This window comes from Mustela nigripes, chromosome X (assembly GCF_022355385.1).
Source record: "Mustela nigripes isolate SB6536 chromosome X, MUSNIG.SB6536, whole genome shotgun sequence".
NCBI lineage: Eukaryota > Metazoa > Chordata > Mammalia > Carnivora > Mustelidae > Mustela > Mustela nigripes.
The window spans coordinates 39,876,228-39,947,086 of NC_081575.1; the positions used below are offsets into that span (position 1 = coordinate 39,876,228).

Below are 70,859 nucleotides of genomic sequence, written 5' to 3' on the forward strand. Positions count from 1 at the left end.
AAGAGACTCAGTGCTAACCGCTTCGCGTTGCTACTCCGCCATCTTACATTCCCGCCCGGCGCGCGGCTCTAAATTGCCCAGCGCCGGGGAGGCGGGGTCAGCGGGGAGGGCCCCACCCCGCCGCCCCGATTAGCTGAGCGGGAACGAGGGGCGGGTGTCTCGCGGCAGCTCTGCCTGCCTCCAGTTGGCTGGAGGCCATGAAAAGGGCGAGGCTAAGGCATGGCCCCGCCCCCTGCAGCTCGGCTGTTGGGGAGCGCTGGCTCCCAAGCGCCAAGCGGAACCACGCTTGATTGGGGGGTGGAGGGATGTTGGTGACGCGTGGTGCCAGCTCTTGCTCGCAAGCGGGAATTCAGGCACGCTTATTTATCCCCTTTGGCAGCAGAGAGTAAGTCTGGCTCTGGTTTGCAGTTCCGTTTAAGAAAATCTGTTGATCGGGATGGCAGCCAGTTTGTCAGAACGAAGGGGAGATTTCTGAACAGAAGTTTGCCTGTTTCTGAACGTGATTTTTATCTCTTTATAAGGGCTGGGTTGATATAAAACACGTCGACAGCACCGAGAGACACCCGTGGCACAGGTGCATCCAAAGGGCGTGTTTGCCCTTTGCAACTATGCTGTTTGCCTTTGCCTGGGAGACAAGTCTCAAGGTTTGGAAAGTGGTTGAACGCACGCCACCTCCATCATCTAGAACCACGGCCAGAGAAAGTTGTGTTTTGTTTTGGGCGATGGGACCAAGTGTATTCAAACTAGTGAAGGGGTGTGGATTTTCCAAAATACCCTGGCGATAAAGGTCTAATTTAGCCAACCCTTGGAAAGGAGAGAAAATACATGTATATATGTATGGGACTTGACATAAGGAGCCCGGAAGGAATCAGAAAACCTAGTTTTTGATCTTCTGCCTCATGTGAGCCTCAGCGTCATATCTGCATGTTGCTAATGTGGCCTTTTACACCGTATTTTATTATTTTTATAATGATACATGCGCTAATGGAATCAAAGAGAGCCTTCATCCCTATACCACATTTTCATTCAGCATATTCGAAGCACAGGTTAGAAGAGAAAAATCATACAATTTTAGAATCATACAATTTTAGTCATGAGCACCATAACTACAAGCTGTAAAAATAGAAGGGACTTCAGAAATCATCTAGTCTCCTAGCTTCATCTTACATATGCTGAAACTAAGTCCCAGAGATGGGAAGGGATTTGTCCAAGTGGCAAAGGCAGAAAATACTCAAAGCAGCATCCTGTGTTTCTCTCATTGCCATGTTCAGCAGTGTCCACGGAGGACCTCTCCTTCTGACCTCTTGTTATACTTCTAAGAGTGCAGAAATTTAATGTAGGCCCAGGTGTCGAGGGGTACTTGGAGAAGGCAGCAGATAACAAGGCAGTATGTTAGTAGTCTTCCATCATAGTTGATTCCTCAAATATTTACTGAGTGCTTTATTGCATACAAGGAAGTGTGGGAGTGCCTGGGTGGCTCAGTCAGTTAAGCGCCCGACTCTGGGTTTCGCCTCAGGTCATGATCTTATGGGCCCTGGGATCCAGCCCCCAGTTGGATTCTGCATTAAGCATGGAGTCTGCTTAAAGATTCTTTCCCTCTGGCCCTCCCCCCACTCACTCTTTGTCTCTCGAAAATAAATAAATAGATCTTTTTAAAAAAGGCAGCAGGCTAGGCAGAAAGTATTTGCACCCAAGGGATTTGTTCATTCAAAAAACATTTATTGAATACTTTTAATTACCTGTTCCGGGCACTAAGAATATGATAGTAAACAGTTCAAAACCCCTGCTCTCATGAGGTAATGGTCTCAAACAAGAAATATTTATTTATTGATAAATAAAGACTATATATATATATATATAATATGTCCAATGGTGGTAAGTACTGTAGAGGAAAATGAGGCAAGGAACCGGCCTAATGTGCCAGGATGGTAGTAGGGGAGAGGGAGTTTTAAGTGGGGTAGTCAGAGAAAGCCAACCTGGGAAAGCAACATTTGAACAAAGACCTGAAGGAGATAAAGGAAGGAGCCATGTTCCTATGTAGGACAAGCAGAGGGAACAGCAGGTGCAAGAACCCCAAGGCAGGAGAGTGTCTAACTTGTTTGCAGAATGGTACAACGGTCGGTGTGTCTGGTGTGGAGTGAGTGTTGGGGCAGTGGGAGTGGAGCATACCTGTAAGAGAAAATAAGGAAAATTAAGGTCAGTGAGGTAAGAGCAATTGGTGGGAGGCTGCCGACCATGGACCTTGTAAGACCTTGTGGGCCATTTGAAGGATTTCTGCTTTTACCCAGTCCAATGGGTTTTTGTTGTTGTTGTTTTAAGCAAAGCACGACATGCTCTGACTTCGCTTTTAAAAGGATCATCTCAAGGGCACCTTGGCAGCTGGGTTGTTTAAGTGTCTGCCTTCGGCTCAGGTCATGATCTCAGGGTCTTGGGATTGAGCCCCTAGTAGGCTCCTTGCTCAGCGGGGAACCTGCTTCTTCCTCTCCCTCTGCCCCTCCCCCCTGCTCATGCTCTCTCCCATCTCAAATAAATAAATAAAAAGTATTAAAAAAAGATAATCTCAGCTGAGAATAGAGTGTAGGGGTCATAACAGAAAGCAGGGAGACCAATAAGGTGTTGGCTTCTCAGTAGAGAAAATGAGACACTTATAAGCCATAGAATGATTTAATACACTAGCACATACAAGCCCCTCAAATGCAGCAGCTCAAGTAAGACGGATGATTTCTCTCTGACATCACATGCTGGCCAGCCTAGGCCAATGGGACAGTTCTGCTCCATGCAAGGACATGAGTGCATCCACAATTCTAGCTCATGGGAAGGAAGAAAGAGGTCCAGCAAAGGGCCCTCCTCGGAAGCGAGTCAGGTGGAATTTGTTCATTTCATTTTCTGTCATATCCCTTTGGCAAGAGCTCTGTCACATGGCAAGGGCTTAGTTGCAAGTCACACCTAGCTGCAAGCAAGACTAGGAAACACCTCGGGAGGTGGCCCTGTGCCCAGGCAGGAATGGAAAATTGATTTTGGGGGTATAACTAGACATTGGCCACAAGATCCAAACAAAGCGATATGCAGACTCAGTGGTAAGAGGTGTCACCTCTGAGCTGCACAACCTGCGAGGTGTTTTTGGAAGTCGAAGTACATGAGTTAGGCTGAAGAATGAGTAGGGTTTGACCAGGCAATGACTGGGAGGAGGTCTCCCTGGGCTTGAAGCAAAGGTAGTAGAGGGGGTTTTAAGAGGGAGTAGAGAGGGGTTTTCAGGAAGGAGAAGTAGTCTACCTTGGCTAGAGCATCAGGTACTATAGTGAGAAGTTATTCTGCAAGTGATGGGAAGCCATTGTTCTGGAGAAAGGGAAGGACATGATCATAATTGTGCTTTGGGCAAATTTATCTGTAGAGGATGGATAATAGAGATTGGAGGCAGGTGACCCAGGTTGGGAAGGTAAGTTAGTCATGTCCCCAACTGGGCCACTAGTTAGAGGGTCGGGAAGAATGTGATTTGTGAGTCTCAATGTTTTGGAGATCACGGCTGCCTTTGAGAATTCTGTGAACACTGTGCATCATCTATCTCTCCAGATAACTGATCTTGGGACTGTGGACTCATCCGATTAAAGCTCAGGGCCACTGGGAGAATTTTGTAAATAACCTCTTCCTTGGAAGGGCTCCCTCCCTTTCAAGAGGTTTTCTCATTTTAATGATGAGGAATGACAGTGGGAAGAATGGCCTACAGGGACAAGGGTTCTTTCCCTAAGAGGAAACCACCCTTAAAAGGATTTTACCCCCGGTTGCTGCGGGGAGGGGGTTTGGGAGAAGGGGGTGGGATTATGGACATTGGGGAGGGTATGTGCTTTGGTGAGTGCTGTGAAGTGTGTAAACCTGGTGATTCACAGACCTATACCCCTGGGGATAAAAATATATGTTTATAAAAAATAAAAAATTAAAAAAAAAAAAGGATTTTACACCCCTTTGGAAGAAGCCCTCCACCCTTACCCAGGTGATAGGTAGATGACAAAAGCCTGATTCCTGATTTGCTGACAGGTGCATGGAGGATTAATCGGATTAAAACAGCCCACCAACAAGCCAAAAAAATCCCCATAGACTCAGAAACTCCGGTAGCAACCCTCTCGGGTCCCCTCCCTCTTCCAGAACTTTATGCTGTCGCTCAGTAAACTTTGCTTTGCTGCCCACCGCCCTTCATCTGGTCTACCTCTTCATTCTTGGAAGCCGTATGACCAAGAACCATGGGCACCCACCGAGGGGAAAGAAATCCTGCAACCATTTCTGTCTTCTCTGTTCTGTTTCTTTTCCCCTGTAGGCTGGCATGACCTGTCCTCATGGTTCATATAGTTCGGTGATGGCAGGTGGGCATCTTGTGTGTAAGCACAGCGGAGGGCTTTCAGAGGCCACAGCAAAGTGCATCACAACTGGAGAGAGTTCCCCACGTGCTGTCACCCCCCTGAGCTCACCAGCTGTCAGCAGCTGGCCTTTCCTTTGGGCCCTGAGCTCTCCGTCTCACGTTCTGTGTCTTCAGGGAGCATGCAAGCTCTTTGAGGGCAGAGACCATGTTCTCCCATAGCCCCTAGCACAGACCCCTGGAGTGGGGGAGATAGGTGAGGAGGTGAGTATCTGGGGCTTTTTCTAAAAGATTCCATGTAGGAGTCCTTTGAAAGAGCAAAGGACATATACGTAAATCATGGCTTTTATTAACAAAGTTCATCTTAAAACTAGTCCCATTCCAGAAGCTTTATCTCACAAAGCCAAGTTTGCTGTTTTGCCTTGAGTAGGATCTGGCCAGACCCTTCAGATGCATTCTCTCCTAGGGTTCTCATAAGTTGGTTTCCTGTGATTGTGGGCTTGATTATACAAGGTCCGTGTCCCAGGAATCTAGAATCATCTAGAGATTTAAGAGATGGGAGACTTCAGCACCCCCTGGGCAGATTAGCACTGGATAAAAAAACCCTGCAGGGACAAGTGGGCTCTGTAGTTTGCTCTGGTGTTTGACTTCTATGAGCTTTGGAGTCCTCCCAGTCTAATGACTGATTTGGGGAGTGTTTGGGTGATGCCGGAAGTACTTGCCTTTGTTTTAAAAATGCTTGAATCAAAGAATGTCAAAAAATTTGCCTTTTAAAAGCTAATAGGCCCTCCAGTTCAACCTACTCATTTTACTTAGAGAGAAACCTGATACCCAGCCAGAGAAAGTGAATGCCCAAGGTCACACAGCTAGTTCTTGGAAGAGCTTTGAGTAGAACAAGTCTCCTGGCTCCTGGTGTATGGCTCCTGCTTGCAGCTCTGTTACAGAGCCAAGCAAGCACCAAGAATTAAGCATCAAGCATCGTGGGCTTGGGGCTACAGAACCTGCAATTCAAATCAGTTTTTTTCTAATGCTTGGGGCAGGGGGCGGGGGGACTGTCCACCTTCTACTTGGTTCTTTTGAATTTCTTTTCAGGTTCCTGGGGGGCATTGTACGAATATCCCTGCCATGCCAAGTTAGGAAAGAGACAAGTCTGTCCTTGCTCACACTTTTCCTACTGATTCCTTTGTCCTTGATGGCCAAGAGTCCTGCCATTGTCATCAAACACTGTTTTGCCTATAAGTGATATTAGGAAGAAGGAATGACAGCTCCTCCCAAGAAACCTGCTTGGCCATCCTGCAGATTTAGCCTCAAATGTAGATGAGGCAGGGAGAAGCAGATGGGCTCCTGAGTTTACAAGTGGGCAGGCTGAAGTACCAAGTGATTAGGGTTCTAGAAAAGTCAAAGAGAACGTGTTATCTCAGTGGCTTGGCCACTCCCCATGGTCAAAATCCCATAATGAGAGAAGGGATGTCCAACAGCCATGTTACCAACCAAGGCCACGCAGCATGCCTACCAATTAAAAGAGCAGTTCACCGCATCCCTATTGGTATGACGATATCTAACATTACAGGAAGGCACAACACAAATTGCTTTATTTGTTAATCAGATGGCTTAAAACCGAACATATGATCATAATACCGGTTTCTGCTGGGGGAGAGGAAGAAGAAGAAGAGGTCTTTTAGAAGGGAGGCCTAGCGGGTGGTCAGCATGTAGATCAATGAGAAGCCAGAGGAACACATGAGGACCCAGGATGTCCTGATGAGAAAGGGGGTAGGGAGGGCCACCAGGGGGTGGGAAACAAGACCACCTTGGCCTCCTAGGCCATTTTGCCATGATCCTGGGAGCTGAACCCTCCCCCGCAGGTCTTTGAAATTCATTTCTCTTGCTGCCCTCCACAGGACACCATAGGTTGGCACATGGCTAGGGTGGCAGTGGGACCTCCTCCACCCCCAGAACTAAACACTGGGCATAGCAGCTAGACCTTGCAGCTGCCGCTGGAAAACTGGCTAAGGGTTTGGGGTTGAAAGCCCTCTCCTATGAGCTAAGCTTAAACATTGATGAAAAATTACAAGTTCGTCTCCTTCAATTATGGCTGCTTCTAGCAAGGAGCAGAATGCAGAGAGGATAGGAGGATGTCAGGGAGACGAGCCAGGGCACCGGCCAAAGGCCAAGAAGAGCCTCGGGTCTGCCCGAACGTGTCCACACAAAAGAAGTGTTCTCCACTGAGGTGCCCAATGTCAAAAGAAAGGCCCAAGGGGGCCAGGGGTCCTGCATATCCCTTTTGAGGGGAACGGACCAGCAAATGGCTTTGACCGAGGATGACAGGGATTTAAAAGAAACAGGCCCCTGGGTTTCTAGTCGCGGGCTCTTGGTGCAAGCTTAGTTTCCGGACCAGTTGCAAAGGGGGGACATTGCACTTGTTAAGCTCCAATAGCTTGAACAGGGGATTTTTATAGCTGCTTTTCAGCCTTCTGAGCCACCAAGAAAGGCTGAAGACCCAGTCATCTTTGTTTTAGAGAAGAGGCACAAAGAGGTAAAATGACTTTTACCCCCATCATATATAGTAAGTCAGCGACTGTGCCCAAAATAGCACGGAGCCCTTATTCTGGGGAACCGCTCAACTTAGCCCACACGGCCTCCCTGCTTCTCTTGCTCATTGCAGGTGCAAAATTCTCCAGCTTGGAGGGAATCTGGCTCTCTGTCTATTCTTGGGGCTGACCCTCTGCTACAGTGTGTAATAGGCAACATGGGAGGCAGGGGCTGGGAGGGAGGGAGGGAGGGAGGCTGACCCCACTTTTTCCCGGCACCGTGTCATGCCAGGTGTCTTATTCCCGAAAGAGTCCCTGACCTCTGCTGTGTGCCCAGATTCACGGACATAGGCCAGTCCTTGATGTCCTACCATGCTCACCTGATGGGCCTGGAGCCTGGTGCCCAGTGTTTCCACCAAAGCGTATCTAGTAGTAGAGGATAGCGAACACTGGGTGGGTGGGCATGGGGATGGAGCTGGAAGTGTCAGACGTGAGTCTCAAGTGTCTGAAATGGTATGTATTCTTTTTTCTTTTCTAAGATCTTATTTATTTATTTATTTATTTGAGAGCGAAAGACACTCTGTGGGCAGAGGGAGAAAGAGAAGCAGGCTCCATGCTGAGCAGGAAGCCCAATACGGGCTCGATCCCAGGACCCCGAGATTATGACCTGAGCCGAAGGCAGAGGCTTAACCGACTGAGCCACCCCGGCACCCCAAAATGATATGTATTCTTTACAAGGCATGCAACTTGTGCATTCCTTGCTGTATTTTTCCACAAAAAAATATTTAATGTATCACTCACACGATATCCTCCTCCCAAATCTTTGAGAAAAATGCAAATGCATAAGGAGTGTGGACTCAAGACTCTGGTTTGGAGCATGGAGTGGGGGTGGTGTTCCATAATTTTGATGGTGGCCTTTTGGACACACTGTTCCACCCACAAACTTGAATGCACAGGTACTACTCCACCCCAGGGTTCCAAGGGGCATGTGGCACTGGGGCAGCCTGATGAAGAGAGGTGGGGGGCGGGTGGGCTTGCAGCATCCTGCACTTCATACCCCAGTGTTGCCAGTGAATTGTTGGTTACCCACTTGCTGCCTGGATCTGTGAGCAACACTGATGGGCCATCTTCTGAGTGTGGCTGCACCTGTGCCTCTGTTTCTAGGGGAACTGCCTCAAAGGTGGGGCTGGACTGAGTCGTGGGGGTCAGCCTTTGAAAGCCTGGGTAGGTTTGAACCCTGGCTGGCTTACCACTTACCGGCTGGGTGACCTCGGGCTAGGGATTGAACCTCTTTCGGCCGCAGTTTTCTCCTCTGGGAAATGAATATTTTGTTTTTAGATTTTTATTTATTTACTTGACAGTGAGAGAGAGAGAGAGAGTGAGCACAAGTAGGGGGAGGAGGAAACGGGAAAACAGGCTCCTGGCCAAACAGAGAGCCCGAAGCCGGGCTCGCTCCCAGGACCCTGGGATCATGACCCAAGCCAAAAGCAGACACCCAATCAATTGAGCCACACAGGTGCCCCTGAGAAATGAATATGATCATAGTCTCTCTCACTTTAGCTTAAAAAAATATATATATATATATAATTATCATTTTATTTTATATTTATAAATTTTATTTTATTGTATCATTTTATATTTATAATTTGATTTATATTATTATTTATTATTATTGTTAAGTAAGCTCTTTGCCAACTGTGGGGCTTGAACTCTTGACCCTGAAATCAAAGTTGCATGCTCTCTCTCTCTCAAAGGGTTGCTAGGAAAATTAAATGAGATCATGCATGTAAAGTACTTAGCACAGTGCCTGACATATGGCAAGTGATCACACAGTTGTTTTTGCATATTTAAGGGCAGGGATCAACTTTTTTGCATTGTAGAAGGCTCTCTCATATTCCTTTTAGCAGAGGCCGTGAAAATAAGAATGAAGGGTCACCACCCAGAGGGAAAGACAGACATCACAGGCAGGAGGGCTGGGGCTCTTTCCTAAGTGGTGGGTCCAGAACCTACAGCTGGAAATGTCTGAGAGGGTACCAGAATGTGCCTCAGTAATACTGAGAGTGTGGGAAGCACCCAAGGGCTTGGTGGCCTGGGTGAGAAGTTGCTAGAAGCACTGAAGTGATTCAAGAGCTTCTGTCCTGTGAGAAGGCTGGCCTCCATAATTCTCCTCACAGTGGCTTCCAGCAGCTCAGGCCACTGGAACTAAGCGACCCTCCTGGAATTCAGGCCAGTGTTCCAGGGCCAAGAACTGACCCTCAGTGGTTATTTCCTCTGGCTGCATGGAGGAGCTCCTCTTCACTCTGGATGCACACCCAGAGTCTGGCCTCCAGCCCACAGGATGAGGAATGGGATGTGGTTCTCACTCTCATCCTAGCAGCTGTTGGGAGGAATTCAATCCTAAGGTATATACATCGATGCCCCTTCCCAGTGCTGGCAGCTGATCTTCCCTTGCCCCTTTTGGCAAAAGAGAGTTCTGGCTAAGGCAGTTCCTTTCAATTGATTTCTGATGAAATTGCCTATTATCCACAGTGCCTTGACAACAGCTTGACAAAAATGTGACTCTGCCAGCACCATGGGCTTCCTGGGTCTATGCCAACTGCACAAACCCATTTTCCCATAATTGGCTGCAGCCAGAAAGCGGCAGTCAAGCTCTGGGGACTCAGGTCTGGTAGGTGGCAGCTGAAAAGCCTCCGCCTCGGGCTCTGGTTCAGGCTGAAGATGGCGGGATATATACTTGGTGGGAAGATGGCATCCCCCAGTGCTTGGGGATACCACACAGTGGTCCACACAGAAAAGGAGACCATCGGTCATCTCAGGAGAGCTTCTGAAGCTTTGGGAAAGTAGTGTGTGGAAGTCTGCTGAGTGAATGGGACACTGGACGATGGACCTGACTTCTCATTCTTTGACAGGAGGAGGCCAGGCTGCCTGGCTTCATCCAACTGCACTGCCCTGGGTTAGCCATTCCCAGGGTCCTGCTGCTCTTATCCTTTTGAAACACCCCCCCCCAAAAAAAATTACCCAGAGGGCATTGTAGGGGATTTGCGCCAGCCAAGCTATATTCCGACCCTAATCCCAGTTAGGGTCCTGCTGCTCTTATCCTTTTGAAACCCCCCCCCCCAAAAAAATTACCAGAGGGCATTGTAGGGGATTTGCGCCAGCCAAGCTATACTCCGAGGCAACTGGTCACGTTTCAGAGGGAGAGTACCCATTTCCCAGCTCCACCCAGAGAGCCGCCCAACCCTGTTCATCCCCTACCTCCTGGGCCCTTCAATCCCCACCCTCTGCTCCCTTCAGCTCTGAGGTCACAGCCAGGCTCAAGAGAAAGGAGTAGATCATATTCAATTCCCGTGATTACGACCCACGGGAGGCTTCTAAGAGGAGCAAAGGGGAGGCAGCACTAGCAGGGTCCTAAGCTCTTGTCACTCGCTGGGGCTCAGGTAGATGGGAGCAGAAGCTAGGGAGAGCAGTCCGGGGCGGGGGCGGGGGCGGGGGCCCACCACCAACCAGCGATTCAAGGACACAAGGACACCCACAAAGAGGCACTGCAAAGATATATTGGGATAGTAAGATGAATAGATTTAATCATTCTTGTTTGAAAAACAAGACATAAATTAGTATATATATATAATTTATATATTTTATGTAGTATATATACTATATACAGACATTAGAAAATGTGTCCTCTCCATGAGGCTGAGGGAGAGGTGAAGGGTGGTGGTGGAATGACGCGGACGGTGGACTGAGTGGCGAAGGTGCAGGATCAAGAAGTTGGGAGAAGAGGAAGACCACGACAGCCCTGGGGCTTGCAGTGGTCACAGGGCAAAGGGTTCCCCACTGGCTGCATCTCTGGCCCACTGAACGACTTGGTCCTAGGGGGAAGGAGAAGCAAGGAAACGGGGGGCTGGCTTCTGCAGAAGGGGCTCCCCTGACCCTTGCCGGTAGAAGCCCCCACTTGGGGCGGCTGGGAGGATCTTTTTGCGCTGGGGGGGGGGCGCGTACCAAGGATGGGCGGGGGTTAAGCACAGTGTACATCTTTATAAAACTCACATAAGAACGAGAGATTTCCCACAGACCTCTCACATAATGGTGAAAGAGAGGCAGAGACAGGGCGTGAGCATGTGGCAAATGGTGGGGCAGGTATGGAGAGGTGGACAAGAAGCAATCTATACAGAAGAAACATTGGCTTTCTTTGTTCCCTACAGTGGGGCAGCTGGTAGGGACTCCGTGTCTTCACTCCTAGGAAGATTGTGGGGGACAGGGGTGGAGCTGGGGCCGGGTAGGGTGGGGGACTGGAGGGGGTGAGGACATGGCAACAGTGGTAGATGTGTGTCAAGGAGGATGCTAAACAGTGTGAATTCCCTTCCAGATGACTCCGGAGAGAGAGAGAGAAAGAGAGAAAGAGAGAGAGAGAGAGAGAGAGAGAGAGAGAGAGGTGCAGGACTGCACCGGGTAAGGCGCTCAGCTTCTTTTCTTAGAGAGACAAATCCACAGGGTCAATACACAGCCGAAAGCATATACTCAGGATTAACATATCACGCTAGCTTCCAGAAGTTTAAGATATAGTCATCAACACCCCCCACCCCTACCCCCATCCCCCCTCCCCCCACCCCCCATCCCCAATCCGTAGCTAAGTCAAACTCCTAAGGACAGTCTGTCTGGTAGATGTTGAAAGAGGAACCGCTCGCCTGGAGCGCCAGCCCTGGCGCTGGGCTGGGCTGGGCCAGGCTGGGCTGGCCTGGGCCGGGCAGGCTCCGGGGCCTGCTCCGGGTCTCCCCGGGGCAGACATTTATCACCAGGTACCTAACCCAGAACGAGTGGGGTGATCCCAGATGCTTGCTCCCTAGTGGACTGAGCCACCCTGCCCATCAGCGAGGGACAGGGCACTTTGGGGATGGCTGGTGTGGAGCTACTGGGCCTGGGGGGCGAGGGCTCCCAAGGCCGCCAGCCTGTGAGGCAGGCCACCGACAGCCCTGCGTGGTGGCTGTTTTCTGCAGACCTGCCCCCCGGGCCCAGGCCCTCTAGGGTGGCTTCTGCCTGGTGAGTGTGAGCCCAGGGTGGGCGGGCACAGCTGGGGGGAGTGCCCTTGGTGCACCCCCCACCCTGCCGCTGGGCATGGTGTCTGGTGCTACAGCTACTGCTCCGTGGGGGGTGGGGAGCAGATGCCAGGAGGAGCTCAAGGCCTGTGGGCCTGCCTGCTTCGAGCCCTGGCTCCCCTGGCCCCCCAGAATGGAGCAGGAAGGTGAGCCTGATGTCACCTGTCAGCCCTAAAGAAGAGATAAAAATCCAGCTCTGCGGCAGGCAGGCAGGCAGGCGCAGTGACGAGGGGCCTTGGCCCTCACAGTGTCGACCAGAGGCCGGGGAAGGGGCGAGGGTGCCCAGGGTGGTGGCCACCCGGAGCCCTCAGGGAACAGCCTTCATCCGGGGAGTTCTCACTCCCCGAAGACTGAAGGCCCGCGGACCCCGACTGGCCGGGCAGACACGGACACTCACCACGAGATGCAAAGACCACGAAGCTCAAACCTGGGGCCGTGGTTGGGGGAGGTGGGGAAGGGGGCAGGTCGGGGCGGGTGCCCTACTTGATGAGGGTTTTTAAGGAGCGGGTGAATGTGCTCATAACAGTCGCTGAAGTTGGGGAGCCCGGGGGGTGCCCAGTGGCCGCGCTGACAGCTGCCACCGCCTGCTGCTGCTGCTGCTGCTGCTGTTGCTGCTGCTGCTGCTGCTGCTGGCTAAGGTTCCGGGTGGTGGACTCCTCAGCGGCGCGCAGTAGAAAGGTGTAGTTCCTCACCACCTCTTCGACCTTGGCCAGCAGCTCTTGGCGCTGGGCCTCAGAGCGCACGATGAACACCAGCCGCACGAAGGTCTCGATGAGGCTGCTCAGCACCTGGAAGCTGCCCGTGATGGCCGCCAGCATATGCGTAGGGCTCTTGTCCACGTTGGCCACGCGGCGGCACGAAGCCCGGAGCTCCTTGAATTTGAGAGCCAGCTCGAGCTTGTACTCGGAGATCTGAGAGACATAGGGCTTCGGCGCACGGGCCTCGGGGCTGGCCACACACTGGCGCAGGACAGTCAGTAGCTCATTGGTGTCCAGCCTGGCAGCCAGGAAGCCGTCGGGCAGGCCATAGGCATGGGCCCGCAGGGCATTGATCTTGGCCAGGCTCCCCTCGAAGGTGGACACACGCAGGTCGATCTCCTGGGTGCGGGAGGCCTCGGGGCTGCTGCTGCTGCAGGTGGCAGCATCCAGCACCTGCAGGGTCCTGCTCACCACAGGCACCACCTGCTCGTCCAGCTTCATGCCGGGCAGGATCTTCATGGGGATGGAGTAGGAGAGCTCGTCCTTGCCGTCACTGGCGTCATCCGCCATGTCACACTTGCGGTAGTAGAAGCAATAGCGGATGGAGCAGCATTTGCCGCTCTCGCTGTCCTCGTCCAGGTCGACGGGCTTCTGGTACACCTCTTCCGGCAGCGAGAACACTGCCATCTGTCTGGGACCTTTGGTCTCGGGGGCAACCTGGACGTATGAGGGGTCTCCCAGGGTCGGCGACTCCAGGGACTTGGTTTTGGGACCCAAGCCTAGGGGGAGGCCTGCCTCTACCTCCTTGGGCTCCCTGGGCAGCATGCCCAGGGGTGGGTGTGGATAGATATCAGAGGTCAGCGAGGCCCTGTCGCCCTGGTCCAGTTCACTGATACTGTAGCGGCGCATCAGCTTCCTATAGTTGTGAGCGCCCAGACACTCCCCCCCTGAGGCACACGTGGTCAGGCAGGACATACCGCTCTCAGGGTCTGATCGGCACTCCCGGGATTCCAGGCTGGTGGAGCGGAGGCGCCCGGCGTTGGTGGGGCTACCGAGGCTCAGGCCCGGGCCGGCCTCCGGCTGCCTCTGGGTAGGGGGGAGCCTGTCCCTCTCCCGCCCCCGGAGCCCGGGCACAGGCGTCTGGGGGGCCTGTGGCCGGCCCCCACGGCAGATGCGCTTGCAATCACAGCTGCGCCTCTGTTCCCGTGACATGCCTGGCCCCTGCTGCACGGGGCTGCTGCGCAGTTGGCAGCTGCAGCGGCCCGGCGCAGGGGGCTGCAGGTACTCGGGGCCCGGCAGCTCCCCTTGGCTGGGAGGCTTCAGAAGTTCCTCGAGGAACTCTAGCTCATACTGCTTCACCTTCTGCAGCTGGGCCTGCCGCTCATCAGTCTCCTTCTTCTGGCGGGTTGGAAAGGTGGCTGAGAATAAATTGCGCAGCCGGAAGGGCCCTCGGGAGGATTTGGGCTTGGTGGGGCCTTCGGAGGCCGAGTGGCCTCTATCCAGGGTTGTCTCAAGCTTCCTGGAGGGCATGGTGCTCACCTGCCGGCTGGCAGCCTGGGGCCTCAGTGGGCTCTGGCCTCGGGGTTGGTAGCTGGGGCTCTGGCCTCGGGACTGGCTGCTGGGGCTGTGGCCTCGGGACTGGCCGCTGGGGCTCGGGAGAGCCATGGAGTAGCTGGCTCGGGGCACCAGGCTGGTCTCCTCGATCTTGCTGCCTTGGGGCACACTCTCCAGCTGCCCCTTCTCCCCTTGGCTGGAGATGGCGGCCGGCTTGTGCAGGGCAGGCTTAGCCCCCTCTGGCCCGGCCTTGCCTGCTACCTCCCCTATGCATTGCTTGCTCAGGGACTCTCGATTCGCTCGTGAAAGATAACTTTTAGGAGGGAAACTTTGCCCAGGCAGCCGGTCCTCTTGTGGTGAGAGGTGCAGGCTGTCAGCCCGGCTGCCTGTGGGCGCTCTGGAGCCAGAAGAGACCTCTGGGCTCAGCGGCTGCTGGGAATTCCGTGAGGTCTCTGGAGCACCGGGGCTCATTTTGAACTTCAGATTCTTATTTGCACTGCCGCCCATCATGCTAACTTCTGATCTTCCCATGCTGACCTCAGGCCTCCCCATGCTGGCCTCCAGCCTTCTCTCCCCGCTGCTGGGAGGGGTCACTATGGCCCCACTGGGGGCAGGTAGGCTCTTAGGGTGAACCACCTGCTGGAGGGCGGCCGAGATGATAGCAGGGGTCACGCTGCCCTTCGGGTCCAGGATAAGCTTGGGGCTCAACCTGACTTCTTTGGGCAGGTTCTCCCTTAGCTCAGACACCTGCTCTTCACTGAGGGATGGTGTGGCTGCCCTCAGTGACATCTCCAGGCCTGCCCTCGCATGGCCGGGCCCTTTGTCCTCAGGAACTGGGGACAGCAGGCTCAGATTCTTCTGCTCACTAAGCTGTGGGGTCAATGCTGGGTGCACAGCCAGGGCGTATGCTCGCTCTCTCTGAGGTGGCTGGGATTCTGATGGGGGCAGCTTCCTCCGAGCGCCAGGGGGGCCAGGACTCTGGCCTGTAACTGCTGGCTGCAGGGCTGGGTTGGGATCTGGGCGCCCAAGAGAGTAAGGGGCCGTGAGGACAGCCTGGGCGGCGCAGCTCTGGATCCGGAAGGGCAGGTCCTTGCGAGCCAGGAGGCTCTCCTTGTTGAGGTGCTGGGCCAGGAAGTAGGTGGTGTTCTGGTGCTGCTTCATGGCGGACACCATCTCTGACATGTCTGTGAGCTCTGAAGAGTTGGTTTCGTGGCCCGAGTCCAGCGATGATTCAGGGGTGATGGTGGCCAGTACAATCAGACCTAGAGGGACAGGGAGGGGGCTTGCTGCACTTACTCCAATCAGGTCCTTTCGCCAGCCTTACATAGGAAGTTTACGGGTGGGGGGAGGGGGGAGCGGTGAGGGGGCAAGGGCAGCCAGCAGTATTTGCAGCCAGGGAGAAAGCCCTTAGGTCAGTCCCAGGACTGGCCTGGAGGAGGGGGCAGGCAGTGGGAGGTATAGGGCTGAGGCGGGGAGGGGGGGAGGGGAGGGGCAGAGGGAGACAAGCTGGAAGAGGGCTCCTGAAGGGCGGGAATCCGAAAAAGAAACAAAAGAGGCATAGAAGAGATCGACAGGGCAGTGTGACGGCAAATTAACATGCACAGCGCATGCAGAACAACGTGCTAATCATCACTATTTTTAGACTCAATAGCGAGGAAATGTTTGTCAATTGTCCTGAAGAGGGCTGGCAGAGAGAGGCCCCTCTCTATCTGGCCCTCCTCATCTGGCCAGGCCAGCCTACAGCTGAGGCCCTTGTGCCTCAGTGTGTCCTCTCTCTGGCGACCACAAGGGGCCTCTCGCTAGCCAGGGAGCGGGTGCTCCAGACTCTGAACAAAGAGAAATGCTGGGGGTGGGGAGGGTCAGGGAGGGGGGTGGCCAAACGCATGCAGACTGCCCACCACCAAGGATGCCCTTGCATACAGAAAAGGGAGGGGCTGGGTCTCTCCCTGGTTAGTCAGGCTGCCTCTGACCCCAAGCTCTTCTTCTTCTCTGCCCACATGTGCCCCCTGCCTCACAGGCTTTCCCATATGCCTTCTTTTTCCCTGTTCCTTTTGTGTTGCTGTAGCATTTACCTGTTCTTTTTAAGGTGTGTGTGTGTGTGTAGGTATGTATCGTGAGTAGGGGTACAGTCTGACACGCATGCATGGCTACACGGTGGACGCACGTGTGTCTGTAACAGGGAATAGCATGCACATCATATGGCTCTCCTACCAAATAATACCTGCTGCTACTAGCTACTACTTATGATGGAGACTAATAGCTTTATTCCTATGTGCTAGGCAGTGCTTTGTATGAATGATTTCATTTTGTGCTCACAGCAAGCCCCCGTGATATGACTATTGTTACCAGACCCATTGAAAATGACAAAAGCGGGGCTCAGAAAAGGTTAAGTGCCTTGCTGAAGGTCGCACTGAAAAAGAGTGAAGAAGCCAGGACTTGGGTGGCTCTGACTGGGAGCCCATGTTCTCAGGCAAGGTAAGGACCTCAGCCCTAAGCAGTGATGGCGCCTGGCCTCCCCTGACCCCAGGGCACTAGGTGGTTGGTTGGTCATTTTGTTTTTTCTTCCAGTCATGTGCGTGCTGGATATTCTTTGCCTGTCTTCTAGATCTCTCAACAGTTTTGCTCTGATCCTCCATCCTGGCCTGGCTCCGTAGCTGTCACAGCCCCAGTCCCTGAGGTCCACCTGCAGGACATTTCCAGAGATGGAATGGTGAGAGCCAGAGCTCCAGCCGGAGCTAAGCAGCCGGTCCCTGACTGGGCGTTGTTGATCCCCTGACCCTATCTGAGCTACCTCTGGCCGTCCACTGCCCTGGAACCCCACGGTGACTTTGACCTCTGCTCCGGAAGAAGCAATATCACCCGCTGGCCCTGCCTGGCCAGGAGAAGGAAGGGGAGGCAAGAGGGAGGAGGAACAGGCCATTACCTGCAGTCTGTGGGGGTTGGGGGTGGGGTCCATCCTCTGAGGCTGCCAGGGCTTCCAGAGCCTGCAGAGTGGACACCAGGGCATCATCTAGTTCCTGGGCATGATCTCGGACTGTCCGGGTCTGCACACTGTCGATCAGTGTCACTGGAATCTCATCATACAGTAGCCCACGCAGGTGGCGTCCTTGTTCCTGGCTCTGGACTGCCCGGCGCTTGGGGTCATCCTCATCTGAACTGTTGTCTCGGAAGCCAGGAGGGGGCGCAGCAATGGCAGGCAACAGCGACGTGCTCTCATCTTCCTCCTCTTCCACCTCCTCACTCCCAGGGGGTGGGAGGGACATCAAGTCTACCATATTGTCACGAGAAGAGCTGGGCCTCCCACCTTTGCGAGGGCCCAGCTGCTCCTGAAGTTTGGCTTTGCAAGAGTCACAGTAGAAATTCAGGGCTTCCGCCCCAAGGGAATTGTCCAAGGTGTAGGACCGGGCCCTGCTGGCGCAAGGCTCATGGTCCAGGCTGGCTGCATCAAAGTCATCAGGGATCACATCGTAACCTTGGCCAGAGCTTTTGGACGTGGGGTCAGACTTGGTCCGGGGCCTGGTCTCCTCAAAGAAGATTAAGTTCTCGTTGACATCAGTCCGGCTTTCCTGTTCCTTCCTTTGTTCCCGCATGTGGAGGTAGCAAAAGCTGACAAGCTCAGAGTCGGCAGGCGGGGGCGTGCTGCGGCTCGACTTCCGGGGGCTGGTGCCCACGCTGCCCACATAACTACTCTCCTTTTTCCCCAGGTGGCCCCCAGGGACAGGGCGGTGGGCACTGTGCATGTAATCTAAACCCAGAAAGAGAATCAACAGATGAGCCCTGGTGTCGAGGACTGTGGCTGAGCTCCCTTGGCGTATCTGGGGTGCCACTGGATTGGCAGGTACTGACAGAGAGGATTACCTGGCCGCTAGAGGTTAGGGGAAGGGGCAGCCATGTTGTTGCCAACCCTCAAAGTAGAGTGAGGAGACCAGCCCCATGGGAAAAGGCATGGGGTGATGGGGGAAGGAGCTGAGCACCTTGTTATCTAGGTACGCCTGGGCTCTCACCCAGGTATACCTGGTCTGAAAGTCAGCTGTCCACATACTTTAAAAAAAAAAGTGAAATTTGTTTTATGTCCCCCTGGGAACTGGCCCAGCACACCCTCCCACCCTCCATCCCCATATTTTTCAGAGCCTTTCCAACCCCAGTGCTCTATTATGGATCTCTACTAGCAGAAGGAAATAACCTGACCAGTTCCTTGTGCCTTAGAGGACTGTTACGGAAGGACCCTAGAAGACTAAAGCACTACTGGTAGTATTCTGGGCATCTGAATGTGTAAAGTATATGGGAAATAGGCTGGGACGTGCGTATGTGGGAGGAGGGTAGGGGGAGCATTCTTCCAAGCCCTCACATCTCATTATTTCTCTGTATCTGGGCAGGGCTAGCCTGCATGCTACGCAGTGTTCTTGCCAACAGCTTTTTAATGACGGTCGGTATGCACATCTGAGAATTATCCATAGCGAATGAAATGCTTTCTCTCTAAATGCATTCTCTCTTGTAGACTGTTTTGGGGGCCCTTCCCCGTGTCATCTGGGAGAATATACTCAGATAAGACCGATTCATTTTGCTAGCAGCAGACAGAACAGATGGCAAGAAAGCACTAATGAAGGCTAAGGTCACCACACATGAACCCATTTAATCCTCACAACAAGCCAGTGAGGTAGGTGAGGTCACTATCCCCATTTTGCAGAGAGAGAAATGGATCCATTTGGTTATGTGACCTATCCAAGGTCACATGAATCATAAATGGTGGCCTGGATTTGAACCCAGGTCTGAGGGACTACAAAGCCCATGTTTTTAACCAGTACCCTATTGTTCATCGTGGCAGTCAGTGTGTCAGTGTTGCTTTTCACAAGAGCTTCCAACCATCACAAAAACATGGTGTTGGCACTTTGCAACAGAGTCCCAAAATACATGAAGCAGAAACTGACTAAATCAAAAGGAGAAACACACAATTCAACGGCAATCATTGGACCCTTCAATACCCCACTTTCAATAATGGATAGAACGATTAAACATAAGACCAACAAGGAGATAAAGGACCTGAACAACTATAAACTAAGTAGACATTAAGTAGTCACAGAAATCTATAGGACATACCCCCTACCAACAGCAGAATATACATTCTTCTCAAGGGCATCTGGAATGTTCTCTAAGATAGACCAGATGGTAGGTCATAAAATAAGCCTCAATAAATTTAAAAGAAATGAAATCATACAAAATATGTGGGTTTTTTTTTAGCATAATGGAATTAGAAATCAGTAACAGAAAGAAATTTGGGAAACTCACAAGAATATGGAAATTAAACCAAACATCCCCAGATAGCCAATGGTTCAAAGAAGAAATCACAAGGGAAATTAGAAAATATTTAGAGATGAATGAAAATGAAGATACAACATATCCAAACTTAAGGGATCTAGCTAAATTAGTGTTTAGAGATTAAATTTATAGCTATAAACACATACATTAAAAAGGAAGAGTTTTTACATCCGTATCTTAACCTTCCACCTTAAGAGACTTGAAAAAGAGGAGCAAACTAAACCCAAAATAAGCATAAGGAAAGAAATAGTAAAGTATAGAGGACAGAAAAACAATAGAAAATCAAAGAAAATAAAGCGGTTTGGGTTTTTTTTTTTTTTTAAAGATTTTATTTATTTGTCAGAGACAGAGGGAGAGAGAGCAAGCGAGCACAGGCAGACAGAGAGGCAGGCAGAGGCAGAGGGAGAAGCAGGCTCTCTGCCGAGCAAGGAGCCTGATGTGGGACTCGATCCCAGGACCCTGGGATCATGACCTGAGCCGAAGGCAGCTGCTTAACCAACTGAGCCACCCAGGGGTCCCGGTTTTGTTTTGTTTTGTTCTGTTCTGTTTGAGAAAGAGCTTCCATGCATGTGTGAATGGGGGAAGGGGCAGGGAGAGAGGGAGAGGGAAAATTGCCAGCAGGCTCCATGTTCAGTATGGAGCCTGATGCGGGGCTCAATCTTATGACCCTGAGATCATGACCTGATCTCAAATCAAGAGTCAGACGTTCACCTGACTGGGCCACCCAGGCACCCCAAAAGTTAGTTCTTTGAAAAGATCAATAAAATGGACATTTAGCTGTAGAGACCAAGCCAAAAAAAAAAAAAAAAAAGAGAGAGAGAGAGAAGATTCAAGCTACTAAATCAGGAATGAAAGAAGGACCATCACTACTGACTCTACAGGTACAGACTTGATTATATGAGATTATTATAAATAAGCTTATGCTAAAAAAAAAAAGCACTAGATAACCTTGATGAAATGGACAAATACCTAGAAATATATGCTTAAAACTGACTCAAGAAGATAGAAAACCTGAATAGGCCAATAAAAAGAAATAAATTGAATTAGTAATTAAAAGTACCCACCCATGCCCCCACTAAAAATAAAACTTGGGCCCAAATGGCTTCACTGGTGAATTATGGCAAATGCTCAAAACACTTAAACAAGTTCTTCATAAACCCTTCCAAAAAAACAGAAGAGGAGGGAACACTTCACAACTCATTCTACAAGGTTGATATTACCATGGTTCCAAAACTAGACAAAACATCACAAGAAAACTATAGAGCAACATTTCTTCCACATATTTCTTCCACAAAGTTCCTCAACAAAATACTAGCAATCTGAATCCAGCAACATAAAAAGTATGATACACCATGACCAAATGGTATTTATTGCATGAATGCAAGGTTGGTTTAGCATCCAAAAATCAATTAATGTAATACACCATGTTAATAGAATGGTGGACAAAAAACACATGATCATCTCAATAGACTCGGAAAAATAATTTGGCAAAAGCCACCACCCTGTCATGATAAAACTGAAAAACTAGAATAAAAGGGAACTTCCTGAACATGATAAAGATTGTCTATGAAAAACCCATAGCAAACATACCTGATGGTGAAAGAGAGAAAGCTTTCCCCCTAACGTGACGACAAAACCCAGAATTTCTCTTCTTAACACTTCTATTCAACACTGTACTAGAAGGTCTAGCCAGGACATTTTGGCAATAAAATGAAATATAAGGCATCCAGATTGGAAAGGAAAAGTAAAACTATCTCTACGTGCAGATGACATGACCTTGTATAGAAAAAGAATCTCAAGGAATTCACAAAAAATTATTAGAGCTAATAAGCTCAGCAGGATCACATGGAAAAGGACAATACAAAAATTAATTATATTGTTACAGAGTATCAATGAATAATCCACTAATGAAATTAGGAAACACTCTATTTCCAATAGCACCAAAAGGAATAAAATACATAGGTATAAATTGAACAAAAGAAGTGCAAGACTTGTACAATGAAAACTACAAACATTCGTGAAAGAAATTAAAGAAGATTTAAATAAATGAAAAGACATTCTATATTCATGGATTGGAAGACCCAATCTTGAGTGCCTTCCAATCGAACATAGCAGTACTTCCCAAACTGATCTACAGATTCAACACAGTCCCTATCAGAACCCCAACTGACTTTGAAAATAACTGATGAGGTAATTAAAAAAATCCATATGGAATCACAAAGGACACGTAATAACCAAAACAATCTTTAAAAAAGAACAAAGTAGGCGGACCCACACTGATTTCAAAACTTAATACAAACCAATAGTAATCAAGATGGTGTGGTACTGACTCAAGGAGAGACACATAGGTCAATGGAATAGAATTGAGAGTCCAGAAAGTAAACTCTCATGTTTATGGTTAAAGAGCCCAATTTAAAAATATAGATAGTTCATGAAGGAAGAACACAAATGGCCAATAAGCACATGCAGAGATGTACAATAGCATCAGCTATGATGATGCGAATCAAAACCACGAGATACCAATTCACACCCACTACAGTGGATGTTCAAAGGAAAAAAAAAAGATGGACAGGAATAAGTATTGGTGAGGATATGGTGAAATTGAGTCTTCCGATATTGCTGATGATAATGTAAAATGGTGCAGTCCTCTTGGGAAACAGTCTGGCAGTTTCTCAAAGTTAAGCATAGAGTTACTGTTTGACCAGCAGTTCTGCTCTAGTTGTATACCAAAGAGAAATGAAAACCTATGCCTCCAAAAACACTTGCACATAAAGGTTTATAACATGATTATTCGTAATAGACACAAGGTAGAAACAACGCAACTGTCCATCATCGGATGAATGGATGAACGGAAGGCAATCTTTCAGCACTATGGAATATTATCTAGCCATAAAAAGGAAGGAGTTAGTGATATAGGCTACAACGTGAAGGACGCTTGCATTACACTAAATGAAAAAAAAAAAAAAAAAGCAAGCCACAAAGAAGACTATATATAGTATGGCTCCATTTACCCAAAATGTCCAGGATATGCAGAACTATAGACCCAGAAAGCCAGTTCATTCATGGTTGCTTAGAACTGGGTGGTCACTAGGAGGGAACCAGGGAATGAGTGCTAACGGGTACAGCATTTTTTTAGGAAGGGTAAAAAGGTTCTAAAATTAAATTGTGGCAATGATTACACAATCCTGTAAATATATTAAATATACTAAAAAAATGCTGAGTTGTTGGGGTGCCTGGGTGGCTCAGTCGGTTAAGCAACTGCCTTCAGCTCAGGTTATGATCCCAAGGTTCTGGGATCAAGCCCCACGTCAGGCTCCTTGCTCAGTGGGGACTCTGCTTGTCCCTCTCCCTCTGCTGCTTCCTCCTGCGTGTGTGTGTGTGCATACTCTATCTTCCTCTCTGTCAAATAAATAAATAAAATCTTAAAAAAAGATGCTAAGTTGTGAACTTTAAATGGGTAAATTTTCTATCTTTGAAATTATATTTCAACAAGGCTGATTCTTTAAGGAGCGCCTGTGTGGCTCAGTCACTTAAGTCCAACACTTGGTTTCAGTTCAGGTCATGACCTTGGGGTGGTGGGATTGAGCCCTGAATCAGGCCCACGCTCAGCACAAAGTCTGCTTGAGATTCTCTCTCTCTTTCTTCCTCTGCACCTCCCCCCTACTTGTGCTTCCTCTCTCTAAATAAATGAAGAAATAAAATCTTTTTTGAAGATTTTTATTTATTTATTTGACAGAGAGAGAGACAGCGAGAGAGGGAACATAATCGGGGGTGGGGGGCGGTGGGAGAGGGAGAAGCAGGCTTCCCGCTGAGCAGGGATCACAACCTGAGCCAAAAGCAGATGCTTAAAGACTGAGCCACACTAGGCGCCCCAAGAAATAAAATCTTTAAAAGAAAAGCTGTTTATTTAAGAATAAAAAGCACAGCACTGGGCACCAAGTGTACTCTCAATCATTATAAAAAGGGCCAAAAAATGCGCTCTGCTCTTGAAAGAACTTCATGGGGTTTATCTCACCATAATCCTGTCAAATCTCTCCTGACGTAGGAGCTGTTATCGTCAGTTTCCAGATGAAGCAACTGGGACTGTTTATGGAATTTGTTCATGATCACGCGGCTAAGACATGGTCTCTACCTTCAGATTCCAAGCCCTCCCTGTCTTCCATGGACCCCACTGCCCTTTTCAATACAGAGTCCACGTAATCAGGTCAATCAGGCCTTGGTGGCTGTATCTAAATCTAGGGTACTTTGGATCAGCAGGGGGAATATTAACGTCACAACCCTTTGAGCCTCAGTGAAGAAGTGCTCTACAGCAGAGCTAAGCCAGGAGCACAAATGATCAGTTCCGGAGGTTTCTATCCTCAGGCACTGACCACAGGTCCGGGCCATGCACCAGGTGCTGACTACCTACGAGACAGCTGAACAGTCAGCCCAGCCAGCCTGGCAACAAGCTGCCATCAGAGGTGGCTCCTGGGGGCATTTCCAAAAGCAGGTGGTGACTCCTCTCAGATCAGGGCTGGAGGTCTAAGGATGGCTCCCCTCCCTGCAAGGTGGGAACATTTCCCCACAGCAAGCTGACAAGGCCAGGGGAGGCCTAGCCCACCACTTGGTACTGTGATTTCCAGATCCGAGGAGCAATACAGTGCTGTGCGAAGGAGAAAATATGTTTGGAAAAGCCCAAGTCTCCTCCAGACATAAGGTTAGAAATGCTAGGAGAGCCAGGTGCGCTGGGCTGATGGCTGGAACAGTGTGCCTCTCAGATTCAAATCTGCTGTAAATTGCTCATCAGCTTTCCCCAAGGGGGATGTCCTAGTCTAGCTCTCTGTACTCAGCCACTCAGAAGACTGCCTTTTAAAAAAATGCTTGCAAAGAACAGGCTGGTGATCCAACTAGAGTTATGTTCAAAATATATGCAGTGTGTACACACACACACACACACACACACACACACACACATAGTGCAACACGGAATCAAACAGCTTTCTATTAGTTGTCTTTGCTGTATTCTCAGTCTGATGATCAATACTGGTCAAAGGGACGATCTGGAGGCCTTTAGAGGCCCTCAAGTTCTTTCTGAATCACCCAAAAAAAGCACCTAGTATGTTCAGTCAAGCTTTAGATATCTTGTGTGTTGCTGGGTTTTAACTACATGAAAATGGGTGAGCCACGCATGGGATATACAGTAGCCATTAATCAGAATATTCAATTTACCAGACCAAGCTGTTTCCTAACCATGGCAGAAAATCAGGGACTTCTTCTGACTGGGGTCCCCACTGAGGCCCCCAAATGCTTCTTTTGCTGGATTTCTCCCAGGATACTGGAGAGAAATGGCAGCTGAGCACTGAGTTGGTGGGGCTAGCTGGCAGCTGCTGTGGGACAAGAATATGGACGGAGGCAGACAGATCAGCCCTTAAGTGGGCTGGAGCTTTGGCCCTGAGGATAAAGCCCAGAGGAGGCTTGCAGGATGCCCGTTCCCTAGAGATCTTCACTAAACAACAACTGGGCACCGGGGCTTCTTTTTTGGGATGAAAGCGGGGGAGGTGGAACATGGAGGAAGCATCTCTCAGCTTTGTACCAGGAACCAATGGCCCCACACTGTGACCTGGGTGGAGGGCTCCTCAGGGTGCTGCTTGAAGTCCTCCTGTTCGTGTCTTGGGGCCATGGGGTCAGATGTGCACGCCAGCCCCCGAACGGCAGGGCTAGGGCTCTAACCCTGCCCCAGCCACCAGGAGCACTTAGTGGTTGCCCTTGAGCCAGCAGCTAACAGTTCAAAAGGCTAAGTACTGGGCCCAGGCATGGACCCACACCCCTGGAGAGGCAGAAAAGAACAAGGAGAATGCCACCGTGGTCCCTTGGGCTCCTGCACCGAGATGGGCCCTGTGCTAGCGACAGCCAAGCCACTGTCCCTCTGCAGGCCCCAAGGGGGATGCTCAGGAATCAGGGAAGGGCTTGGAAACCATGCCTGGCATTTATAGAAGCCTTCTTTCCAGGCTGCAACACCTTCAAGGGAATCCCACGGTCCTGATTTGCCTCTGGAGAAGCAACAGGGATGCAACTCTAGGCGTGTTTAGTGAGACTGAAGGGAAACAGGAAGCCTGTGCCCTCACTTGGTGCCATTATCCCTACAGAGAGATGCATACTTAAGAGCAGCACCGACCACGGTGCTGATGGGATGACAGAACACTCTGGAAGGCAGGTGACTACAGAGCCATTTCTCACTCCCTCATCTTGTTCTTGGCTGGGCTCCAGGCTCCTTCTTCTGTATTCCCTTCTCCCTTTCTCTCTCTCCCTATCCTGCTTAGCAAAAAGCATCATTGACTTAGCTGTGATGACAGAGAGGACCAAAGGGGACAATGACAATAACTAACACAGGCTTGGCCATCACTTGGCCATCTGCAGGCCTGGTAATACCTATGGCCATCTGCTTGGGAGCTATTTACCTGAGGACGCATGGCAACTCGGCCTCCTGGCTTCTTCCTATTTCTAGTCAGTTCCTTTGCTTCTCTACGTGGAACCTCTGTCTATGCCTTGGGGCCACCTGTCCTTAAGGCCACCTGTCCTTTCCCCAGTCTCTGTTTGGTGGACTGCCTTCTATGTCTTGTGGGCAATGTTAGGAGATGTACACATGGGCTTGTCATGGTGCTTGTGATGAAGAGAAAATGACATGAGGGTGTGCTGTTCAGGTCTCCTGGCTTGGTTTGGGGCAGCAGGATCTGGACTGGGCTGATTGTTCCCAAGGTCCCTGTTTGTGCCAGCAACAGGACAGCTCCGAGGGGTAGCTGCACGGAGTTGCCTAACTGGGAAGCCTGGTGTTGGGGGCTGCACTTGACCTTGTTCTTGGTGGTCATCCCGTCATATCTCTGGTATATACTCTAAACCCCCACAGTCTCTCCTACCCCAGGCTTCCATGGCCTCTTAACTCCAGGCAGCTCTGTCAATCCCCATTATGATGAATAAGAGAACGATTTTATCTTCACTTTCAACCTGCACCTTCCACAAAGCCCATGCCTCTTTCCTAGATCACTGTACCTCTAAAGCTGTGCCTTAGATCTACTGCAATTCTCTAACTGGTTCTACTTATTGCTTATTTGTTATTTTTATCTTACGTGCCTTCACTGACTCGATTGTGATGTGTTGTCACAGGCATCCTTTGTGGGACAGGCCCATCTGAACGTCAGCTGTCTTTCCCACTGGCTTGTGCCAGGAAGGAACCAGCCATATAGCACTGGCTCCTGGGAAATCAGGGTGCTGGGGAAATGGGGGTAAGCACTAAGGCAGCAGAGCCCCTCCCTCCCTGTCTCCAGGGTCCCAGAGGGGCTCCGGCATACTGAAAACTGAGGCTGAGCCCTACCTGCCTTGATCATTGGAGGCGGAAGAGGTTGGCTGGCCGGCCTAGAGAAGACCATCTTCCTGGAGTCCAGCAGGAGACGGCAGTACCCCGCAATCAGGCAGGCAAAGTTGGTGGCTTCAGGCCACTCCATCAACAGCACCAGAGGCTGGGGAGAAATGAGAAGAACCATGAGGACATGGGAAGGAGGGGAGCAGGTGCACGTCCAGGGGGACCACAGTGAAAAGATGACTTGCAGAGGTACAGGAGTCATACTTTCTAAACCAAAAACCGAGGCGTGTGGACTGACAGACCAATTCTTCTGGTTTGAGAGTTTACTTATAGTGAGCTCCTACCCAGGTATCAAAATTAAATCAAACTTTAGTTTCACATTTAATGAACTACCTTTACTGAAAAAAGATTAAAGTCATATAATATCATGTGCCTGCTGTGTGGTTGTATTTGTGTTTGTCGGGAGCCCAGCAGAGGTGTGGGCCATCTGGGAAAGATGGGGTGAACCTGGGAGTCCTGGCTGGACTGGGGAACATCCCTGATAGAAAGTTCCTGAACCCATAAACTATCTCTTGCTCATCTATAGCCCTTTGCGCCCAGTACCCAGAATGTTCCATGCAACAAAATCCTCACTGTGCCTTCTGGACACAGTCTTTTCTAGTCTGCAGCCCTGCTCAGACCTCCATACTACCCCCTGTTTCCTAGAGTGTCCTCAAGATGTTAGTTGGTGCCCCCTGAAACAGTTCCTTGGTCCAATAAATGTGTGAAACCCTGGGTCAAACAAAGTTACGTAGAGACTTGTACTTACAGGAACTCTCAGACTCTCAGACACTTTCACGTAGGAATGTGCACTGTGAAATGTTAACAGTGTGGCCAGGGGGCTTTAGGATTCCAACGTTTCCAAATTATTTGACTAAAGCCATCTATTTTCACAGAAAATCTCATGGTAGTAGGGTTGTACTTTTTTAAACCTATTTTAGGAAATGCTAGCATACTCTGTTGACTTTTTTTTTTCCTCTCTGTTGACTTTTGTTCTTGACTCTGAATCAGTCAAATTAATCCCAGGATTAGCTGGTTGACTGTTTCAGTGACTTGGCACTGATACACCAAAGGAAAGACAGACCTCTCCCAAATCAATATCTTTCCAAGAAACCTTCCCAATATCTGTATCGTGATTTTGTCAAAGTGTGGCTTGAAAGAAGTCTGGGTCAGATTGAAGTCAGCAGTGGGAGTATTCGTCCTGGGACAGGGCAGTGTCCTCCAGATAAAGACCAATGGAGACTGGCTGAAGAGGGAGCCATGGGGCAATGAATCACCTTGACTTTTGGCTGTTCCCAGACCAGGCATTAAGAACTGAAAGAATTAGGATGGAATGAATCCCCTCTCTCACCAGTGAGATAGCCATCGCAACAGTTCAATGAGAGGTGATGAGAGCCTCCACGAGGGTAGCGGCAATAAAACCAACACCGTGGAAGACTTGGTTGAACTTGGTCACCAATTAGACTAGCCTTCTTGGCCTGGATCACCACCTGGGGAACAATTCTGAATCCAAACCAGCTCACCTTTTAAATTAAGTTGCCCGAGTCCCTTTGCTGTCTGCCAGGATCCTGACACACAGCTCGGGTTGACTATTTTGTAGTTCATCAGACCAGGGTCTGGCAAATTTTTCTGTAAAGGGCTAGACAGCAAATGCTTTAGGCAGTAACTCTGCTATCATAGCCTGAAAACAGCCATAGATAATCCATGAGCTAAACAGTGGGTGTGACGGGGGTCTAAGGAAACCTTATGCACAGAAACAAGCAGTGGGTCTGGTGTGGTTTGATCTAGGAGGGAAGCTTCTTTTCAGCCCAACACAATGTTCACACTCATTTTCACAGCTCTCAGCTTGTTTCATTTGCAAACACTGATCCCCTTCTTTTTTGGAAATTCTTCTCTTTGCTTTTGTTCCCATGAGGTGGCACTGGATTCTCATTCTGTAGTCCCTGACCATTTCCATCTCTCTCTTGGTCTCACTCTTCTTGGACAGCCTCCCAAGAATCACCATCCTCTCAGACTCTTTGCCTACCTCAGTGCTGTGTCTCTATCATATAGTCTCTTGCTGGATCAAATCCTATCTTGAATTGTTTAGTTATTCTCTATCCAATGACACTGTGGGCCATGGCAAGGCATTTGGATTCCATCTCCCAGGCTGAGTTGATGATACTCCTGTGGAACTCACTCAACAACATCAGGAAGAAAAGGGACCATCTGTACCCTGAGGAGCAAGTGGCTCCTGTCTCCAATGAGAAGGGGACCAGGGATGAGATGTCACTTTTGGGTCATTTGTTTTTTTAGTTTTTATTTTAGTTTCAGTTAGTTAACACACACCCTTTGGGTTATTATTAAGAAGGGGCAGAGGGAGTGTTTGTCCTCTAGTGAATGGATGCTTCTGTCGCAACAGAATGCATACAACAGAATCTGTACATTCAAGAGAACACAAGGCTGACCTTGTGTACAACAAAGGAGAGACAGAAGTGGAATGGGATCGGGGTGAGAAGAGGGCCTTGACCCCCTGCCACCAATGGCAGAAGGATACCCAGAGGTTTGGGTGTGAATAGCTGCTACCACCATTACTAGGAGGACCCAAGACTCACTAGGTTTGCCTCAAGAGCATTCGCTGACATCATGGCTGCTCCTGCTGCCACTGCTTTACTTCAGGCCCTCTTTGTCCTCCTCCAACACCAAAACTTCTCAAGGTATGTGTGAATGGGTGACAAGGGGGCTGAGATCCCGACCCCTTGGCCTCTGGGTCCTGTTGCGTCTGGTCCCAAGCTGGTTCATCTGCTTATTCTAGTGGGCCATACATTGTGGCATTTTTCATGATATGGAAAATGTGGGGACACACTAATCTCAGGAATCCCAGTAGCCTCCTGACCAGCCTTCCTGCCTCCAGTTTCTTCACTTCACTTCAATTCCCTCCACTCCACCTCCATATTGCTGCCCAAGGTTCCAAAACACAACTCTCACTTAAAATGTATCTCATAACCTTAAACCTACTCATGTCACATAAACCCTTTAGGACCTGGACTCGACTTAGAGCTCCAGGCATATCTCCCGCTAGCTCGCCTGTGCCCTCCTCCCATCCCTGACCCTCTCCTTATGCTCTAGCAATGACACAGAATTTTCAGTTTTCCAGAGATGCCATGTTCTTTGATCACTTCCTAGCTTGACTCACATTGTTCTCTCTGGCTGAAATGCCTGCAGCCAACTCTGCCCACCGGGTGAACTGCTACATGCTGGTGGGATAGCTCGTGGACAGCATAACCCACTGACAGATGACAGCCATTTGTCGCAGAACAGGGCCAACACAGGCCCTGCCCTCATGCAGCTTATAATCTAACAGGAAATAAGACATAAATCAAATAATCATACACATGAATATGAGTGGAAGGTGTGATAAGCATTATGAAGGGAAAGCACAGAGAGTTATCAAAACATAGAATGTTCTGGATCAGTGTGTGGGTAGGTAGGTGTGAACGTGTGCTCCTGTGACCGATCTGTTTCAGAAGCTGGAGAGAGCTTCTCTGAGGAAAGGACCTTGGCTGATGACTAGAATGACATTCCATTTGACCAAAGTACAGGCTGACTGGCTTGACTGACTGATGGACAGATGGACTGACTCGCTGGCTGAGGAGCTGTCTGACTCACTGATGCCCTGGCTCACAAGCTGGCTGCAGGACAGGCAGAATGCCTAATAGCCTGACACCCTGACTGGTTAGCTGGCTGGCTGGCTGGCTGGCTGGCTAATGGATGGATCAGAGGCAGAGAAACCAGCTGGCCAACTGACTTACCTGTCTGACTTCGTTTCAGTTTCCCTTGCTTATCTCTTACCCCAAATACAGCCTGATATGGGTAACGAAACAGCATGAAGGCAAAACCCCATGCTCAGAGAAGGGCCCGGGCATCCCCAGCTGGCTCAGTGCAGCACATCAGGTGTCCGTCCTCTGCACGCCCACATGGCCAACAGGGGACACCCCAGCATGGGCCAAAAGGAACTTGTCAAAGGAGCACAGATGTGCTTTTCACCAGCAGGTGTAAAAATCAAATGAAACAAGATGGGATTGGGAGGGAGACAAACCATAAGTGACTCTTAATCTCACAAAAAAACTGAGGGTTGCTGGGGGGGGGGGGTTTGGGAGAAGGGGGTGGGATTATGGACATTGGGGAGGGTATGTGCTTCGGTGAGTGCTGTGAAATGTGTAAACCTGGTGATTCACAGACCTGTACCCCTGGGGATAAAAATATATGTTTATAAAAAATAAAAAATTAATTAAAAAAAATCAAATCAAAGGCAGGCAAGCAAAGAGGTTGGATAGGTTTTCTTAGGAACCTTCAAAGACATTTTATTTTAAATAGGATTTTAACAATCGTGATGTCTAATGTAATGCTTGTCCCTACAGAAAGCACTAGAGCAATAAAGCTCAAACATGAGAACAGGAGACACACCGGGCCACAAGAGATCCCTTGGGACCTTTCTTTGATGGTTTCTTTTCCCCCTTATGTGCTTCTGTGGTAATGGTGTGTCAGTCCCACATGGCTGTCTATTGGAGAAAGAGCTCTGCAGTGTCTCACGGTCAACCCACTAACAGCAAGTAAGCAGAGTGAAAACTGTAACCAAATATGCCAAGGCCATCTTCAAACATTACTGGAGAAAAGGGGGTGGGGTTGGAAGCATGGCCAGCCATGAGAAGATAGAGCAGCGATTAATTTGCTATGCCCCAGCCCCAACTCCTTTGTGGGGTTCTCAGAGTGCTCTGGGAATTCACAGGCATCCTGCACTCTGGGATGCCAACTAGGGAGGGGACTGTTCTTGGGGAAGCCTCAGTGCACTCCAGCGTCTCTGAAAACTGGAAAAAGATGGGAATCCAGGGACACAGAAGGGCAAGGGTACAAAATGATGGTCTTTGGGTTCCAGGGGATTTGGGGTCTTGCCTCCAGGGCCCTGGGGAAGGCTAACCGGGCAAAACCAGCCAATCTGGAAACAAGGCAGATTATTGCTGTAAGGCAGTGGTTCTCAGGCCAGACACACATTACAATCCCCTGGGAAGCTTGAAAAACCTATATACCCCAGCCTCACCCCCTCAACATTTTAGTTTAAATGGCCTGAGAGGAAGGGCCCAGGCAACCAGTGGTTTTTAAATCTCCATACATGACTCTAATGTGCAGCCAGAGCTAAGGACTACTGCTCTGAGTGAAGATTCTTAGCTTCACCAGGGCCTTCCAGAATATTCCCAGGCCAGAGTGGCATATCTAGGAGGAAATGAGCCAAGTCTGGTTTCTAACTTTCATGCTCCTAGTTAAGGGAATTCAGACATTCTTTCTTCAGTATACCCTATGCAGTGACGTGCTGGGAAACATTAAACAAGTTCTATGAAGTCCTGATGGGTATTCTTTGTCAATTTCCCAAACCCCGCCCCCCTAATGCTTCCCTTTGTTCACATATATAGAGAGAGGTACCACTCATTAAACACAGATACTGCTGATATGGGGTACCTCCAGGAAGCCTCCTTAATCCCTGAGCCAGAATTAATTTTGCCCTCCTCTGTATCCTGATATGCTCTTGATACCTCTTTTTTGGCACCCTCTTTGGGAATGCCACATATCGGCATACTTCTTTCTCTTCTACAGAGAGCTTCTAGAGGGCAAGGAGCCATGTTTTTCTTTTTGTTTCATGCTTGTACCTCCCATTGGATTTAGCCTGCTTCCTAGCAACACTGAGTTTATACTAAATGACCTTCAGATAGAAGCCTAGATCTTTTTTTTTTCCTCCCTCAATCTTCCTCTTTTTCTCCCATCACCGCATCCCCGATCCTGGCTCTGCTGCTTTATCTGCGAAAAGTATAAATAACCATCCTGTCAATTTCATAGGGCACCGCTTTGTAGCAATACACATAGCAGACATCTCTGATTCCAGATGCATTTGATCTTATGTAACAAAACTTGGGGGTGAGCAGCACTTTCTCAGTTAAATCCTGTCGTTAATGTAGGGGATGAGAGTTTCCTACTTGAAGGAATCTCACAGTTATGTTAGTTTCCTGTTGCTTCTGCAACAAATCAACACGGGCTTAGTGGCTTAAAGAAGACACATCTGTTCTCTTCTGGAGGTCAGAAGTCTGACTCGAGTGTCACTGGGCTAAAATCAAGGATCAACAGGGCTTCGTCCCTTCCACAGGTAACCCACAGTCCTTGACTCATGGGTCCTTCCTCTATCTTCAAGGCCAAGAAGGTCCTGCAGAGTCCTTCTCACCTCCCATTACTCTGACCTTCTCTTCTACCTCCCTCTTCTACTTATAAGGATCCTTGTGATGACATAGAGTTTACCTGGATAATCCAGAATAATCTCCCTATCTTAAGGTCAGCTGATTAATTCCATCTGCAACTCTAATTCCCCTCTGCCATATCACATGGGGTATTTACAGGTTCTGGGGATTAGGGCAAGGGCATCTGTGGGAGCGGGCCACTATTCTGCCTAGCAGAAACATTCTAATGCAAAATGGATAATTCCCCTGTGGTTTTTCACATGCACCGTATTGCCTGCTACAAGTGGGGCATACCTGAACTATCTACCACTTGACGGTTGCATTGCTCACCCAACCATGTGCTGTTTCCCACTCAGCAGAGTGCAACCTTCTCCTAGACCCCTCCATTCACCCATGCGATGTCCTGTTTATCCCGTAATGCGATCTCTCATCTCTCCATGCACCCGCCATTTGGCCCCTCCATGTGCTGTGTGCATAGCCCCAGCCTTCAGTGTAACCATGATACAGGCAGCAGGCAGGCAGAGTTAAGTATAATAAGACAGGTGCGTTGTGTGTACAAGAGGGGAACGTGTGTGGGCATTTGTGCGCGTGCGCTTGGTGAGTCTGTATATTTCACACTGGCTCTTTCTCATGACCACTGCTGTCTGTACAGCTCAGGCCCTGCTCTTGTCACTTAATCCCTGCGCTAGGGCCAGCATCCGCTCCTCACCTCCCTGGCTTCACACTAGCCTTGCCTTCAAAGCTTTTAGCCAGCTTATTCTGCCCACCCTCAATCTCTCCAATCTTTCTTTCTCGTTAGTCTCCTCTCTAGCCAGGCAACTATGCTTATCGACCTGCACATATGGCTTGCTTATTTCTGTGCTTGCTCTCTGCCAGTGAACACAATCCCACTTCTCTGTGCTAATCCGTGCCTATCACTTCAAGATCCAGCTTAAAACATGCTCTTGTGGGAAGTCAGTTCTTGTTAACCCCTTCCCATTCTTTTGTTCCATGTTCTGCACCATACTCACCTGCAAAATTTACTTCATGTTAACTTTTCTTCATTGCTGTTTTGCTTTTCAAGAAAATAACAGGTCTCATTTGTTTAGTACTTACTATGTATCAGGCAGTGTGCTGAGACCTTTTGCCTACATTTTCTCATTTAACCCCGAACAACCACCTTTTGAGATAGGCATTTCACTGTGCAGTTGAGGAAGTCAGTGTTCAGGGAGGTTAAGACACAATTTCAAGGACACACAGCTTAGGAAGTGGCAGAGCTGGGAGCTAAACCTGGTCTGTCAGATTCCAGAGCTCCATACATGTTCTGATGTTGTGTTATTAAGGCAAGTTGTGTGTCTTTGTGAGGCTAGCCTCCCCAGTAAGACTGTGGTTCCACCTGGGCAGCATTCATGCCCATACCAGTGGCTGGATCGCTCCTAGAAATGAGAATAGCACCCCTCACTCAGTTAATACCCATTGACCCTGCTCAGCTTGGTTCCTCCTGGATCTCTGGACCCAGGGGTCAGTGGTTCTCAAATCTGGCTATACTAGAGGATCACTTGGGGAACTAAAAAGTAAATAAATCCTGATGCCCAGGCTGCACCCTGACCAATTTGATCACAACCTCTGGAAACAGGAGCCAGGCATCTGCACTTTTAAGATGTTCTCAAGGAAAGTCTGTTGGGCAGTCAAGTGTTGAGAATGACTCATACAACACAGAAGAAGAGTCATCCGGAAAGTTGTTTCTCTGTTTTAAACCCTTTTTATTTCTCAGGAAGCCATATCTACACTGCATGTCTTGTCTTTCCTCTCCCTTACATACCTGTCCACCCGGCTTTTTACCCAACAACCCTGGCAGAGGGCAGCAATCATTTGAGGAGGAAGTAGCCACAAGCCAATTAGGTATCAGCTCCAGGTAGGTTCCTAAACCAACGTGAATGCTGGGAATCACAGGTGGAAAAACTAACATATTAAAGCTTTCTGAGTTTCACAAAGACAAAAATAAATAAGTTGGTCTTTGAGAAACAACAAATAGTGCATCTCTTAATTTGCTAACAACATCACCCCCCTGGGAAATCCTTTCGGAAAGAAAAATTGCATCTACTCTAACAACTTCGGCCAGCAGGCAAGCAAGGCTGCCCCCACCCCCACACTGGTGACTTGGGGGTTCAACAGGAGAGCCACGGAGTGGGTGGCTGACCATGGCTGCCAGACTCTACACAGGTAATAGGTGCTTGCCAGTCTGAAGGAGCGGATCTGTGGGGAAGGTTCTAAGATTCTGGAAGCACTAGACTCTGGGAGGTCAGATGTGGACTAGGCTCAGCCTGTTACGGGTCTCCCCAGGCCTCCGCATATTCACGCACCCCCTACTCCATGATTCCAAGTGTGTATGCCTACGGGAGGGCTCCCCAGCTGGTGTGCGCATATCCCTCCAGCCTCTGGGGTGGCCAGACAGGGCCTGGGGAGGCCATAGTTTCTGGGGCTGGACCATTTATCCCATCATTCCACATGAATGTCATTTTCTGTGTGTGCTGTGACATAAGAAAGATCAGGAAGCCATGGCCTGGGGGTAGCTCCAAGTCCAATTGCCAATGCCCTCTGCTGAAGACCCCTTGTGGGTTGCTCTGACATTTCCTAGCCTTCCCTAGCACTGGCTGACCATACTATGTGGCCAAGACAGCATGTCCCACACGGCTGAGAAAGGAAAGAAAGATGAACCCAAAGGGGCCCAGGCTCTGAACCACTTAAGAATCACTGACCCTCACTGGGAAGGCTCAAACTCTCTTTCTCAAGTTTACTCCTCTCTCTGTTCCTAAGGCCTGTCCCTGGAGAGGAGCAGCTCCTCAAAGCTGGGCTTACCTTGGCATCCATGATGCTGGTCTCCACCCGGGCCACGCCCTGGTTCTCCCGGAACAGCTGGATCTTACTGATCTTGCTGAACTCGGACAGCACAGTGGTGAGGTTGGTTTTGAGGTCAATAACATGGCTGATGCCATGACGGGGTCCCACCAGGAGAGTGGTGGCCGACTGTTTCTCATCCTGCGGACCGAGTGTGGTGGGCAGCAGTCACAGAGAGAAAGGAAGAGGAGGTGGGAGGAAACAGAAAACTGGCATTGAATCGGTTCTGTTGGGAGGTCTGGAAACATCTGGGGCTTAGGGGCCAGCGCAGGGGGACAACTATGAGGGGTAAATGGTCTTGGAACGCTCCTATTCCCAGGGCAAGCCCCGGGTCACTGGATGCTTTAGCCTCAGCAGCAGGCTGAGTGAGGTGGTCCATGATAGGACTGGCTCTAGCAAAATTGGGATATAGGGGAGGTTTGTGTTTTAAAGTTTTGCAGTGTCCTTTTCCCCACCAAGCCCCAGGGGCTTTCCATTTGCTGCTGCGGGCCACTCAGTACCCCAACCCAGTGTTCTGCCCAAGCAAGTGGCATCCTGTGTCTAGTCTTCACTTCCTTGCCCAAGAGCCACCTAAGATTGCACTCAGCCTCAGGTGTTGGGAGTCGACTGGGGGCTTAAGAGCAGGGTCGGGGAGCCCCTCCCTGTGAAGACATCTGTTCTTTGGCAAAACAGCAGTCTTCTTTTTTAAAAAAAAAAAATATTTTATTTTTTGAAGGATTTTATTTATGAATGTATTTGTTGGGGGCGGGGGGACACAAGCAGGGGGAGCAGGAGAAGCAGGCTTCCCACTGAGCAAGGAGCCCAAAGCTGGACTTGATCCCAGGTCCCTGAGATCATAACCCGAGCTGAAGGCACAGGTCTGCTTAACTGACTAAGCCACACTAGCATCCCAGCAAAACAGCAGTCTTAACCCTATATGAATATCAGCAGTGGCAGTAGGGTAGACAGGGGTGGAGGGAGGGGAGTAGGCTTTCAGGGATCTGCAAGTACCCGTATGTAAATTTGTCCCTCTGTACCTGAGCACTATCAAGCCTGAGCCCTCTGCTGGCCCATTTTCTGGCATTAGCATCACCCCAAGGAACCTCTTTGGGTCTGCTATAGACACTTTGATAAGCGGCTTTCCATCAGTGTGACCCTCGAGCATGACAGCATGTTCCCCCGAGCATGACAAGCACCTGCATCCAGCAAGCAAGGTGATCTGAATTCCCTTCCACCATGGCTCACTAGGGTGGACTAGCCTGGGGCACAGATTTAGGGGGACCTCCCTGTGCGCCACCAGGGAGGGGTGTTACTACAGTGGGGACCCTGGGCAGGTAGGGGGAAGTATGCAGACTCAGAAAGCCTGAAGTTGGCAGAGGAGGGGATGGGGGTGCTGCAGGGGTAGGGGGAAAGGCAATGAGGCTGAGCAGGGGTTGACAAACTCTGGCCTGGGGCCAAATCCAGTCCAACTCCAGCGTTTACACGGCCCACACTCTGAGAATGATTTTTACATTTTTAAATGGTTGGAAAAAATTCAAAAGAACCATATTTTCTGACATGTGAAAATCCCATGAAATTCAAATTTCAGTGTCCATAAATAAAGAGATACTGGAATACAGCCATGCTCATTTGTGTCTGCATCGTCTATGGCTGTTTTCATGCTATAATGGCAGCTACATAGTTGTGACAGAGCCCCGCATGGCCTGCAAAGCCTAAAATATGCACCACCTAGCTCTTTCTGCAACAAGTTTGCTGAGCCCTGAAATCGAGGAAAGGGGACGCAGAACGGTCATGGAGGGATACTGAAAACAAATATGGCCTCCTACTTGACCATTTTACCAGAGGCAGGGCTGGAGCACCATGGGGAGGGAGAGGGAGAAAGAGGAGGAAGAGAAAGGTCTTTAGAAGTGTTTGCTGACAGAGAATGCCACCCTCAAGCTCTAGTGGAGTCCCTCCTGGCCCCCACCCAAACCCAGATGCACGCAAGAGACTCCCTCCCCACCACGGCCCTCACTGACCAGGCCCACAGTGTTGAATAAAACGCCTGTGAAGGTCGGAAGTTCGTTCAGAATTCGAAGATACTGGAGCTTTGCCTGAATCGCAGAGCCCTGTGGAAACAACCCATGCAGGCATGTGAGAAGCCTGAGTTGCACAGGAAAAGCAAACCTGTGTTCTCAGGAAGGAGCATCAACATCTTAGGACGGGTGCTAGTCAGATGCGTCAGCAAGCCATGCTGGGTGTGTGAGTAGATCCTCAGGAAAACTGCAGCAAGGTTCCAGTTTGGACAACTCCTGCCTCCAGCCATCCTATCTCCCTTTCTAAACCCTCCTCTGACCTCCTGATCCTCCTACCTTAAAAACCCAGCTTACTCATTTTGTTCTCAGGATCATTTCAACACCTCTCCCTAGCTCAGACATCCCACATCTCCCACATCGTCTGCACCTCTGTCCTGAGATCCCCTCCTGCCGCCTTGGTATCAGCCATGCCCAGCCGGGGTCCCAATCAATGCCTTTAATCCTGAGCACCCCTAAGCCTCAAGCCTGCTCTTCCTCTGCCATTCCCTCATAGAAAAGTCTCTCGAAATGGTATCACTTCCTCTCGGCCTTTGAGCCAGAAACCTGTATCACACTGGGCTACCCTCACATTCTCTCACCTGACGGCCACCAGCCATGATCTCACCTTGACTGGATCTCCTAACTTCCTCTCTGACCTATCCATACTCCTTTCCCTCAACCCCTCTGCACTGTTCTAAGGGCAGAGCCTAAAACAGCAGTTCGAGCCTGTCAGTCACCCGCTTAAATCCTTCTGTGGCTCCCCGATGCCCACAGGATGTCCTGTCCCGATGTCCATGGCACACGACGTGCTCCAGAAACTGACTCCTGCCAGCTTCTCTGGCTTTCTCTCAGATCCCCTCTCTTGAGGCATGTGCCTTGCACTCTCTGTACTTGCTTATGCCGAATTATTTGCATTTATTTCCATGCACAATGTTCTCTTATACCCCCACAGCCTTGTACAGATGGATCTGCCTGCCTGGGAAAGTCTTCCTCCTCCTCCCACCTCCCCCTCATCTATACAAACCCCTATCTGTCTGTCAAGACCCAGATCTGGCATCAAACGCACCAATTCCTGGCCTTTCCTATCTCCCTAAGGCTGGGCTGGGTGTTCCTCCTCCTCCGTGTTTCCAGAGCCCCCACGCCTGTTGCATGGTGTTGTGACTGACTGTCGCTCTGTGTTGTGACTGTCGTGTTTCCCCACTAGCCTGTGCCTGACTTAAGCCTCTTCAGCCCAAGCACTAGGGGTGGGGGTGTCTTCAAAAAAATGTGTTTGCTGAGGAGATGGTCAGGGAGCGCTGATGTTCTCCCTCTGGGAGGAAAACAATTTGATTAAATATGCACAGCAAGGTAGGCCTGGCTTAAGTCTCTGAGGAAATTTGCATCTTAAAAGAGAAGCTTGTGGGTAATACAGGGAATCCGGAAGGGTAGTATATTGGTGGGGGGGGGGGGGGCACTGTGTCCTTTGTCTGCGTCTGTATGTTGATTATGGTGCTTTTAACCACCCCTCCTGCCTCTTGGGCAGGAAGCAACCACAAGACTGAGAAGGGCTTGAGACCTTCAGGGCTGGAGGGTGGGGACTGGGAGTCCCTCAGAGGGTACAGGGTACTGCAGTGACGTGAACTCTCGACTGGCTGCCCAGTGACCCATTCTCCAGGTCAGGCCGTGTCCCACCCGGCTGAGCTTTCATCTCCCAGAATTCCCTATTCCCCGCCTGACAGATTAGAAAACTAATGAAGAACAGAGAAGTCCTTTCTGTGGAAAACACGCCTCCCCAGAGTCCAGTGCTGTCCACACACAGCAAGTGCTCAATTGGCACAGAGGAAATGGGTGGAATGATCTGAGAACTGCCTCCTCCTGCATCTTGGCCCCCTTGCTTGGAGGATCCTGGGCTCCCCTGGTGATTTGGCCCTGAGCGGTCTCTGGGCGAGGCTCAGGCTTGGGGAAAAATCACTCTCCACCATCATCCCCCATATCCAGCCAAGCTGGATGTGTACCTGAGTCAAAAACTGGGGGGGGGGGCGGGGGAGGGTTCTCCCAGAAGACCAGACCTGCTGGGAAACCACACAGGAGAGTCCCATGGCCGCTAGCGCCCGAGCAGGGCACCCAATGGATGACACTGGGTACCTTGGTGCCACTGGAAGGATGTGTTTGGTGGGCCTTCAGCTGCTGAGAGAGAGACTTCCGGAGGTTCTTCTCCTTGATGCCCTGTAGGAGGGAGGGGGGAAGAAAGGGCTCCAGGCCCCATTCCTTCCTAAAAGCAGAAAGAAGAAAAGCAAGAAATGAATGAGGGTGACAAAGTGGGGCAGAGAAAAGAAGGTGGTGAGGCAGAAATTAAATCTGAGAGGCAGAGGGATGCCGTCTGTAAGAAAAAGAGAGGGACGGGGCAAGAGAATTCCACTGGTCATGATTCCCTGGTAGAAGCTGGAGCTCAACGGCATCGCGGTCTAGGGGTGGGGAACCAGAATTCTCACTCCCACCCCAGGCCCTACATTCCTGGAAAGCCTAGCACAGCTCAACCATTGCGTTTTCTCCCTTTACAGCTATTTGCCCCCTTCCCAAAGGGCCCTGGCACAACTCACTCCACATTCTTGAGCGAGATCTTCTGACTAGGTCGAGTAGCTGAAACTGTGATATAGATGTGGAGGGCAGTGAGGCCCAAAAGCATCTCCGGCTTGGGGTCCATTCCAAAGCGTTCGCGGATAACATCGTTCCGACTCTGCAGGAGAGGGCAGTCCAAACCTGTCAGTTAAAAAAGGTGTTCCCTCCCCACAACCCCCTTCCAGCCTCCCTGCCCCATCTACTCTTCTGTATCCCAGAAAAGAACTGTGGTGTCAAGTAAGACATTCTAGTAAAAGGGGAGAGGAAGTTTCTCCCCTTGGGGGAGAGGCAACAGAAGAATCTTAGGTCTTGGGGACTCTATATTGCTTCAGATAGGCTTCACAGGGATAGATGCACACAATGGCAAGGCCCAAATGGGCAGAATATCTAGGTCATTGCAAAAGTGAGACACGACACCACTCTCTTTCTTTTGTCCTGTACCAAGAGGCCTAAACTCACTCCCCAGCCATACAGGGATCCTCTACTAGCTCAGATGGGAATTGAGAGAGATAATGGGAGGAGCTCTCCATAGCGCTCTGATCCCAAAGCCCAGAGTGAGAGATGGATTGCAGGGATGGGGCAGATATTCTGATCCTTGGGGTCCGAAGGTCAAAAGCAGCAATGAGTCAATCCTCTCTGTTATCCTAAAGGGGGTCCCCTGGAACTACTGGCTAAAGTTATGACAGCCCCCAAACCCTAAGGGTCAGAGTCCCAGCTCTTGATGATTCAGCCTCGGTTAGACCAGTTGCCCATTTGGTTGAGGTGAAACCAGGATGAGCTGAGGGACTAGGGAGCCACAGTGGTATCACTGCAGCACAGGAGAGAGTGGAAAATGAATGTTTCATCAGTGATCATCTACGTAGAAAATCCAATGGAATCCACCAAATGCTTACTAAAACTAATGAGTTAGCAAGGCTGCAAGACATAAGAGCAACACACAAAAACCAACTGCATTTCTACATGCTTGGAACAAACGGTTGGAAATTCAAATTAAAAGTCAAAACTGTTTATAATAGCATCAAAAATATAAAATATTTAGGGAAAAATGTGTCAAAATGATTGAAAGACCTGTACACTGTAAACTAGAACATCCTGATGAAAAAAATTAGAGAAGATCTAAATAAACGTAAAAATATACCAAGTTCATGGGTGAGAAGACCTGGTATTAGTATGATGTCAATTCTCCCCAAACTGATCTATAGATTCAACCCAACCCTAATCATTAGCATAGCAGATTTTTGGTAGAAATTGACAAGCTAATTCTAAAATTCAATACAAAGGACCTAGAATAGCCAAAACAACTTTGAAAAAGAACAAAGTTAGAGGATAATTGCTACCTGATTTTAAGACTTACAAAGCTACAGCAATCAAGAGTGTGATGTTGGCATAAAAAATAGACCAGTAGATCAATAAAGAGTTCAGAAATAGACCCACACCTTTATAAACTGATTTTTGACAAAGGTGCAAAGACAAGACAGTGGGGAAAGGATGCTCTTTTCAACAAATGGTGCGGGCACAGCTGGATATCCATAATACAGAAGAGAGAGAGAGAGAGAGAGAGAGAAATTTAGTCGATACCTTATACTGCATAAAAAAATTATGTCAAAATGGATCACAGACCTAAATCCAAGATCTAAAATGCTAAAACTTCTAGGAAAAAAAAGAGAAATTTCCTGTGACCTTGAGTTAGGCAAGGATTTCTTCAATATGGCATCACAAGCATGATCTGCAAAAGCATTATCCATCAAAGAACACACTGAGAAATGTGACTTCATCAAATTGGTCCATGGAAGACACTGTTCAGAGACTGGAAAAAGAAACCACAGACTGGGAGAGGAAACTGCAAATAACATATCCAACAAGAAACTTGTATCCAGGAAGGAAGTCTCATAACTCAGTAACAAGAAGACAAAAAACCCCAATAAAAAAGTAGGCAAAGGATTTGAAAAGGCACTTCACAAAAAAAGATGTATGATGGCAAACAAACACATGAAAAGATGTTTAACATCATTAGTTGGTGGAAAATACAAGTGAGATACCACTGAGCACTACTAAAATGACGAAAAAAAATTACTAATAATACCAAGTACTGATGAGGGTGTAGAGAAACTGGAACTCTCATACACAGCTGGTGGGAATGTAAAATGGTACTGCCACTTTGGAGCATAGTATTGGAGTTTCTTTTTTAAAAAGGAAAGAAAAAGAGATCTCCTGTATGATCAAATCATTCCATTCTTAGGTATTGAACCAAGAGAAAAGAGAGCACATGTCATACAAAGACTTGTGCATGAATGTTCATAGAAGCTTTGTTCTGGTAGCCCAAACCTGGAAACAACCCAAATGTCCATCAGCAGAGGAATGGATAAAAACATTCTGGTACATTCACACCATGGAATGCTACTCAACAATAAACAGTAATGGAGTAATGAAATACATAACAAGGGCAGATCTCAAAATCATTAGGCCGGGTGAAAGAAGTCAGACCAAAATAAATGTACATACCGTATGGTTTCATTTATATAAAAACTCAAGAAAATGTGAGCTCATCTATAGTGACAGAAAGCAGCTCATTTGTTGCTTGGGGGTTAGGGGTGGGGAGGGGATGACACAGAAGCCTGATATGCTTTATATCTTGTTCGTGGTGATGGTTTCATGGGTATAAACTTGTGTCAAAATCTATCAAATGGTTGCTTTTTATTTTTTATTTTATTTATTTATTTGACACAGAGATAGATCACAAGTAGGCAGAGAGGCAGGCAGAGAGAGGGGGGAAGATCACAAGTAGGCAGAGAGGCAGGCAGAGAGAGGGGGGAAAGCAGACTCCCCGCTGAGCAGGGAGCCCAATGTGGGGCTCAATCCCAGGACCCTGAGATCATGACCTGAGCTGAAGGCAGATGCTTAACCCACTGAGCCACCCAGGCTCCCAAATGGTTGTTTTAAATATGTGCAGTTTATATGTCAGTTAGACCTCAATAAAGCTGTTCTATATAAAAAAAGAAGAAATTACAGGTGAAGTTCATATCATCACGAAGAGGAGGGACAGAATAGACATGGTCTTGACTTACAAATTCCAAAACAATCGAACCAAGATGATCCCTGGAAGCTTGGATGAAGAGATTTAGGGTCAACGAAATGAGAGAGCTAAACTTAAAAAATTCAGAGAGGAGCCACAACTCATTGCAGCCAGAGTATTGGTGGAGGAGTCCAGGGCTGTTTTGAGAAATGTTCCTCACATTTGGGATTGTTAGAAGAGACAACCATGATGTTTGACATTATCAGAGATGAGTCTGGAGTTATTTTTCTCTTCTTATCAAGTACTCTGTACATTCTATGGGCACCTAGAACTCAACACATTCCCAACTGATCCCATCTATTCCCCAAACCCATTCCAGAAACAGCCTGTATTCCTTAACTTGCAGAATGAGACCACCTCTCCCAGACACGTATTGAGTCAAAGCCCATTGGTTCCACCTTTTCATTATCTCTTGAATCCTCTCCCCCACCCCCGTATCCAAAACTGCCCCGGTTCTGGCCTCCCTCAGCACCTATGTAATCCTTCAAAGTTGCTTATCTGCCCAGACCTGCTCTCCTTTCCACATTTCTATACCCCTGCTCTGCAGCAGAATTTCCTTACCCCTGGCTACCCACCGAGAATCACCTGAGGAACATCAGCGTTTGGAGCGTGTTCCCACGGACTTTGATTGATTTGGTCTTGGGTGGAGGAGAATGGTTTTTCCCCCCCAAATCTTCTCAGATAATTCTAAGTGCAGTTAGGGGTAAGACCCAATGCCCTAGAGCAGTGGTTCCCGAACACCACTGGACATCATAATCCCTCAGAGGGCTTGTTAAAACGCAGGCCTAAATCATTTTGTGCAAGTTATGACCTGCCAGCTCCTTCCCCACCTGCTTCTGGTCTCTCCCAGTTCATTTCTTTTTTCTTTTTTTCCCCTCCCATTTCATTTCTTATTGCTCCTCACCTCCTGTTTTGCACTCCAGGCATGAGAAATTGCCCACAGTTCTCTCAACGTCCTGTGCTGGTTCCTGCCACCAAACCTTGGCAGATGCCTGTCCCTTTGCCTAGAATGCACACCTTCCACTCCCTGTCCACACAAGGCCAATGTCCACGTATCCTTTGAGGCTAAGAGCACACATGCATCACTTCCTCTGTGAGGCCTCCCCTGGCCTCTTCCCAAGAAGAGTTGGCAAACTGCTTCTGGCTGCTCCTGGTGACATCGTACTCTGCCGTCATCATAGGACCATCACGCTATTTTATTATTCACTTGTGCATATGTCTGTCCATGAGATTTAGCAGGCTGGGTCGATTCTTTGTTTATCTTGATGGCCAGCCCCTAGCACAGGGCGTGCTCTGGAGGGAGCGCTCAGCAAATGTTTCTGAATGAGCTGATTTGGGCATCATCTCCTCACGGGAGGGAGGCATTGGGGATAGGGCCCCCCTGCTACTCAAATTGGCTTGGTAAACCTTGGGACACTGTGATGCTGACAGAGTGACATGGGTTACCTGCTCCCCCAAACCGAGAGCTCTGTCCAAACATCTAGGCGGGACTTGAGCCACAGCCAGCTCTGGTCACTGAGCTGAACAAGGTGGCTGTGGCCCACAATGGTAGCAGCAAAGGAGAGAGCCTTCACCTGGAGGTTGGAGTAGCTTACATAGAGACTTCAGAGTGATGGCAGAACAGCCTGACTGCTTGTTTGTCCATGGGTCTGTCTGTCTGTGTATCCCCAATCAGACTCTACCTGGATGTACAGGTACTCGAAAGCAGCAGGATCTCGACGCAGCAGTTCCACGGGGTCTTTGGGAAAGAAGCTTATTCGGAAGAGGCATTTCATTCCTTGGTAGTGTGTCCGCTGTACCACCTGAATCCCAGGGATGAGAGGGGTGAGGAAAAGAGATCTGGGAATCTGTGGCCCATGGCTGTAGCGGTAAGAGCCACACACACCTTGAGGTGTATCCTCAAGGCTGGGCTTGAGGCTGAGTGAGGTGGCCGCTTGCCATTGCTTCCTACCCGATCCAGCCCAATTATTCTTTGAGGAAATGTCTTGCCTACCCCTCTAGTCCAAAGAGACTAGAAATTTTTTTTTTAAGACCTTTAAAAAAAAAGATTATTTATTTGAGAGAGAGAGAGAGAGCGAGAGAGAGAGCGCATGCAGAAGCAGGGGCAGTTGGAGGGAGAGAGAGAAGCAGACTCCCTACTGAGCAGGGAGCCCGATGCAGGGCTCGATACCGGGACCCCAGGATCATGACCTGAGCCTAAGGCAGACTCTTGCCAGACTAAGCCATCCCAAACTGACTAGGATTTTTGAATCACTTAACCAGGACATGGCTTTTGTCAACAATGGGGTCTAAGGCCCAAGACACAAGATGGGAAGAGGGGGCTCCTGTTAACTCTGCTGGCACTGAGCCTCTCTACAAGGTGAAGGTGTTAGCCCCGCAGCGAGAAAAGAGTCGGAGAAGTTAAGTGGCTGATGAAAAGCAAGTCAAGCTTTAAAACCCCATCTGGAAGTATAGGTGATGCAAGTTGGCCATGTATGTATGTATAGGTAACTGCTGAAGCCGCCATAGGTCATGACGAATCATGATACGATTCCTTCTACTCTTGCAGAGGTTTGAGGTGTGTGTTTTTTTTTTTTTTCAATAAAAAAGTTTAAAATCCCATCTAGAAAAAGAGACCAATTGGATTCAGAAGGCCTCTTGAGGGGCCAGGGTGGTGTGTAGGCCTCCCTTCCAAGCTAACAATCTTCCTGCTATAGGTGGGTGTCGGGAGCCAGTACAGGAGGCCTACTCTAAGAGCTGTAAGGGACTGAATATGATTGGCTGTTCATTTAGGTCCACTCTCGCGGGAGGTGCATGAGCACTGCATTTTGATTGGTTAACACTGCCTGTATAAAAATGCATGCGCCGAGGGTAGAGAAAGGTAGAAAGAAAAAAGCGATTAAAGAAGAAGGTTCGCTGCTACGTGAGTCTCCGAGTCGTTCTTGCGGGCTGAGAGCGACAGGTGGGAACCCATGAGGCTTTGGACGGCATTTGGGTGAGAGCTAACCTTGAAGAATTTTCTTTCCTAAAATCCCTGTGTGTGTGTGTGTGTGTGTGTATGTCTGATTTGGGGTTTTGCTGCATGTCCATTTAGGCATTTCTACCCAATGGCCCCTCTCCAGTTCCCTCCTTCCCTCTCTGGGAATCCTGGTTGACCCCCCTGGTTCCTCCTGGTGCCTCCCCATTAGTGAAGTACCAGCCAGCATTTCAGGTCTCCCCAGACTCTTTCTCCTACTCTACCTTGAAAGTTGATGTGGGTGACATGCTGCCCATCCCCCACTTAGCCCATTCTCCGCCCACACCTGTCCAGCCTCAGTGGTCTCAGTAGACCCCACTTGTTGACCTTTTCATATTACAGCCTTCAACGGAAGGCCAAGTTTCCCCTCGGAGGCAGAGAAGTCTAGCAGGTAGGGCCTCCAGGAGACAGCAGGCTTGACACCACTCTCCATCCCAGTATTCTGGGAGCCAAGCCGTGACTCACCACCCCACACTTTCCCCACTAGAGACCGAGACTAAGAATCTTCATGCCCTTCTCAGGTCACGAGGAGCACTGCCAAAAGCCCGCTGGATGTGGTTAGTACAGAACTTAACTGAGAACTGTTCATTTCTGGGGGCTGGCTGGCTGAGGAAATCATTATGAATTTTCCAGAAAGAGGATGCCCGGAGTCCTCTTCTCTAGTAGAGGCCACAGACAGCTCCCAAGCCAGGCCGAAGGAGTTACTTACATAAGCCAGGGGCTGCTTGTCCTGGAGAAGCAGGAACTTGTGGTTCTGTTCCGGCCCAGCATACTCAAGGACCAGAGCGAAGTGTTCAATGTACCTCAGGGAAAGACGGTCCTGTAATGTTACCATCACATCCTGTGGAAGAGAAGAGAGCCTTGAGAGGGGGATACATTCCAGTTCTACACCACTCTTGGCACCAAACATGGGAGAGGGGGACCACACACCAAGAGAGATGGTCCTGGGCAGGAGGCGGAGCCCAGGAAGAGTGACCAGACGGAGACATGGGCCTTTAGGGTGGCCCAGGCCTCCTCCAGGCTGAGGAGAGTAACCCATGAGTACTTGGGCTCTGGGGAACAGCAAAGGTGCAGGGTGGTAGACGGAGAGGTTTCTGAACTTGGCCTGGCCAGACATTTGGCAAAAGGTGGTCATGGCTCTCCCTCCCTCCTTGCAGTCAACAAAATGTTTCTGGAGTGCCTACAAAGTGCACCACTGAATAAGGAAGGCACGATGCTGGTTCTTCCCCCACCTTGCATAAGTCAGGACGTTCACTCTAGCTTGTCCATCAACCCTTTCCTCAGGAGCGTACAAGAGCAAGAGCCCCAATTACGTGATTAAAAAGTAGACTATTTCTGGATTCATAATCTAAATCGAATGACTTGAGTCACTGGCAAAATGTTCATTTTTGATTGTAGCTGGCTTTTGGAGATGATCAATTTAGCAACTTGAAAAATATGTCCATGCAGAGAAACCACATCACGTGTCTTGTGTATAGTCATAAATCTGACTACATCGAGGCTCTGTCTGCTCCGCTGCCCTACTTTTAATATTAGGATGTCTGCAAACATGTCCTTGGGGGCTGCCCAGATGTCAGTTTTGAGACTTATGTCATCTATTTGCTGTGACTGCAGCACACACACTGTGTGTGTGTGTGTGTGTTTGGGTGTGTGTTCATGGAGTCAGCACAACTCAGCCCCCAGAGGCCGGAGAACAGCCGGCACGGGAATGTGCAGCTCCCTTACAGCCAGAGTTGCCAAACAAGCCCCTCCGTGAACATTCAAGGACGCCAAGCCATTCAGATGTGAAACTGGAAACTGGTGGGTACTTGAGAGTGTCTCTTTGTAGCATTCAAGTAGTTACAGAGGCGCGAGTGTGGCTGGAGCTCTGGCGGGGACAAATGAGGTTTTCTTTGCTGTTTAGCTGCCCTGGAATTGCGAATGCCCAAGCTGCTGATTGCCAAGCTGGTATCACAAGTGGAACAGCCCCCGTCCTAGGCTGTTGATTCAATACCCAGGTACCTCTCTCTGGGACAAGTGGCTCGGCAGCTTGTCTGAGTTCCAAGGAATGGCAGCCGCACCTTTCCTGAGGTCAGGATGAGATCACAAGCCAGGGGACACTGCTGTCCTGAAAGGCTGGGGGTACCCGGAGGCAACAATGTTGTTGTGTCATTGGGTTGTTGTGCGGTCGGGGGATGCTCGGAGAAGTCTCTGAGGGGAATGAGAGGAGCAAATGTTCTGGTGTGGAGACAGAGCTTCAGAGGACATACTGATGAAGAGAAATAGCCACATCTGGAGGAGGTGGCACTTGGACACCCTTGGGTGGCCTAGCTGGGTTTTGATGTCCCTTTCAGAGGCTGAGACCTCCAATAGGCCAGAGACCATCCCAAGACACCCTAAGGAATATGTTTTGGTCCTAGGCCCCTTGGGGGACCCACCCTGGCCTAAGCCTTCCGAAGAGACTCTCAGTTTCATCGACACGGGGTAGGTCTAGTGTTCTATAACTTGGGTGCTACTGGTACTCTGGGCAGGACAGTTCTTTGTCATTCAGGGACTGTCTCACTCCCTGCAAGATGCTCAGCATCTCTGACCTGGAGAGACTCAATGTCAGTAGCACCCCAAACCATGGGATGACCCCAAATTTCTAAATGCAGTCCGGGAGGGGCTGAGAACCCTGGCTGAGAACCGCCGGCGAGGCCGACCCTGAACACCTGATAATTCCTCTTAGACAATTTTCCTGGCCCAGGGATTTCATTCTTTATAAGGTTGTCTTGGCCCCAGCCTGGGGACCTCAGGACGCCTTTGAGCCAAGTGGGTTTTCTGGGCAGATAGATGCTATCTCATTGGCTGCATGGAAATTCATTCCGAGGATGGCATTCTCTTTCTGGAGGGGGTCCAGAAGAAGTAGGAGTGGTGATTTCTGTCCCAGATCCGAGTTGAACCTGGGGGTTACTCATTTCCTTGTCCCTCCTCCTCAGGACGAAGGGAATCACTGCAGCTTTTGGACAGCTGGCTGAGCTCTTCAGAGTCACAGCTCAGTAACTACTTTTCTTGAGAAAGGAATAGCCAAAGGGACTGTTGCTGGACGTTTCAAATCTTGGTTCAATGCTTAAGATCCGATGGTTATTTAAAAAGCAAAGCATGGCTAGGCTAATCTCCCAAGAGATTGTGTTTGTTGATTTCTGTGTGTAAATGTACATAGGTGTTATCGTAGCAATATAAATCACTTTTGCTTTATAAATGTTTTAATGATCTTCACGCCCCTTAGCTCCTGAGAGCCTTGAAGGACCCGGTATAACATGGACACAGAGCAGCGCACAAGTAGGTGCACACGTGCACATGCACACACACACCAGACATGTGTAGCTGGGCACTCAGATTCTCGCCTCCCCCCACACACCTTCCTCCAAGGGCTATGTGTTCTCGCAGCCTGGGGCTCACAGAGGCAGAAGCACAAAGGCCACCTTGTTCCCCAGCAGCAACTCTCCACAGACCCAGAGACACCCAGGAATGAGCAGCCGTGTGTGCCCCAGAGAGGGCAAAGTCTGACCCGAGAGAAGGGAGACTGTATGTACCTTAACAGTCGTCCGGCCATCAAAAGTGAATGATTTGATCTGCCCATTTTCTAAGAAGACCTTCAGGACATTGGGGATGAGGAGAAGAGCTTCTTTCTTCATCATTTTCTGTGAATAGGCAGGGAAAGGTCAAGGAGAGGGGCTCATTTCGAAGGCAGAGGAAAGCCAGAGGAGGGGTATAGGAAGGAAGAGAAGGGGGTGAGTGAAGGAGACAGGGAGCCAAAGGTATGGAAGGACAAGGAGACAGAGGAAAGAACAGATCAGTGATCATGCTACCTGCAGACCAGAACCAAATGCTCTACGAAGACATTGGGCCATATCGAAAGTTCACCTTTCATTTGGTATCATGGTGCACCCCCATTCTACTGTGGCTCAGCCTTCCACAACTAGGGGTGATGCTTGGCCCACAGAGACCACCGTACCCTAAACAGCAGATGGAAGGCCTCCTTAGGACCCACCCACTCACTGGCTCTTATATGCTGACACTCCCCTTTCCACCAGGCCCTTTGCAGGCTGAGATCATGTCCACCTCCGTGCCTTTGCTCTGCCAACCCCCATAGTCTCCTAGGTCCTTTCTGACCTGGCCCCTGCCTACTTCTCCAGAATCCTGTCTTGCCAGTCCAGGTACCCAACCTGCCCTTTCATCCTGTATATTTCTGACAACTGATCGTTCAGGGACCGTGTCACTCCCTGCAGGACGCTGCGCATCTCTGACCCTGAGACGCTCAATGCCAATAGCATGCCAAATCATCGGCATGTCCCACAACACCTTCCGACATTTCCCAAAGTTGAGAGGGGGCAATGTCGACTCTGATTGAGGACCACTGGCAAAGCCCATGTTTGAACACCTGGTAACTTCTCAGCAAAAGTTTTCTCAGCCTCAGCCCAATGTCCCTTGACTTATAGAGTGGTTAAGTTCTCCATAAATATGTGTTAAATAAAGACTGTTCTCTCTGCCTTCCTCTTTCCCTCTGTGGCCAACTCCTACTCATCCTTCAAAACCCAGCTTAAATACCAATTCTGTAAAGTCTTGTCCAAACTCATCAGGCACTTGGACCTGGTGTTCCCATGTGTTCTCAGGGTAATATCACACACACCTCTTTCAGTGCTCTTAGCATATTTTTGAAGAATGTCTGTCTTTCACAAATGGTGAACTCAGCACTATTTAATCTTTGTAGTTCTGACACTGAGCAGAGTTCCTGGCACATAGTTGGTGCACAATACATGGGTGTTGAATATATGAGCAGTAGATATGTAACGTGTGCTTACTTAAATGATTAGAATCACCAGGAGAGTCCGATTGTTTTCCTGGGCCATCACCAGTTCTAGAGGAACCAAAAAGCTTTCTAAGATGGCCAGAAATTCTTAATTCAGTGGGCATTCACCGAGCCTCTTGTATATACCTCACACTATGCTAAGTAACTTCCATGAGAGCCGGGCAAAAAGAGAGGATTGGATTTGGTCTTATAATCTTGTTGTAGAGACTGTGCACGGCCACGTGAATCCACTAGAAAGCAAGTATAAACCCAAACCAAACCAACAGGTGTAAGATGGGTAAGATTTCCTAGGTGAGGTGAATTAGATTTTGATCTAATGGTGGGAGTGGACTGTTAGAGAGACCAGAAGAACATCAGTCTACATCTGGGGACCCTCACAGACATGAAGAAATGAACAAGCAAGTCCTCCCTGGTTGGGATTCAGTTGGGGGCGGTGGAGAGTCAGGAGTGGGTATAATGTTGGGAAGGCGTGGCTCCCTGGTTCTCGGCCTGATCCTGAGATGCCTTTTTCCCACCAGGCCCAGGCTGATGACACCCAGTGGTGGCACGTTTTATTTAGCACACTGGGTTGGACTCAGATAATTACTTAATTGATTTTGCTTAAAAATAGAGTTGGCAAGGAACGCCCACTGGATTTATTTGTGCTCTGGCTGCTAAAGCCCCGGAACACGGAGGCAGAGGGAGGATGGGACAGTCTTGGAGTCACCTGGGCTTGGACTCCCCTAGGTCCTGAGCAACAGTGAGGCTGCTCGGCTCCACACTGGTTGCATGGGGATGGGGGTTGTGACATCAGGTCACTTCCGGAGCACAGCTAGAGTGGGAAGACTGATGTCTGTCTGTTTCTGTCTTAGTCAAGGGCCTTACACTGCACGTGGTGGCCTGTCCAGGAGTGACAGAAGGACCCTTGGGTGGGTCCCAGCCACTCTGGGGCACTTGCTTTGAGGTTTGTCTGGGGTCGGGCCTTGATCTTGACTGTGGCTAGCTGAGATGTAGGAGAGGGGAGTCATGTTGGGGGGAGGGGAGAGTGAGGAAGGGGGAGTAGAAGGGAAAGGCAGAGAGGGGAGGAGAGAAGGAGAGGAGAGACGGAAGGGAGGTTTTCACTGGGCGGCCTGGTCTTCAGTGATCACTCTGTAACACTGAAAGGGGATAGTCTGTCCTTTCCAGATTCAATTTGCATCTCCTCTGGCTTTTCGAGGGCTTAGGACACACATGTCCCCTTAGTGGCTTGGCCCTTAGAGTGTTCTTCATCATGATCCCAACCTCCTACTTCTCTTGACGGAGATGGAGCCCAAACACCAACTATGCGATGGCTTCCCCAGGGGGACCCTGGAGTCTCCTGGCTTCTCAGCCTTCCCTGAACGGGGATGGGAGAGGGCCTGGGCTGAGGCTGGGATGAGTGCCAGGGAAAAGGCCATGGAAGACACCTTTGTTCTCTAACCCTTCTTCTGAGTGGCTCTGTTTCAAAGAACTACACCAGTGCCTGGCACCCCACTGACTTCCCCGCTCAGGCTGGGTCTGCTGGCTTTTCTCAGTGGCAGCTGTTCCTCTGTACAGACAGGCCATGGGCCTCCCGGGAGCCTAGCCCGCAGACGCCTGCAAAAGCCCACAAACGGCTGTTAGCTCAGCTCTCCCTACCCCCCACCCCCACCCTGACCTGGCTATCGCGGACTTCTGCAGGCTCCTGGGGCGCTCGGGCCATAATCCATGACTGCTTAACACACACCTCCTTGCTCTCCACCCATCTCTTCTCTGGGCTTATCTGGAGCAGACAGCTCAGCTCAGGGAAACCCCAACAGAACAATGAGAAAGACTGCAGGCTGGCCATGACCTCCCCGCACCCAGCCTGGCAGCTGCACAGCAATGGATTGTCAAGGATCACCTGCTTGTTGAAACCATACCACCCAGTGGGGGACACTGCATCGTCTCAACCCAAACCACTACCCCCCAGAACCCCCCAACATCACTGAGCGGTATCCAGGGGCAGGGAAGAAGTGTTTCTTTTGCATCCCTTGCTGTGCTGGGGACACAGCAGGTGCCTAATGAAAGCTCTGCGACAATGAGAGTCTGTATCATTTCCCCCAGGCTGCTAGCCGATGTCCTCTCCGGTCAAGCTGGGCCAGAGCAGGACCACTTTGATGCGAAGAGAGATCGATTTCACCAGCCGCTCTGGCTTGGGATCTTCAGAAAACTACTACCTCCTTCCTGCTTCTGTCAAATAGCCCAGGGATATTTGTGGAGCGCTGGCTCTGAGCCTGAGCTAGACTAAGGGGGGCCCACATATTCCTAACTCACTGCTAGCCTGCAGCCCTGTGGTTCTCCCCGTCCAGCCCCATAAGGCCGCCTGCTCCGCCCGCTCCAAAGAGCAGCAGATGAGCGCCTGCTCCAGAGGGAGACCTCCAGGGCCCGACTGATTCTAGCTGAGGGCCGAGGGCAGGGAGCTAAAGCTGCACTTACTGCGTCTATTTCTCCAACGGCCACCTGCTCAGAAAATCGGACCTTCGCAGGATTCAATCTCAGCCTGGCCTTCTTTGCGGCGCTGATGAAAGCAGATTTGGGGGACTGGAAAAAGAACAGAAGGCTGGTGAGTGCTCCATCCCCGGAAAGAACCTGACCTTTGCCACGCTGGAGTTAAGATGTCTCAGTACACTTCGCCTTGCTGATCAATAAGTCGATAAGTATCGATTCCCTGCTAGGTGCAAGGCAACGTGCTAAGTGCTTCTTCCACGATTGGTGTGTTCTGAGAAAAGCTGGGCGTGCACTGAATTCGGGTAAATTGAATCCCGTTATTAACACTCTAGGCCTAGGGGAGTTGGCAAAAATTCTTTAGTAATAACATCCACTGAATGATTACATATTTGGTGTTCATAGTGTGAGATATACCTAAATGGTGGCTTTTATTACATCTGAATATGAGCACCTCAAAGGAGTTAAAGGAATGATCTTATTCATCTCACAGATATGCCCTGACCCCAGGAAGGAAATTATAGAAAACGAACCAAGGAAAATGAGGAATCTTGCTGAGGGGCCCCCTTCATGTCTTTGAGGGCATTTATTCGTTTGTGTGGCAAATTTAGGGAGAACCTACTATTTGCAGGCACTGTTCGAGGTGACGAGGGATTCAGCAGGGAGCAACACCAAACTCCCAGGCCTCAAAAAGCATCATTCTCGCAGGATCAGAGAGACAATAAACAAATCAGTTCCTTTTGGGTAGCAGCAGACAAGGACTCTGAGGCCAAATCAAGCAGGGTGGAGGGCTACACAAGAGAACGCACTAGTGAGGAGGGGTGAGTGAGGAGGGCATTATTTTTGACTAGATGTTCAGGGGAGACCTCTCAGAGGAGGGGATATTTAAGCAGAGACCGGAAGCAAGTGAGGGAGTGAGAGCCTCCCAGACAGAAAGGATGATAAAGGCTCTGAGGTGGAAGGAGGATGGGGCGCATGAGGAACCGCAAGGAAGCCCAGTGTGGCCAGAGCAGAGCGATGGAGGGGGAGCTGGATGAGTTGCGCTCCAAGAGGCAGGTGGGGGCTGGGTCACGTAGGGCCTTGTCAGCCATGGTCAGAACTTTCGATTTGACTCCACTGAAGCGTTTTAAGCAGATAGGGTCTGACTTGCATTTTAAAAGGATGCCTCTGGCTGCGGTGTGGAAAACAGCGTAGGAGGGTCGACACCCAAAGTAGGGAGACCAGTTTGGAGTCTCCTATAATAACACAGTTCAACTATGATGGTGGCCTGGGCTAAGGTAGTCATAAGGGAGGTGATGGAAAGGGAGTGAATTCTGGACCTATTTTGAAGACAGAACCGAGCGATGTGTTGACGGATCAGATGTGGGAGGCGAGAAAAAGAGAGAAGTCAACTGGAAGTACGGAGTTGCCACTTACTAAGGTGAGCAGGACTAGGGGGTACATTGGGATTGGGGCTCCTTCAAACCACCTCCTCTACTGGCTTTGTCATGGAGCCCTGGAGTCCCACAATCAAGAATCCCTGAGAGTGAAGTTCCCGAAGGCCCCTGCCAACTGGGAAGGGGATCCATTATGCTATTTTCCGCCATTAATGCTGCAGTTGAAATCCATTTACCAGATCAGCCACAGGAAGGGAGGGCCCTAAGATAAAGACACACTAGAAACAAATGTCCTCATCAGGACTTGGGCCCTGGTCCCAGTTGGGTCTCTTCTGGAGCCAGCAATCTCATTCCCCACAAAGGGTGGACTGTAGGAAGCCACTTGTTCCACCCAGGTGCACTCGAACCTCAGGCGGTGGGTCTCCTTCCTGGCTGCATGGCAGAAAGAGTGGGGCAGCTTTCCAAGCCCCTGATGCCCAGGCGCCACCCCAGATCAATGACCTCAGATTCCTGGGGCTGGGGCCCAGACATTGGCATTTTCTTTCTTTCTTTCTTTCTTTTTTTTTTTTTTAAAGTTTCCAATGACTTCCAAATGTGGCTAAAGTTGTGGAGAACCACTGAGCTAAAGGCACGGAAGACTTCTCAGCCTGAGCCACAGAGGTGGTTTGTTGGCAGCAGACAGTATGGCACAACAAAATCCAGGCCTGGAGATCATTGCAGAAAGTGATTACAGTATTGATTGTTCGTGGGAGTCAAGAAATGCCTTTGGATGTTGTGCAGCTTGGTGCTTAAATCCTGGGCAGGGGCTGCAGGCTGCAGCAGGAGCACAGGGCAAGGGCAAGATAGAAAGATGTGGAACTCTGTTCAGGCAGCGCTGCTTGGCTCTGTCTCCATAGTAGTCTGAATGTCTACCTGAGGCACCACAGACACAAAGCAGGTGAAATCTTCACTTCTACCCATCACTCCCTCCTTTTTCTGTAACCATCTGTCATCGGATGCCTTCATGCACCGTGGGGAATGAGGCATCTCTAGAGGCCTCAGCGGGCTATGTAGTCCACCCTTTATTTTTACACGTGAAAACGGAGGCCTGGGAAGAGGGTAGGATTTGCTCAAAGTATCAAAATAATTTGGTAGTGGAGCTGAAACTGGAATCCAGATTTCCAGCATCTTGGATTGGTGACTAGGCCCCACAGCCCACTGAAGCGGGGTGTCCATTCCCCATCTTTCCTCCACTGGTTCCGGTTTGATGCTGGTCCTATTGAATGGACCTTTGAACATATGAAGGACCACAACTGGTATCCTTCCAGGTCTTTACCTATGAGGAAGGGACAGCCTCCTTGGGATCCCTACCAAAAGTCTCAGATTGGATCCTGCCCAACACATACGACTATATACAGAAGATCCAGATATTTTTATAGGAGCAAAACCATGAAGGAGGAAGTGGAATTGCCTATATTTTCAGGGCTTGTAATAATTTCTGGTGTCTGTGGTAGAGCTATTTTCAGCTTGTTCGTGCCTCATTCCTCACTGACCCTTGTCCTGTCCGTGTCTAAGATTCCGTTCTATTCTCAGTCTTCAGACTTGATCACTGATGGTGACTCACTCATCGCCAGCTGGTCCTGACTACATGTCACCGACTCACGTCTAGCCTGGTGCCTCCACACAGGTGACGTCTGCCTTGCAGTGGGATAGGAGGGGCTCTCAAAGGTCGCCCTGTTCCAAAGCATTTTTGAAGCTCAGCTGCAGGGCCTGAAGTTCTTAATGTGAGGGTCACTCTCTTGAGTGAAAATACTAAGAATTGGGAAGGCCCTGATCAAAGCATGAATGTGGTCCCAAGGAGGAGTAATAAACATAATTCCTGGGCTGGATCCTGCCTGCCACCTGCTTTTATAAATAAAATTTTATTGGTATACAGTTGTGCTCTTTATTGGTATACCCAGGCTTCACCTGTGTTTGTTTTTGCAATATCATGCATCACCTACAAAGCTTATGATATTTACTAGACAGCCCTTTACGGGGAAAAAAGTTTGCTAACCCCTGCACTAACTTTTTAGCATGCACTCCCCACTGTTTCTAAAACTTTCCTGATGGTAAGAATCACTGGGGAGCACTTGCCGAAGCACAGATTTCTAGGCCCACGCCGGACTTAAAAAAGTCAGAATCTCTAGGAGCATAAGGCACAGGAATTTATATTGTTGAAAATGTCCTAGCCCATCAGGCAGAGATTAATTGAGTACCTTCAAGCTGGGACATCTGAGCTCTTCACTGACCCCGTTTTTCCCCCTCAAGCAGTTGGGAATCTCATCTTGCAACAGGCCCCGTCGCTGGCGAAAATGAATTTTGGCTGGGAGCACGGGACCAGAATCAGGAAGCACCGTTGGGGGCTACTGTAAGCCCCTTGAAGCCAATATGAAGCCAGCAGCTCAGTGGAATAAGCAAGAGACGAGAGGGCCTGCCTCCCGCTCAGGACTGAATTCAGCAGCTGGTGATTCTCTGACCATTTTTCTTTTTAATTTGGTGGCTCTATTAGGACAGATTTCAGGGTTGGGTTCAAAGTCGGGTACATGGCCCAATATTTTAGTGCAAGATAGAGCCCCACTTGGATTGCGAGAGGATAAAACTTGGGTTCCTGCAGCACGGACAGCCTCCTAGTCTCCTTTCCACTGGTTTATTGTCTGACACCTGAGCCTCCTTCTAAGCAATCCCCATAGTAACCATTGTGGGAGTCTGAGAGCCAACCTAGGGCCAATCTAGCCAACCTAGTTTCATGGGACTACTGATAAGGGACCCAGGGCCTTCTGATCTGCTCTTGGGGCCTGGAGGTGAACATGCTCTCTCTTTGGCTTCCAATGCCCCCTACAAGACACACATGACCCATATTCCTCATCTCTGGCCCCGACAAAGTTGTTCTGGGCACACTGCCCTGGGCACACTGGGCTGCTTCCCACTTCTGGTGCCCACCTCATGCTGCCTCTTCACCATCGTTGCCCTTCTGGGCCCCCAGTGTCCCCTTTGCTTAGCTAAAAGCCATCTCTAAAGCCCAGCTCAAATTCCGCCTTGGTCCTGAGTTCTTCCCCAATTCCTCCAGTCCCCTCCCCAGATTTTCTATAGTACTCTCCTCCCCCTTTTCTCCCTCAGAGAGAAAGAGACAGAGGGAGGGGCAGAGGGAGAGAATCTTAAGCAGGTTCCATGCCCATCACAGAGCCTGACATGGGGCACGATCTCACAACCCTGTGATTGTGATCTGAACCAAAACCAAGAGTTGGAAGCTTAACCAAGCGAACCACCCAGGCACCCCTATAGCACTCCTGGTTAACCCACACTGCCGGAGCTCATGTCCCCCACTAGGTTGTAAAAGAAGAGATAAGATTTTATATTACTCTATTTACCCCTAGCACCAAGCATAGAGTAGGCACAGACTTAAAGAGAGCGGTTGATTGCTAAGGTGCATAATGCATTAGTTCACCAATTTGGCAGATACGGCCTAAGTACCTACCATCTGCCAAGCACCATACCTTGAGAAGCTCTGTGGAAAACTAATACTTCTGGAGTAGTTCTCATTATTTCGGCCTTTTCTTCTGGGCAGGTGGTTCCAAACAGAGTGGATCCTGGATCTTTGGGTACAGGTAAGTCTTCAGTACTGGAAAACTAGTTTCATTTGAAGGGCCTGTCTACTTTCTTCACGAGAGCCATTTTAAGTCCCAACAAAGTATTTTAAAAATATCAGTTGAGGACCTACCATGTGCCAAGGTCTAGGGATACCAAAATGCATATATATTGAGTCAATCACGGGGGATAGTCGGTCACTCGAAGATTAAGGAACTCCTTTAAATACATATGGGCATAATAAGTGGCTATAGAGGCAGTATGCATAGATGGGCCCTGGGAACGGACCCCTGTGATCACGCCCACTAAAACACCCTCAATGGTCTGACATCATAAATGTCAGTCTATTACAAGAACAGTGTCATCTGAAAGAGATCGCATATTAGATCAGTACCTCTTGATACGTATCTTGGCTGCATAAGAATCATTTTGGAAGCCTTTTTGAAAGACCAACTCCTGGGTCCCATCCCCAAAGCTTCAAATTCAATTGCTCAGGGCTAAAGCCCAAGTATCAATAGTTTTAAGAACTTCTCAGGTGGTTCTAATGTATAGCCAGGGTCAAGAACCACTGTACTAGACCCTCCTCAGCCACGGAATGTGAAGCCAGAAGGAGCCTCAGAGGTATGAGGATTCCTGGGCCACAGGCTGGACCTACCAGGAGACTGTCTTCTGGAAGAAACAGTAATCACAATGAACACAGGCTTCAGGGCAGGGAGGTGCAGATAAGCTCTTATTATCTTGAGAGAAGATTCTCTGTCTCAGTCCATTTCTGTGACTCATGGTAGTTATGTTTTATAAAGTCACTTCAAACACCGAACCGATGAACACTGAACAGTTGCTCCTGGGGGAAATGCGTGTGTGTGTGCGTGTATGTGTGAGTGCAGCATGCGTACACACAGGCGTGCATGTGTGTGTGTGCATGAGTGCGAGTGTATGTGTATGTCTCACAGATGATAATTTTGAATTCTAAAAACAACTCATCCTGGTAGATTCTATTTTCTTTCACTGGGAGAAAATGAAGTTCTGAAGTGTTAAGTGACTTGCTTGAGGCTGCCCCACTAACGGGTGCCAGAGTTGGGATTCAAAGCCCATCCAACTGCTCCTGAGCCTGTGCCCTGCACTACATGGCACTGTTCCCTGCCATCTCTATCTTCCGGACACCTCCCGTGTGACGGCTGAAACAAGATGGCAGGGCGCTGCCCTGTTTGACCTCAGCCGGAATTGTGTGCATTGGGAGACTAATTTTTCATGCTCTGCCTATGTCCGTAAGTGAGCAGAAAAGCACCATGGGTCTTGGTTTGGTGGTTACGAATAAATTTTAGGGAGTAGGTGAACTTGCACATGCAGAATCCTGAATAGTGAGGATCGACTACACATGTATGCAAGGTTGACATTTACTGGGGAGGTGCTGGCATGGCCATTCCCATTGTGAGGGTTTCTTTCACACTGATTGGTAAGTAGCCACTGCCCTGAGCTTCCTGGGTGCCCCCTGACCTCTGCCCTGGGATCTCTTTACCAATGGTCAACTGAAGGGTTAACACCTGGCCCAGTTAGGAGGCCTCCAAGACTCTGCTCCAGTGCCCATGGCTGGCTTACATTCTGATTGAAAGTCTCTGACTGTAGGGTTAATTGTTTTGACTATGGCCCCTGTGTGTTTGTGCTCACTGCTATGCTCCAACATAAGGCCAAGTACCAGACTATAAGCTCTGTGAGGGTAGGAGTCATGTCTGTCCCATGGACTGCCATGTTCCCAGCTCAGAAGAGCACCTTGAATGGTAGGTATTCAACAGATGTTTGCTGAACGGACCCACAAATGAGAAACTTTTATTGAGGTTGGTCAGGCTGAGGTATCTGGAAGAGTCTCAAGCCAGGTCTTCAAGGAAACAGACCCGTGTTAGAAGAAGTGTGGAGCAGTACAAGGAGAGAAGCCTGCAGGGTATAAGAACTAAGACCTGGACTGGGGGAGAAGGAAAGCAGCCTGGCCATAGCAAAGAGGCCCTGGAATAGGACAGTGAGGGCATCAGAACTGGAGGGCAGAGGGGTGTTGGGGGCACTGGGATGGGAGGTGGGGGGCAGTGTTAGGCTTTTTATTCTGCACCTATGTTTGGACACTCGAGTTTGGGTTGCCATGATGGCTGGGAGCTGGGTCTCCTTTATTCCTTCGACACATACTCATCAAATGCTTACTCTGTTGCAGCGAACGATACACAGCCCTGTCCTCGTGGAGCTGATATTCTAATAAGGTTTGGGTGAGTCACTAAACAGCCTGTGGTCCATCTGCACCATGGGACACTACTCAGCAATTAACAAGGGACAGAATGCTGATATTGGCCAAAACTTGGATGACTCTCAAGGGTGCTGTGCTGAGTGAAAAAAAGCCAATCCCAAGGGATTATGTGCTGTATTGTTTGGTGTATATAATATTTTGGAAATGATGACATTACAGAAATGAGGAACATACTAGTGGTTGATGGGGACTGAAGTGGGGGAGGGGGTGTGGCTTAAAATGGGCAAGGTGAGGGGTCTTGTAGTGGTAGGACTGTCCAGTGACTTGACTATGCTGGTGGCCCTGTGGTGGACCCACACCACATGTGACGGACTGACACTGAACCCTCTACACACATTGCATCAGTGTCAATGTCCTGGTTTCGAGATGGAAGTTTAGTTCTGGGAGCTGTAACCCTTGGGAGAAACAGTGTAAAGTGTACACACGGCTGTGTATACTAGCTTTGCATAGCTTTGCAACTTCCTGTGAGTCTATAATGATCTCCCAGTGAAAAGCCTACAGATAAAATATTTCTTTGAGGAAAGAAATGACACAGTATCAGGAGATGGGGACAGGTCGATGCTGACTTAAAAAAGGTAGTCAAGGAAGGCTTCTAAGAGATGACATTTGAGGAGAACTGAGTAACACAGTAACCCACAAGGAGAGGTAAAACACAACAACCATGTTTTCTTTTCTTTTCTTTCCTTTTTTTTGGGGGGGGAGGGGGAGAACTGGTAGCCATTTCTTGACAGGAGCCTGGGGAGTGAAGAATGACACTCCACTGTCCACTAGGCAACTTGCTGTGCAGAAAGGCAGGGAGGGAGGAAGGGGTCTATTCGTTACACCCGCTAAGGTGGAACTTGCCTGCCCAGAGCTACAGGAGGATTGCTACTGAGAAAAGCCTGTTTGCCAGAGAGCAAGTATGAGAGGGAGAGGGAAAGGGAGAGGGAGAATGGGAGGGGAGGGAGAGAGAATGTGCCTGTATAAATGTGTGTGTGTGTGTGTGTGTGTGTGTGTGTGTGTGTGTGTCACACTGAGGATGGCTTGGGGCCATGGGGAAACGCAGTTAGTGCCAGAGCTTGATTTGAACCCATCCCTGACTGACGAGCCCTGCACCTGCACACTGTCCCTGGCTTTGTACGGAAAGGCCAACTCTCTGGAAAATCTTTCCCTCTGTCTCTGCCTGGGAAATCCTGCCCCATCTCTGGAGGTCTGGCTCAGGTGCAGCCTCCTCTGTGAAGGCTCTCCTGATTTCATGCCTCCTAACCCCAAAAGGTGGGACCTCTCCTGTGGCCATGGGGGTGGGACATTAGTGTTGGAGGGCAGGGCAGTCTCGGGGACACTGAGAAGGGACAACTAGGCTGGCGGTGGAAGGAGGGCTCTGAGTTTTGCACATTAAATTTCTGCACCTGGGTCTGTGCATTTGAGATTACTATTTAACAACCAGTTAGTGACTACACCAGGATAAAGATGAACCCGTCTGTCCAACTGTACTTTCCCACCAACATCATATTAAATTCCCCCCATTTGGTGCTGGGCCTCATATATTGCAAGGCATCTAGGAAATATTGCTATGAATGAATGAATGAGACTAGCTAGCACCCACCATCTGCAAGGACTTTATGGGAGTTGGACCCTGGGCAGGTACATTTTGAGGGGGCATAGGAAAAAAAAAAGTAGAAAATCTGTCTGGGACCCGGGGCAGTGAGCGTGTGGCCTCTGTGGGGGTAAAGCGTAAAGCAAAATGCACAGGGCAGAATACAGCACTGGAGAGCCTTTCAAAATCCCCAAGCCTTGAGGGTAGAAAGCAGAGTCAGATGTTCAGAAGGTATGCCTTGCCTTCACTCCTCACGCCTTGGCTCACAACATGTGGATTCTAGTCTTGCTGTCCACCCGCCCTCCCGTCACGGTCACTTTCCAATATGGGATTCTGTCACCTCTGTAGGGAGGAGGGGTGGCTGGCGCAGCAGCTCACTCACCTGATGAGTGTGCTGAACTGTAAGAACAATGAATTCCTTAGCGCTCCTACAGAGAGAAGAAGGAACAGGACAGTCGTGTATCACGCATTAGGTATTCATCTCGCACGAGAAGCAACACAGAATTCTCCCCTGGGCTGCATTCAGGGATACGGATTAGGCCAGTGGGCACTCTGAATATCTGTCCGGCTGCCTCACCTCCCATTTTTTGTGGCAGTCAACGGAAACCATCCGTAGAGGTTCATGTGGGCATCTGAAGAAGGCATTACCATAATCTCTGGGGCTGTCATTTTTCAGGTCTTCCCATTCTAGTTCCCTCTCACGTTTGCTCTGTAGAACTCCCCAGGCCTTAGGAGCATTTTTTTTTTTTTTCTGTAGAATAGAAAATTCTCGAGGAAAACTGAAGGCCTGAATTATAGAACTGAATTGGCAATTTGATATTTAAGCAAGAGGAGGAATTCAAAGGAAAAACCCAAAGGAGGTCATTTGGTTATCATGACTCATACTCACCAGATTTGTTTTAATTGAAGGACCAAAAAACGAGAGCCAGGGAGCAACAGATGGAACCAAGGCTCTCCAGACAGCAAATATTCAAAGGGATGAGGAATCTGAAACTCCTCCGACAAGACTTATGCCAATGATCACACAGGCCATGAGGTATGAAAATTCTCCCCCGGGAATACACAATCCTTTAAAATAACTAAGAGAAATGGAAAGAGTTTGCCTGGAAAGAGCTTCCCCTCTCCTCACTGGACTTTTTCATGTGTTTCTGGGAACAAGGGTATTCAAGAAGCAGAGTCAAGATCACTTGCTTCTAGATATTCAAGGAACACCAAGGCCTCCTGCTCAAGGACTTGGAACATTTTCCACATTCAGTGAGGCCAAGTTCAGGGATGGGGAGCTCCTGGGAGAAGGAAGGAGCTGTGTTTCTGGGAAGCCCCACAGGAAAATCTGTCTCTTGAACAGGGCAGGGCATAGCGTAAGTCAGATTATGTGATCTGTCTGCCCTAGCCCCTGCCATATTTCCCCATTTCACATAGAACAAAGCCAAAGTCCTTATAGTGGCTACTGGTCTTCCCCTCTTTACTCCACTTCACATCCTGGCTTCTCCCCTGCTCCCCAAACATGCCACACTACTGCCTCAGGGCCTTTGCACTGACACTTCCCTAACACCCTCCCTCCTTTCAGTCTTGCTTTCGTTGTCACCTTCTCAATGAGGCTAACTCTGGCCAGGCTATTTAAAGTTGCATTGGTACCCCTGTGCCCAGCACTCCAGGACCCCGTTTATCCCGGTCCACGTTCTATCCTTTGATAGCCTCCATCCACTTCCAGTTTGCTGTACAATTACACATTTATCATGTTTATCGTTAAGGCGTGTTTCTTTCCAAGAGAATGTACACTCCAATGGTGTTTCTCTCTTATTCACTGCTGTTTATTCAGTGCCTAGAACAGTGCCTGGTGCACAGTAGATACTTGATAACAAATAGATTCATTGAATGAATGAAATAATAAAAATTGGCTAGCCCCTGAGGTTATCAAATGAGTGAGCTCTGTCTTGATCCTGAAGGAGCTCCAGAGTCCCTCACGAAACTGGGCTACCTGTTCTAGGGTGCAAAGATATTCACTAGAAGCAGAGCAAAGACTTCTAGATGATCAGGCTGGAAGAACCCCAACATGTCCTCAATGGGGTTGAAAGGACTTACCCCATTTTGGTGTGGTGGTGGAGGGTAAAGGGTGGAGTTGGGTGCGGGGAGAAGCAATGGCCTACTGAACTTGGAGGAGAGGCAAACCAAACATCATTAGGGACCAGACACGTTTCAAGATGTAAGCTGGATAGGGGCGCATGTCAAGGAAGACCTGCCCTGGACTTCGGGAGGGAGCATTCCAAATGCTTCCAGAGAAAGTGAGAAGGAGCTGTTCTATCCACAGTGTGCTAAATCTGCCTTTGAAGGGGAGGGAGTGTCTCTGGGGACAGGTGGAATTTGGGAGAAAAAGAAAGACAAATGAGATAAAGAACATTCTAAAACAAGAGGGCCTGAAGGAGATGGAGGCAGAGATAGGCCAGACCACACAAGGCAGACAGAGAGAGAGACAGAGAGAGAGAGAGAAGCACATAATTCCATTTGGGGGGACACAGCCAAGGTCACCAAAGCTGAAGGCAACCCACGGAATTTAGAGCCTTTACCTCTATCTCTTATTCCTTATCAACACATCTATGATCTATGCATGGAGGGGTGTGTGTGTGTGTGTGTGTGTGTGTGTGATGTGTAGGGGTGAGGAGGGGAAAAGTCACCCGCCTCTGACACTCCTTTCTCTCTCTCACTTGCCCCCATCTGGAGAGGGCGCTAAGAAGTCCCACACATTGAGCAGAATCCACAATGGCAGCTTCCCTTCCTCAACCCATTAGCCAAGGATTCAAATTTTCTTCTCCTCAGGTTTGTTGTTGTTGTTTGTTTGTTTTTGGTGCTGGGGAATATGGATAGATGAGAAAAAAATAACTAGCTCACATGTCACTTATCTCAGAGTGTTCTTTCTCCCTTTTTAATTTTTTTCCAGAGTGTTCTTTTATTTTATTTTATTTTAATTTTTTTTAAGATTTTATTTATTTAATTGACAGAGAGAGATCACAAGTAGGCAGAGAGGCAGGCAGAGAGAGAGAGAGGAGGAAGCAGACTCCCTGCTGAGCAGAGAGCCCGATGCGGGACTCGATCCCAGGACCCTGAGATCATGACCTGAGCCGAAGGCAGCGGCTTAACCCACTGAGCCACTCAGGCGCCCTCCAGAGTATTCTTTTAATGGCTTGTTTGGTTCTCACCACTCACTGGGTCTGTCCCTCTGCACTGAAAGTCAAAAACCAAGGGGTTTCAGTGAGGGACACAGTAAAGGGGAGGAAGGTGAGGTGAGCTCCTGCATAAGGCTGTTCTCTGTCCACATCACTGGAGAAAGCTACGCCAGAGAGCACGAGGGACCCTGGGGCCCTGGCAGGGCTGGCCTCTGGAGCCCTGGGTAGCCAAGATCCCTGGCTAGGGCTGCTCTGCCTCAAGGGCTTCCCTCTTAGGGCCAGGGAGGACGGAGAGAGCCCCATGTCACTGGTGGGCCGGGTGAGGGGGTCCGTGCTCAGCTCCTGCCAAGGCCCAACAGACCCCTGTTACCTGATGAGTTCTATGAACCTTTCCCTGGGGGCTTCACTCACGTCCTCCTCATTAATAGCCAAAATCTGGTCACCAGCCAGGAACTTGTCCTCAGAGGGGCCTCCTGCAGAGGAGAGGAGAGAGGTGTGAGGGCTTGGGACCACTGCTAGGAGAGCAGAGGCCTGGGTGGGAGCCATCAGTGCCTGAGGGAGCTGAAGCAGGTACCCGAGCCTGCGGGAAAGAGTGTAGGCCTCACGGCCTGGTGGTAGCGGTGTTCGTGCCACAGCTGCCTGTGGCAGACAGAAGGCAGAAGACGGAAGAAAGAACATAGCTTGGACCTCCTGTGGCTGCCAGTGGTGTGGGAGCAAAAGTTCCCAAGCCTAGGCCTGGCCCCCAGAGCAGGTGAATACGTGCTTTCCTGGTTGGGTTCTAAAGAGGGACATGGGTTTCCCTTTCACCAGGTGGGATCTGCTCAGGCCCAAGGAATGACTTGCAGACCACTGAAGGAGGTAGAAGGGAAGGCAGGAGCGACAAGGAATCTTCTTACCTGAACAACATCACTACTTGCTGGTAGGGAATGATTTAGGCAGTCACTTGCCTAAAGACAGGGGGATAGACTAAAAGACCCAGAGGGTTTATCTTCTCTCATCTCTGAGAGACACCACTCTTCAGTGAGGGGAACAAGCACAGACCCCAAATTACAGGTAGCTGGAAATTGGCTTTCTGCACTTTCCATCTCCACTTGCTGAGGTTAAGAAAGCAGACCTGTCTGAGGGCCATACCTTCTTGGTTGGGGTAAAGGATGGGGGTCAAGGGGTACCATCTGAATCTGGTGTGCTGAATCTGGTGTTTAGCCAAGGCCTTGGAGAAAAGCTGTTCAGAGATTCAGGGAGAATGATAAGTCAGGCCCAGCCTAACTCAAGCCCCCAAAGAAATATGCACTGACAGGGCCCACTCTTGAACCAGCCTTGGCTCTTGTGTGTGCCTGCTTCCAAGGGCTAGATCCCAACTGTTCCCTCTCTCTATAAAGAAGTGCGCTGTGCAAATGCCAGAAGCAAGAACATACAAAACAATCTGTCACCTGAGCATGACCCTGTGGCTCTTGGAGCGTGGGGCCTGTGAGCTGAGGCAGCCGACGCAGCTCAGCCAGGGAGACTTACCACTCCACCTGCACTGGACCTGGCCACCGCTCCTGCCCCTGGGCCAAGTCTCCTGATAGCGCAGGGACTTCGGGAGCAGGGAACAGGGCGGGGTGGAGGGTTGTGGTCAGCAGAAGCCCTGCTCTTGTCAGTTAGCCAGACTCCAACTTGAATTCCAAATCTGCGACTCACTGGTTGTGTGAACTTAGACAAGACCTTTCATCTCTGTCTCTCTCCTCATTTGGAAAATGGGAAGATAACAGTACCTCTACCTTATAAGAACGCGGGGTGGATACATGAAATGATGAGCGCTTAGCACTTTAGGTGGTTGATTGATGTCAGTACGAACTTGCTAGATGGTAGTTACAATCCTCCAACGGGGGCAATTCCTTCAACTCATTGCATTTCTTCTGTTTCCTCCTGCCAACATGCCAATCTTTTTTGTAGCGCGGCCACTGTACCCCTTCCCCACTCCCTTCCTTCCTTCCTTTTGATGGAAGCCAACCTCATGAGACTCAACTCTTGACGGCAGTGGTAGGTGTCAGTCTATTGCCACTTTCCCGGAGGCTGGCCCCACCATGACTGGTCCTCTATGGGATGCCGCTTGTCTTTCATTTTACCATCTTAAATACAGAACCAAAAAATCCTCTGCACTTGAGGGCCACCGGGGCCAGAAGCAGCAATCTGGAGCAACCAATGTCTTTATAGGGCCATGCCTGCCAAGCCCATGGTTTTCCCCGGCTCTCACCTGTGGCTCTCCTTTGTCCCCACCCCTCCAACTCTGCCTCTTCAATTTCACATGGCTTGAAGCCGATCCCCCCTTGTCTAGGGGCTTCCTTTGGCCCTGTAAATCCCGTCTCCTTTGAGGTCAAAAGTGGGGGCTCCTGGTGGCCTGCTACTAAGTTTTTCCTGATTCCTCTTACCCAGGACAGATTTGATTTCCGATCAGGGACTCAAAAACCTTCCAGCAGACTGCACGACTGACTCGGGAGCCTGGGGTCAGCCATGAACTCCTGTACTGGATTGTTTTTTCCTTTATGCCCTCTAGTTGAAAAGGGAGCTTACAAAAACCTTTTTTTTTTCTTTTTCCTTTGAGGATTGCAAAATTCATCAAATTTCTGCTAGACCAGTTTGTACTCTGGCTGCTCCTCTTGACTGAGTGAGAAACAGTTGTAAACATCTAAAGCCTCGGGCCCAGAAAGTCAGGAATAAAGCTCCTTTCTGTCTGTCTTTTCTGTCAACGCCTAGCGGATGTGGAACGCAAGGGCACTTAGGCCATTGACCATTTTTTTCATGACAGCGGGATTCCACAGTTCAGGTGCAGGCTTCCCCTTGTTCCTTCCCACCTGGTCCCAATCAAGCCCTGCTTTTCCCACATCGGCATCAGACTGACCCATCCAGGTCCAAATCCTGGCTCCGCTGCCTCCTACCTGAGTGCCCCTGGACCCATCATTTCTCTTCCTCTATGCCTCGGTTTCCTCATCTGGTTAAACAGGGAAGGGGGACTACTCACTTTGCAGGATTGACTGGGAGGAATGAACAAGACAAGGAATGCACACAGTAGGCACTTAATCAATGGCAGCTGTTATAGCCACTGTGGCATTTGGAGATTCATTCCCCTCCCCTTCCTCTCCCACCTCTGGTCCGTATCCTGAATCCAGCCCTCGGTGGCTGATCTTTCTTTTGAGTGTGTACCAGTCTCCACAGCCTGGTGGTTAAGTGCTTGGGGACAGGAACTGTGTCTTATCCTTCCCTATCATCTTGCCTCGCTAAGAGTAGGCAATCTATAGATACTTGTTGAATGGAATTGAATAGACATTTCTCATCCAAGGCAGCCTGGCTCTTTTATGAAGGTTCTACTATGAAGGTTCTACCAAGACTATACTAAACCATCAACGGCAGCCTCTGTCTAGGCCCCAGGAAGACTCAGGGGTTTGTGTCCATCATTTTTAAAGCCCAGCTCCCTCACGCGGTCCTTAGCCAGCGAGACTTTACCTGCTGTCTGTGAATTCTGTGGGATCACCACCGTGAATGGGGGGAGCCCTGCTCTTTGGGAAGATGGGTGAGTGCTGGGGGAAGAGGAGCCGGGGCCAGGGGGACACTCTGAGGAACACCTACCTGGCCTCACAGATCGCACCACCATGGGCCGCTCACTGCCAGCCATGAAGCCAAAGTCATATAGAGGGTCTCCGTGAATGGTCACTTGTCAGAGCGTTTCTGTTGGCAGCTGCTCCCATTCCATAGCATTTGTGCTCTCTTCCTGCATCACATGACTGAGGGAAGGGGGAGATGGGAGCAAAACAAGATGCAAAGGCAACTAAGCCTCCTAACCGGCTGGGAGGGGACACGGAGGAGGGTGCTGGCCATGGCACATGGGGGCTCACACACTTGGCTTCCAGTGTCTTCTAGAATCAGCAGAGGCAACGACGGCCTCACAGTTGAGTTTGGAGAAAGAGGAATCTGGCAAGGAAAAGCCACCGTCTATGGGGCCAGAGCCAAAAGGAAAAAAAAAAAAAATCTGTTGCCACGGAACTTGACATTAGCGTCAGCCCTTTCCTCCAAGATACTAGGACTCTAGAAGGAGCCCAAGTGCAGGTATGTTATTCCAAAGGTTGACTGGCACCGCCCGCTGAATTGGCTAGTGACTCCCTAAGGGAAACCAGAACCTCAAGGAAGGGACCACGAGGCGGGCAAGTAAGTGGGGGAAGGAAGGCGAAGTCACTTCAGAATAGCCCTTCATGAATTCCTTGGGCAATTTTAAACTCTGATATCCCTTAGGTTCTATATAAAAGCAAACTATTTAGATGGCGTATATAAACCAATGTGCTGATGCGGAGGACCATTACCGTACACACTCAGTCGTACGTCATGCCGACTTAGTTCAGGTAATGGGACAATAGGAAAGTGGCTCCTATGGGCAAGCAGGGGAGCTGTGTCTCATGGCTGCCAGCAGATGTGAACCCCAGTGGGCTGCGTGGAATCACTGCCCCGGTGCCTGGAAGAGACTTCATACAGCTCTCCCCATGCCCACAGATGGAGTCGTTGAAGCTCAGAAAAGTTAACACGAGGACTTTAGAACAGTTCTACAGCAAGGACCAGGCTAAGGGCATGGGGACCGTGGAGCTTGGGAGGGCACCAGGTGCCAGAGGCAGGGAAGGAGGTACAGAGGGCAATGAATGGCCAACGGGCAGGCCGGGGCAGGTGCAGGTGGAAGAGAGGGCACCAGAGCAAGAGGCTCGCAGAGTCTTAGCTCCAGGATGTGGCACCGCTCAAGCCCCAGAAGAGTTCTGGTCTCACAAATGGGGCTGAGTTCCCTAGCCTCA

The 70,859-nt window shown here is 49.6% G+C and overlaps 2 protein-coding genes across 3 annotated transcripts in view; both read right to left on the minus strand.

Annotated features, from left to right (window-relative positions):
• Positions 1-85, minus strand: part of PRPS1 (phosphoribosyl pyrophosphate synthetase 1) — a 20,403-nt gene extending 20,318 nt beyond the window's left edge. Inside the window, exon 1 of the mRNA XM_059384998.1 lies at positions 1-85. This exon is cut by the window's left edge and continues 194 nt beyond it. The gene's annotated coding sequence lies outside the window, so the exon portion shown is untranslated.
• Positions 86-11,508: 11,423 nt separating this feature from the next.
• On the minus strand, positions 11,509-54,132 carry FRMPD3 (FERM and PDZ domain containing 3). Of its 2 annotated transcripts, XM_059385459.1 has the most exons (11): positions 54,034-54,132; positions 50,303-50,410; positions 47,458-47,589; positions 45,436-45,555; positions 40,662-40,798; positions 40,207-40,333; positions 38,047-38,136; positions 36,011-36,190; positions 26,886-27,030; positions 17,145-17,966; positions 11,509-15,483 (listed from the first exon to the last, which is right to left on the minus strand). In XM_059385459.1, the coding sequence occupies exons 2-11, from the start codon at positions 50,405-50,407 to the stop codon at positions 12,449-12,451; spliced, it is 4,893 nt and encodes a 1,630-aa protein (XP_059241442.1). In that variant the 5' UTR covers positions 50,408-50,410; positions 54,034-54,132; the 3' UTR covers positions 11,509-12,448. The 2 variants fall into 2 exon arrangements, with proteins under 2 accessions (XP_059241442.1, XP_059241443.1); XM_059385460.1 differs by lacking the exon at positions 17,145-17,966 and having other exon boundaries at positions 54,034-54,114.
• Positions 54,133-70,859: the final 16,727 nt, after the last annotated feature.

Excerpts from the sequence above, each read along its gene's own strand:
- FRMPD3 (XM_059385459.1), bottom strand. The coding sequence starts at position 50,407 with ATGATGAAGAAAGAAGCTCTTCTCCTCATCCCCAATGTCCTGAAGGTC. Across the intron at positions 47,590-50,302 it reads ATGGCCGGACGACTGTTAAG|GATGTGATGGTAACATTACA; the intron begins GTACATACAGTC and ends TCTCTTCCACAG. Across the intron at positions 36,191-38,046 it reads TATTCAACACTGTGGGCCTG|GATGAGAAACAGTCGGCCAC; the intron begins GTCAGTGAGGGC and ends CTCGGTCCGCAG.